The sequence below is a fragment of the Ictidomys tridecemlineatus genome, chromosome 16 (genome assembly GCF_052094955.1).
Source record: "Ictidomys tridecemlineatus isolate mIctTri1 chromosome 16, mIctTri1.hap1, whole genome shotgun sequence".
NCBI lineage: Eukaryota > Metazoa > Chordata > Mammalia > Rodentia > Sciuridae > Ictidomys > Ictidomys tridecemlineatus.
In genome coordinates this window covers 54,188,194-54,259,269 of record NC_135492.1, presented here as the reverse complement: position 1 = coordinate 54,259,269, position 71,076 = coordinate 54,188,194, and the positions used below count along the sequence as shown (strand labels likewise).

Sequence of the window (71,076 nt, the reverse complement as noted above, 5' to 3'; positions counted from 1 at the left end):
GCTGAGCTTCTGTTTTCTTCCCAGAGTAACCGGTGGTGCCCATCCTGTGGAGCTCACCCCACCATCAGAGGCAAAGGGAAGGCAGCCTTGACCCTGGGTCATCGTGGACCCAAGTCCCGCTAAATGTCGTTACCACAATAAAGTAAAAATTTGGAAAGTTTATGTCCCTGATGCTTCCTAGAGCAAGATGGCAACAGAGCAGGAGAAAGGGACGGGCAGATGGGGCTCTCAGGGCGTGGGGAGGCTGGAGCTGGGGCACCGACTTTCACAGATGGCTACAGAGTTACATGGTAGACAATGTGAGCAAAGGCCCAGACGGAGATTGGCCTCAGCCACCAATAGGCACAAGTGCCTCTACAGAGAGCTGCTAAGTAGAGTTTATTTCTTTCTGAAGCAAAGTAACTGAGAGGAGAACGAGCAGATCTGAGGATGACCCGTCTTTAAATGAGCTTTATTTCATGAAATCGACCCAGTGGAGGTTACAATCAGCCATGACGGACCTGGGTTTTGCCTCTTTGAGTCGGAGTAGTGAGGAAAAGGAGATAGGGGTCACTACAGGCACACTGATAAGAGTTGGGAGCTGTATCTTCATCAGTAGTCATCACAGTTCATGACACTTGAGATAAAATGCCTTGAATACAGGCAGAAACTAGAATTGACTGAAAGCAAAACCAGAGACGCTTACTGATGGTCCTGTAAAGTCTTCCCTACGGCTCACGTGCGCAAGGTGAGCTGCACACTGGAGACGAGCACTCGGCCTTGGTGACAGTGCAGTGTGCATAGTCCCAGCAGAGCTTTCTGAAGATGTGAACTCCAGGAGGACATAGGCAAGCCTGGGCGCATACTGATGGGCCAAGAGTGTATGAAACCTGCTCCAAGGACTGCTTTGATAAAATTAGATGAGAGCCTGGACTAGGGGAGATCCAGAGGCTCGGGGGTCCACACAGCCGCATGAAAGCTTGGAGTGTTGGGCTCCTGCTGATGCTTTCCAGCCCTCAGTCCCTGATTCTGACTCCACCGTTGAGATATGTAGGAGGTGTTTCATAACACTGCCTTGGCATCCCTGCAACTGTTCAATGCAGTTATTACTTCACATGTTTTCAGGTACGATGACACTGCAGCACATACAAACCCACTGTTCAAAAGTGGTGAAAATCACATTAAACATACGAGCACTGACACCTCCTCTTGTGCTGTCAGATGGTATCACTTAGGTACAGATTTCAAAACCATGTTTTCTTTGGCGTCTCTTTGTATAGGGTGGAGCCTCTTTCACATGTGAAGTTATTCTTTAACAGTGAGTGTGGCTTTGCATACGTGATTTTTATCAGTTACTCAGGACTGTGGCTGTCCATACACTGTGCATTTTGGATCAGTTGTGGTATGTTACAATAATTCTTACTAATAAATAAGGTTTACCAGGCTATTTATTTTGCAATAGAACTATCTTTCATAATGAAACCAATTTTTGGACTTAACAGACCAAACAAAATTCATTTTGCTGTTTTGAAACTGTAAATAACCCTCTATTTGATAGAGAGAAGCATTGAACTGTTTTTTTGTTTGTTGTTGTTGTTTGTTTTGTTTTGTTTTTAGCAGAGATTGAACCTAGGGGCACTTAACCATTGAGCCATATCCTTAGTCCTTTTATTTTTTATTTTTATTTTGAGACCAGTTTCTCACTAAGTTGCTGAGGCTGGCTTTGAACTTGCAATTCTCCTTCCTCAGCCTCCCAAGTGCTGGGATTATAGGCATGCACCATCATGACTGGCGAACATGTAGAATTTTTTAATGAAATTAAGCATCACGTTATGTCATAAGATAAAAACTTTAAGTATTTTCTCCCCACACTCCAATTGTTGTCTTTATCGACTTCTTTGAAATAGTGTAACCAATAGTTAGAAAAATTAATGAAAATTATGGGAAAGCAATGTACTTCTCCTTGGTGTTCAGTGGAGGTCTAACTGTCTGGCACTCAGAGGATGAACATGGGAGGCTGAGAAAGCTGCTCTTTACTCTATTTAGTGAGTGAGGATCTTATCCCTGTTGTGCAAACAGCACAGAATACAGATTACCGGAGTGTGCGGCTGACAAAGACCACGACTTCATGACCACTGAGATGACTCTCTAGTTCACAGTCCACCAAAGTGTCAAGACAGTCCGTTTCCTCTGACTTTAAGAATACGTACAAACTGTCATAGGTACGAACTTATAAAAGAGGTTAACACAAATAAAATCGTAACTTTGCCATCCGTATCTAGATTCTGTAGAGTTCAAGGTTTGAAAAGTGAGTTTCACTAATGGGATTTTCGAAAATTATAGTGTTAATAGTGAAGATAAAAATGACTGGCTTTTAAGTTGCTTGAATCAGCATTAAATGCACTTCTAGAACCGTCTCCAAGTTTGTTTGCTTTTCTTGGTTTTTAGTCTCTGAAGACCTAAGATCTAATCTCATTTTGAAATCTGCACCTGCCCAAGGAGCCTATTCCAGTGCCTGTCACCCACACCAGGGTGAGGGGAAGGTGTGCCACTCACCAGGCCAGCTCCGCAGGTGCCCTGCTCCCTCCAGAACCCTGGGGGCCTCTATGTGAAAGTCACAGCTCTCAGCTGTGAATGACAGCTTTCTTGCACACAAGGCTAAATCAGCCCTGGATGTAGTGAGATTTTCTTAAAACCAAATTCTGTGTCAAACAATAAAGCAGGAATATAACCAAATGCCTTGCCACAGCATAGCTTAAGTATTCCTTATGTTGGCACCATGTGGGGCACAGTTTGGGTGAATTCCTTTTAAATAATAGCTGTTGTAAAACTCTAATGTGCACATTCCCTATGGCAAATAACAAAACAACAACTAACAGAACAAGTCCGGTTTCCGAGAAAAGGTGAGATATTACTAGACCTGATTGAATTTATGCTTTTGTCAGTAATGCAAAATGAAACAATATCAAAAGGATTCAGAGAAAATCCCACCTGTGATGACTCTGCTCACTGTCCCGACCTCTGGATGGGCTCTGCTGTTGTTTCTTAAGAACGTCCACAATCTCCTGATTCCAGGCAAGGTGCAGACACACTGCACACAGCTTTGCTGTCACCATGCAGCCAAGGTGTTGTGTCTTCCCACAGGCCAGGATTTATGTAAAAACAATAAATTCACAGGCTACACATTTCCCTGGTGGCCGTTCTCTGAATATTCCTGGGCGTCTGATAGTCATAGGCCAGGCAAACACAAGTTCTTTTATATTCCAGTCTTCATTCCAGCAGCCGGAGAACTGCTATTCTATAAACCATGGAGTCACCAGGGCAGGCACAGCCTGAGGACTGCTGTCCTACACACCATGGAGTCACCAGGGCAAGCACAGACTGAGGACTGCTGTTCTACACACCATGGAGTCACTAGGGCAGGCACAGCCTGAGGACTGCTGTCCTACACACCATGGAGTCACCAGGGCAAGCACAGACTGAGGACTGCTGTTCTACACACCATGGAGTCACTAGGGCAGGCACAGCCTGAGGACTGCTGTTCTGCACACCATGGAGTCACTAGGGCAGGCACAGCCTGAGGACTGCTGTCCTACACACCATGGAGACACTAGGGCAGGCACAGCCTGAGGACTGCTGTCCTATACACCATGGAGTCACTCAGGGCAGGCACAGCCTGAGAGCTGCTGTTCTACACACCATGGAGTCACTAGAGCAGGCACAGCCTGAGGACTGCTGTTCTGTACACCATGGAGTCACCAGGGCAGGCACAGCCTGAGGACTGCTGTCCTGCACACCATGGAGTCACCAGGGCAAGCACAGACTGAGGACTGCTGTCCTACACACCATGGAGTCACTAGGGCAGGCACAGCCTGAGGACTGCTGTTCTACACACCATGGAGTCACTAGGGCAGGCACAGCCTGAGGACTGCTGTTCTGCACACCATGGAGTCACTAGGGCAAACACAGCCTGAGGACTGCTGTTCTGCACACCATGGAGTCACTAGGGCAGGCACAGCCTGAGGACTGCTGTTCTACACACCATGGAGTCACTAGGGCAGGCACAGCCTGAGGACTGCTGTTCTACACACCATGGAGTCACTAGAGCAGGCACAGCCTGAGGACTGCTGTTCTACACACCATGGAGTCACTAGGGCAGGCACAGCCTGAGGATTGCTGTTCTACACACCATGGAGTCACCAGGGCAGGCACAGCCTGAGGACTGCTGTTCTACACACCATGGAGTCACTAGGGCAGGCACAGCCTGAGGACTGCTGCTCTACACACCATGGAGTGACTAGGGCAGGCACAGCCTGAGGACTGCTGTCCTACACACCATGGAGTCACTAGGGCAGGCACAGCCTGAGGACTGCTGTTCTACACACCATGGAGTCACTAGGGCAGGCACAGCCTGAGGACTGCTGTTCTACACACCATGGAGTCACTAGGGCAGGCACAGCCTGAGGACTGCTGTTCTACACACCATGGAGTCACTAGGGAAGGCACAGCCTGAGGACTGCTGTTCTACACACCATGGAGTCACTAGGGCAGGCACAGCCTGAGGACTGCTGTTCCACACACCATGGAGTCACTAGGGCAGGCACAGCCTGAGGACTGCTCTTCCACACACCATGGAGTCACCAGGGCAGGCACAACCTGAGGACTGCTTTCCTACACACCATGGAGTCACTAGGGCAGGCGCAGCCTGAGGACTGCTGTTCTACACACCATGGAGTCACCAGGGCAGGCACAGCCTGAGGACTGCTGTTCTACACCATGGAGTCACTAGGGCAGGCACAGCCTGAGGACTGCTGTTCTACACACCATGGAGTCACTAGGGCAGGCACAGACTGAGGACTGCTGTCCTACACACCATGGAGCCACTAAGGGAAGGCACAGCCTGAGGACTGCTGTTCTACACACCATGGAGTCACTAGGGCAGGCACAGCCTGAGGACTGCTGCTCTGTACACCATGGAGTCACTAGGGCAGGCACAGCCTGAGGACTGCTGTTCTATACACCATGGAGTCACTCAGGGCAGGCACAGCCTGAGGACTGCTGTCCTGCACACCATGGAGTCACTAGGGCAGGCACAGCCTGAGGACTGCTGTTCTACACACCATGGAGTCACTAGGGAAGGCACAGCCTGAGGACTGCTGTTCTACACACCATGGAGTCACTAGGGCAGGCACAGCCTGAGGACTGCTGTTCTACACACCATGGAGTCACTAGGGCAGGCACAGCCTGAGGACTGCTGTTCTACACACCATGGAGTCACCAGGGCAGGCACAGCCTGAGGACTGCTGTTCTACACACCATGGAGTCACCAGGGCAGGCACAGCCTGAGGACTGCTGTTCTGCACACCATGGAGTCACTAGGGCAGGCAGAGCCTGAGGACTGCTGTTCTACACACCATGGAGACACTAGGGCAGGCAGAGCCTGAGGACTGCTGTCCTGCACACCATGGAGTCACCAGGGCAGGCACAGCCTGAGGACTGCTGTTCTACACACCATGGAGTCACCAGGGCAGGCACAGCCTGAGGACTGCTGTTCTTCACACCATGGAGTCACTAGGGCAGGCACAGCCTGAGGACTGCTGTCCTGCACACCATGGAGTCACTAGGGCAGGCGCAGCCTGAGGACTGTTGTCCTACACACCATGGAGTCACTAGGGCAGGCACAGCCTGAGGACTGCTGTTATACACACCATGCAGTCACTAGGGCAGGCACAGCCTGAGGACTGCTGTCCTGCACACCATGGAGCCACTAAGGGAAGGCACAGCCTGAGGACTGCTGTCCTGCACACCATGGAGTCACTAGGGCAGGCACAGCCTGAGGACTGCTGTTCTACACACCATGGAGTCACTAGGGCAGGCACAGCCTGAGGACTGCTGTTCTACACACCATGGAGTCACTAGGACAGGCGCCGCCTGAGGACTGCTGTTCTACACACCATGGAGTCACTAGGGCAGGCACAGCCTGAGGACTGCTGTTCTACACACCATGAAGTCACTAGGGCAGGCACAGCCTGAGGACTGCTGTTCCACACACCATGGAGTCACTAGGACAGGCGCCGCCTGAGGACTGCTGTCTGCACACCATGGAGTCACTAGGGCAGACACAGCCTGAGGACTGCTGTTCTACACACCATGGAGTCACTAGGGCAGGCACAGCCTGAGGACTGCTGTTCCACACACCATGGAGTCACTAGGGCAGGCACAGCCTGAGGACTGCTGTTCCACACACCATGGAGTCACTAGGGCAGGCACAGCCTGAGGACTGCTGTTCTACACACCATGGAGTCACTAGGGCAGGCACAGCCTGAGGACTACTGTTCTGCATACCATGGAGTCACTAGGGCAGGCACAGCCTGAGGACTGCTGTTCTACACACCATGGAGTCACTAGGGCAGGCACAGCCTGAGGACTGCTGGTCTACACACCATGGAGTCACTAGGGCAGGCACAGCCTGAGGACTGCTGTCCTGCACACCATGGAGTCACTAGGGCAGGCACAGCCTGAGGACTGCTGTTCTACACACCATGGAGTCACTAGGGCATGCATAGCCTGCGGACTGCTGTTCTACACACCATGGAGTCACTAGGGCATGCATAGCCTGCGGACTGCTCTTCTACACACCATGGAGTCACTAGGGCAGGCACAGCCTGAGGACTGCTCTTCTACACACCATGGAGTCACTAGGGCAGGCACAGCCTGAGGACTGCTGTCCTGCACACCATGGAGTCACCAGGGCAAGCACAGACTGAGGACTGCTGTCCTACACACCATGGAGTCACTAGGGCAGGCACAGCCTGAGGACTGCTGTTCTACACACCATGGAGTCACTAGGGCAGGCACAGCCTGAGGACTGCTGTTCTACACACCATGGAGTCACCAGGGCAGGCACAGCCTGAGGACTGCTCTTCTACACACCATGGAGTCACTAGGGCAGGCACAGCCTGAGGACTGCTGTTCTACACACCATGGAGTCACTAGGGCATGCATAGCCTGCGGACTGCTGTTCTACACACCATGGAGTCACTAGGGCAGGCACAGCCTGAGGACTGCTGTTCTACACACCATGGAGTCACTAGGGCAGGCACAGCCTGAGGACTGCTGTTCTACACACCATGGAGTCACTAGGGCATGCACAGCCTGAGGACTGCTGTTCTACACACCATGGAGTCACTAGGGCAGGCACAGCCTGAGGACTGCTGTTCTACACACCATGGAGTCACTAGGACAGGCGCAGTCTGAGGACTTCTGCTCTGTACACCATGGAGTCACTAGGGCAGGCGCAGTCCGAGGACTGCTGTTCTACACACCATGGAGTCACTAGGGCAGGCACAGCCTGAGGACTGCTGTCCTACACACCATGGAGTCACCAGGGCAGGCACAGCCTGAGGACTGCTGTCCTACACACCATGGAGTCACTAGGGCAGGCACAGCCTGAGGACTGCTGTTCTACACACCATGGAGTCACTAGGGCAGGCACAGCCTGAGGACTGCTGTTCTACACACCATGGAGTCACTAGGGCAGGCACAGCCTGAGAGCTGCTGTTCTACACACCATGGAGTCACTAGGGCAGGCACAGCCTGAGGACTGCTGTTCTGCACACCATGGAGTCACTAGGGCAGGCACAGCCTGAGGACTGCTTTCCTACACACCATGGAGTCACTAGGGCAGGCACAGCCTGAGGACTGCTGTTCTGCACACCATGGAGTCACTAGGGCAGGCACAGCCTGAGGACTGCTGTTCTGCACACCATGGAGTCACTAGGGCAGGCACAGCCTGAGGACTGCTGTTCTACACACCATGGAGTCACTAGGGCAGGCACAGCCTGAGGACTGCTGTTCTGCACACCATGGAGTCACTAGGGCAGGGCTGGGCAGGGCTTGTTGTCCAAATACTCTCAATTTCCTTCTTTTTATATACAGATCAGCATATTAAAGCAGTGTTTTTCACTTTGCTTTTTTCGCTTCACAGTATATCTTGAATTTTTTTATGAACCAGTACATAAAGAACTTCCTTATTATTTTCTACAGCAAAATACTATTCCTATACAGCCAAATGATACACTAATTGGTCTCTAAAAATGACAAATCACTTCCATTTTTGCTATTTCAAACATTGCCATGAATGTATTCATGGTCATTATGACATATTTAGACTGGCTTTTTTCTCAGAAGAAAATGTTACTGTTATTAAATGTTGCTTTTCTCTTAGAGCTTCCACTTTTCCAAGATCCTCAAGGGATCTCCTCAGTGGTTCTTGGAGTGTTTTTGCCTTTACCTTTCAGTTTCCCCACGTTGGGGGCTTGGGCTGTGGATCAGCGGCTCTCCTGGGCCCCCCTCCCTCTGCAGCGCTCGCTGACTGATGGGCTTCCCAGCTGCAGAGGCCTGGGTGGAGGCCCAGTTCCACCCTCTGGCCTACTCCTGTGCTGATGTGTGGAGTCTTGGACTCCCACCTCAGTGTTAAAACTACTAAATATTGGGGTGTAACTTACTACCCAGCAGGGTTTGTCTTCCTTCCTTTTCTACTTTAGAGTTTTTACATTTTGGAATTATTTTTTTTTTTTTTTTTTTTTTTTTAGTGGTGTTGCTGGGGATTGAACCCAGGGCCTTGTGCATGTGAGGCAAGCGCTCTTCCAACTGAGCTACATCCCCAGCCCCTAGATATTCTTATTCATTTTTCCATATGAAATTTATATGAGTTTGCCCAGTAGAAAGGAAAAAGAAGCTATTATTTATTGGTACCAAAACACTGAGTTTCCAGTTAACACGGATTGATGGCTGTGATGCTGAGTCTTCTTCCCATTCTTTGAGTCGTTTTTCTGTCCTTTGATGGTGACTTACAGTCTTTTCAGGTAGCTCTTGTTTCTTGGTAAGCTAACAAGTTGAACTGGGAACAGGGTGTTTTCCTATTACGTCTTCTGTAGTGTTTCACCTCTTAGAGTTCAAGACACAGTGTGCTTGACCCTTTCCCTGAACGGAGGGGAGAGGGATCCCCTTCAAGTCCCTTGCGTTTGTGACTCATGGAAGCATGCACAGTGGCCAGCATGGCGGAGGTGTCATCGCCTGGGTGTGACACCCTCTTTGGGGGTGATTAAGAGGTGCCATTTCTGTGTTTGGCTCCGTCAGTTCTCAGGCCTTTCCCCAAATCCACAGCACTCAAGTGGCATTTTTGCATGTCCTGCGACATATCATCCAGCCATTGCCACACTGACCCTCAGTATCTGCCCATGGCTGCCCGTAGCAGTGTTGTACTTAGCTTTTAATTTTGACATTGACCTGGTGTCTCTATTTAATGGGCGTGTTCTATGTGGAGGAAGCATTGCTGTTGCCCTGTCACAAAGTGTCCCCCCCCCTGCACCGTCACTGCTCCTCCCTGGCCCCCAGGTTGGTGGGGCCTTCTTCCTCCAGACTCCCGCATTTCCCACCTTTGCCTTCTTCTGCTAGAGCTGCTGGTGGGGTCAGGTGTGAGGTGTGCCCAGCGGCGACTGTGTCCAGGGGTGACAAGGCTGGACCAGTCAGGGCCTGTACCCTCCTGGTGGACTGATGGGCTTCGAGTGCTGACTGTGGTGATGTGGGTGGGGGCACGGCTGGGGAGGGGTGCTGGGGAGCACCTGGGATCCCGCTGTCCCTGTGGGCTGGGCTCATGGAGGCCATGCGCTGAGCAGCTGCCCCCCACGCCCCCTGCCGGGACGTGCTGCCTCTCCTCAGGCCCAGGGGGGTGCAGGTGGCTGCCCATGGCCTGATGCTCTGAAGCCATGAGCCCTACAACTCTTCCTCCTCTAAGCTGCTCTGGTTGGGTATTGTGGTCCCAGTGAGGAGCAAACAACCTTCCACCCATCCTTCCAGGCCAGCTACATGTGTAGGGTTTCTGCGTTTGGGATTGGGGTCCCTGATGACTTCAGGGCTCTGGCATGCTCAGTGCCTGAGAAAGTTTCTGTGCAAAGGCAGAGGATGCCCAGTTGCTATGGCAATGCCCTCCATGAGAGTCTCATCAGCTTCGACCTTAATCTTAGGCACATAGCTCCTGGGAACAGAGGAACTTGCTTGCTCGATGACTACAATGTTTCACCAAGCTCCGGTGCTCCTGGAGCTGCCCGCCTAACAGTGACTGCAGACAATGGGCCTTCTTGAGAACTATACAAAGCTCCTCACATTGCATATTGTAACTATGAAATGAAACTGCAAAATTGGCAAGCTTACTGATACTCTCAACAATCATATGGTCATGGTACTGAGGACCTAATGGGACCTACTGTTATAAATAAACGTGGCCCCTGGGACAAAGGCCACTCTGCCACCTTTCCTGCCTCTGCACCTTGTCTCTGTCTCCTTATTATTATTTTTCTTGACAACCATGGTCCTTCCTCTAACAGTTCTGATTGAATGTTCTTCCATGTGGTTCTCATCAAACCTGGTCCATTGTGACACTCTACCTGGAGGTCACTATGGTACACACAATGCCCACCCTCCAGGTGTGCCTACCCTAATCCCTGGAATGGGTGAGTACCTGGTGACATGGCCTGGGGACTTTGCATGGGCTAGAAAGGTCACAGACCCTATAACGGAGGATCCGTGTCTGCCAGCTGAGCCCACTCTAATCACATCATCCTTTCAAAGCAAAGCCTGGTCTCCCATGGGAGTCAGAGATGTGGCAGATGTGCACAGAGAGACGAGAAGCAGGACGGGGTCCTGCCAGCACAGCTGCCTTGGAGATGGGAGCAGCCACAGGGAAGGAGGCATGGGACATGGGCTCTGGGAACAGCCAGGAGCTGAGACACGTGAGTCCCAGGTGAGAGCAGTGGCCCAGCTGACACCTGCAGTTCCTCTAGGTGGAAACCTCTGCCCAGCATCAATAGGTCACACTGCCGTGAAGGAACGTGGCTTAAGAGGTTCAATGACTAGAAATCATGGCTGGACCTGAAAAGAAAGTTGGCACTCAGACTGCACAGAGGAAGCCAGCGAGAAAAATGAAGGGCAGCTGGCAGATCAGGAAGTAGGAATGCTCAAATAGTGGTGGTGGCAGTGGTGGAGTGGGGACCTGAGAGTCAGCGTGCCTGGTCTCCTCTGGGAACTCCAGGGCAAGTGTAGAAGGTGGTGGCAGCCATCTGTCATGACGAGACAGGACGTCTGTTGATAAAGAGTCAAGGGAGTTGGAAGTTTGGCACTTGAGAGTAGAAAGGAAAACTGATGAATGTAGCACTGACCACGCCACCTTCCTTCCTTCCCATCCACGAGGCCGTGAGCCTGGCTCACAGTGATCACTATCTTTAGAGAAAGCAATGGAGAAATGGAAAGGGATCAGGAGAAAGCACGGGTTACAGAACCGCTCACGGACGGTCGTTGTAAACGGAGCAAGGCCGTCTTCACCACGGTCCCGCGAATGCCCACGTCTGTGGACATCCGTGCCTACTTGCAACCACACAGAGCATCATGGAGAGCATTTTCGAAGGAGTTCCTCTGTGATTGAAAAATGCTAATTTATTCTGGGTGATTCTAAATTATGCCAAATTTCCTTTGGCAAATGTTTGTGGCTCTGAATCTGGTCATTAGATATGTTTGCAACATCGGCATCACATGAGAAATCACTGTCTTGGAAGGGCCTGTGAACTCCTGATAGCAAACATTTGGGATAAAGGTGCACCTTCTGAAGAGAGGCCTTAATTGTCACCAGGTGTTCAAAAGTGTCTGAGTCTAAAAATTTTTCAGTATTAAGAAGCTCTTTTAAAAAAAGAAGAAGAAGAAGAAGAAGCCCTTTGCCCTGCATAAACCATATTTTTATTCCCAGATGGAGTACGGTTGGCCTAGCGTGCTTTCCTTCCTCTGCTGGAGAGCTGTAGATTCATGAGACCAGACCTGCCTGCTGATCTGGGTGGCAAAAACATTCAAAAATAAACATTGCATATGTGTTTTTTAAAAAATATACTATGACTGGAAGGGTCCGAAGAATAAGTCACTATTTCTTTTTATTTTTAAACTATCACCTACTTTTCTACAATGATGGTCTTCCCACCTTGTAAGACAGGGAGATGTAATGGTACAATTGTCAGATCACACCAGGAAAACTCACAACAGATTTAAAAGTACCAGCTTCCACCATAAGTGTGGTGCTCACAGTGACAAGCAATGTGTGCTTACCCAGAGCTTTCTGCTCCTTCAGGTAGCTCTGTGGTCTCCCACCTTGGACCTGCAGGCTTCCTACAGCAGGGCCTCTTAGAGCCCCCTGGTCCTTCAGGTAGCTCTGTGGTCTCCCACCTTGGACCTGCAGCTTCCTACAGCAGGGCCTCTTAGAGCCCCCTGGTCCTTCAGGTAGCTCTGTGGTCTCCCACCTTGGACCTGCAGCTTCCTACAGCAGGGCCTCTTAGAGCTCCCTGCTCCTTCAGGTAGCTCTGTGGTCTCCCACCTTGGATCTGCAGCTTCCTACAGCAGGGCCTCTTAGAGCTCCCTGGTCCTTCAGGTAGCTCTGTGGTCTCCCACCTTGGACCTGCAGGCTTCCTACAGCAGGGCCTCTTAGAGCTCCCTGGTCCTTCAGGTAGCTCTGTGGTCTCCCACCTTGGACCTGCAGGCTTCCTACAGCAGGGCCTCTTAGAGCTCCCTGGTCCTTCAGGTAGCTCTGTGGTCTCCCACCTTGGACCTGCAGGCTTCCTACAGCAGGGCCTCTTAGAGCTCCCTGGTCCTTCAGGTAGCTCTGGGGTCTCCCACCTTGGACCTGCAGCTTCCTACAGCAGGGCTTCTTAGAGCTCCCTGGTCCTTCAGGTAGCTCTGTGGTCTCCCACCTTGGATCTGCAGGCTTCCTACAGCAGGGCCTCTTAGAACTCCCTGGTCCTTCAGGTAGCTCTGTGGTCTCCCACCTTGGATCTGCAGCTTCCTACAGCAGGGCCTCTTAGAGCTCCCTGGTCCTTCAGGTAGCTCTGTGGTCTCCCACCTTGGATCTGCAGGCTTCCTACAGCAGGGCCTCTTAGAGCTCCCTGGTCCTTCAGGTAGCTCTGTGGTCTCCCACCTTGGACCTGCAGCTTCCTACAGCAGGGCCTCTTAGAGCTCCCTGGTCCTTCAGGTAGCTCTGTGGTCTCACCCACCTTGGACCTGCAGCTTCCTACAGCAGGGCCTCTTAGAGCTCCCTGGTCCTTCAGGTAGCTCTGTGGTCTCCCACCTTGGACCTGCAGCTTCCTACAGCAGGGCCTCTTAGAGCCCCCTGGTCCTTCAGGTAGCTCTGTGGTCTCCCACCTTGGACCTGCAGCTTCCTACAGCAGGGCCTCTTAGAGCTCCCTGGTCCTTCAGGTAGCTCTGGGGTCTCCCACCTTGGACCTGCAGCTTCCTACAGCAGGGCCTCTTAGAGCCCCCTGGTCCTTCAGGTAGCTCTGTGGTCTCCCACCTTGGACCTGCAGCTTCCTACAGCAGGGCCTCTTAGAGCTCCCTGGTCCTTCAGGTAGCTCTGGGGTCTCCCACCTTGGACCTGCAGCTTCCTACAGCAGGGCTTCTTAGAGCTCCCTGGTCCTTCAGGTAGCTCTGTGGTCTCCCACCTTGGATCTGCAGGCTTCCTACAGCAGGGCCTCTTAGAGCTCCCTGGTCCTTCAGGTAGCTCTGGGGTCTCCCACCTTGGACCTGCAGCTTCCTACAGCAGGGCCTCTTAGAGCTCCCTGGTCCTTCAGGTAGCTCTGTGGTCTCACCTCACCTTGGATCTGCAGGCTTCCTACAGCAGGGCCTCTTAGAGCTCCCTGGTCCTTCAGGTAGCTCTGTGGTCTCCCACCTTGGACCTGCAGCTTCCTACAGCAGGGCCTCTTAGAGCTCCCTGGTCCTTCAGGTAGCTCTGTGGTCTCCCACCTTGGATCTGCAGGCTTCCTACAGCAGGGCCTCTTAGAGCTCCCTGGTCCTTCAGGTAGCTCTGGGGTCTCCCACCTTGGATCTGCAGGCTTCCTACAGCAGGGCCTCTTAGAGCTCCCTGGTCCTTCAGGTACCTCTGTGGTCTCACCTCACCTTGGATCTGCAGGCTTCCTACAGCAGGGCCTCTTAGAGCTCCCTGGTCCTTCAGGTAACTCTGTGGTCTCCCACCTTGGACCTGCAGGCTTCCTACAGCAGGGCCTCTTAGAGCTCCCTGGTCCTTCAGGTAGCTCTGGGGTCTCCCACCTTGGACCTGCAGCTTCCTACAGCAGGGCTTCTTAGAGCTCCCTGGTCCTTCAGGTAGCTCTGTGGTCTCCCACCTTGGACCTGCAGCTTCCTACAGCAGGGCCTCTTAGAGCTCCCTGGTCCTTCAGGTAGCTCTGGGGTCTCCCACCTTGGATCTGCAGCTTCCTACAGCAGGGCCTCTTAGAGCCCCCTGGTCCTTCAGGTAGCTCTGTGGTCTCCCACCTTGGACCTGCAGCTTCCTACAGCAGGGCCTCTTAGAGCTCCCTGGTCCTTCAGGTAGCTCTGTGGTCTCCCACCTTGGACCTGCAGCTTCCTACAGCAGGGCCTCTTAGAGCTCCCTGGTCCTTCAGGTAGCTCTGTGGTCTCCCACCTTGGACCTGCAGCTTCCTACAGCAGGGCCTCTTAGAGCTCCCTGGTCCTTCAGGTAGCTCTGTGGTCTCCCACCTTGGACCTGCAGGCTTCCTACAGCAGGGCTTCTTAGAGCTCCCTGGTCCTTCAGGTAGCTCTGTGGTCTCCCACCTTGGATCTGCAGCTTCCTACAGCAGGGCCTCTTAGAGCTCCCTGGTCCTTCAGGTAGCTCTGTGGTCTCCCACCTTGGACCTGCAGCTTCCTACAGCAGGGCCTCTTAGAGCTCCCAGGTCCTTCAGGTAGCTCTGTGGTCTCCCACCTTGGATCTGCAGGCTTCCTACAGCAGGGCCTCTTAGAGCTCCCTGGTCCTTCAGGTAGCTCTGTGGTCTCCCACCTTGGATCTGCAGCTTCCTACAGCAGGGCCTCTTAGAGCTCCCTGGTCCTTCAGGTAGCTCTGTGGTCTCCCACCTTGGACCTGCAGCTTCCTACAGCAGGGCCTCTTAGAGCTCCCTGATCCTTCAGGTAGCTCTGTGGTCTCACCTCACCTTGGATCTGCAGGCTTCCTACAGCAGGGCCTCTTAGAGCTCCCTGGTCCTTCAGGTAGCTCTGTGGTCTCCCACCTTGGACCTGCAGCTTCCTACAGCAGGGCCTCTTAGAGCTCCCTGGTCCTTCAGGTACCTCTGTGGTCTCCCACCTTGGATCTGCAGCTTCCTACAGCAGGGCCTCTTAGAGCTCCCTGGTCCTTCAGGTACCTCTGTGGTCTCCCACCTTGGATCTGCAGGCTTCCTACAGCAGGGCCTCTTAGAACTCCCTGGTCCTTCAGGTAGCTCTGTGGTCTCCCACCTTGGATCTGCAGGCTTCCTACAGCAGGGCCTCTTAGAGCTCCCTGGTCCTTCAGGTAGCTCTGTGGTCTCCCACCTTGGACCTGCAGCTTCCTACAGCAGGGCCTCTTAGAGCTCCCAGGTCCTTCAGGTAGCTCTGTGGTCTCCCACCTTGGACCTGCAGCTTCCTACAGCAGGGCCTCTTAGAGCTCCCTGGTCCTTCAGGTAGCTCTGTGGTCTCCCACCTTGGATCTGCAGCTTCCTACAGCAGGGCCTCTTAGAGCTCCCTGGTCCTTCAGGTAGCTCTGTGGTCTCACCCACCTTGGACCTGCAGCTTCCTACAGCAGGGCCTCTTAGAACTCCCTGGTCCTTCAGGTAGCTCTGTGGTCTCACCCACCTTGGACCTGCAGCTTCCTACAGCAGGGCCTCTTAGAGCCCCCTGGTCCTTCAGGTAGCTCTGGGGTCTCCCACCTTGGACCTGCAGGCTTCCTACAGCAGGGCCTCTTAGAGCTCCCTGGTCCTTCAGGTAGCTCTGTGGTCTCCCACCTTGGACCTGCAGGCTTCCTACAGCAGGGCCTCTTAGAGCTCCCTGGTCCTTCAGGTAGCTCTGTGGTCTCCCACCTTGGACCTGCAGCTTCCTACAGCAGGGCCTCTTAGAGCTCCCTGGTCCTTCAGGTAGCTCTGGGGTCTCCCACCTTGAATCTGCAGGCTTCCTACAGCAGGGCTTCTTAGCCCAGGCAGGGCTGATGAGGCTGGATGACTCTTAGTTGCGTGGAAGTCCTGTGCATTGCAGGAGGTACAGGGGAATCTCTGCAATCTACCCACCAGAGATCAGTAGCACCCTCTCTGCCATTGAGATATATCCTCAAGCACTGATAAATGTCCCCAGGGGTGACAATCTCCAGTCTTCACTGAGAATCACCAGTTTATAGCTCTTTACTCAAACTTGATCCTCCCACCATAGTGAACATATCAGCATGTGCCCGTCTTTCTCTCCCCTGCCAGCATAGCTGCAGAGCACCTTGTGTATGCAATGCGCTTCCCACTCTTCCACCCCTGGCCAGCTGTACCTCAGCCTCAGCGTGCAGTGTCGGCTCCTTACGCCTGGCCAGATCCATGCGCCTTCTTACCACCCTGGGCTGGAGGACTCCACTTCCTCATCTCTCCTTTTGCTGGTGGCCCTGCTGGATGGGGTGATTGGGAGTTTATCTGTGTCCCCTATGAAACTCCAAGTTGGGCGGGCCCAGAGTGTTTACTGAGTATCCCCACATCCTGGCACATGTCGGTGTACAATACAGAGCTCTCGGCTGCAACATGTGAGTCTAAGTAAACCTTAGTTGACATCATTGTAGTGATAGACTTTTAAATCACATTTACTACTATAGTTTTTAAGCATTAAGAATTCAAAAAATAATCTTGTAAGGAGCCTGGTACAACCCGTGTCAAACACAAATCACTGTGTTAACTTCTTTCTTGCTGAGCTTTTGACCTTTAGAATCTTCTCAGCTCAATTCATTTGATATTTCAAGCCTCCATTTTATCACAGTTGGCAAGTTTTTGTTTGCTCTCTATTAATGTGGTAAAGGTCATGTCATTAGCCGAAGCCTGGTTGCAGAGGAAACATGGTCCTCTGCCCATTCGAAGCATGAAGAGTGACTTCATGGGGCTGGGGTTGTGGCTCAGAGATAGACCACTGGCCCAGCATGTGTGAGGCACTGGGTTCGATCCTCAGCACCACATAGAATAAACAATATTGTGTCCACCTGTAACTGAAAAAATAAATTTTTTAAGAAAGTAACTTCATTGGGCTGTTCTACGACTTATACCTTGGGGTTGATTTTAAATGTTTTTCTCCAAAATTGAAGATTATGCCTGAAGTTAATTCAGGAAAGTTCACAAAGGCGAAGAATTACCCAGAACTACAGATCTAATGCCTTGCTTACTTCCCACCATTGAGTGTTGGAACTTAGAATATCTTGGTGACATAGGCCCAAGGGCCTCTGAAGGAAAGCTCTCAGCCGGCCCACAAGGTGGTTTCTACTGCTGTGGCTCGTTGTCCCTCACAGTCTTCCTAAGGACAAGAAACCTGGCTTCTCCACGACAGTGACCCTCCTCCGTGTGTACTGGTTGAGTACCAGCTGCCGTCCATCTGACTGTGTGGCGTGGGACCCACCTGAGGGTCACCGTGGCCAGCTGGGCAGCTCCCCATGTCACGCGGAGAAGTCATGAAGAAACAAGGCCCCCGCTGAGGAGGTGACTGGGAGCCCAGGTTGCGAGCTGGAACGTGGAACTGAAAGAGGACAAAAGGAGGGGTGGAAGGGTGGCCGCCCAGTTTTACCACTTGTAATCACAACAGGAAGATCTGAAATGCACCCCAGAAGCAGAGTTCTTGGGGAAGAGTGAGACGCTGTGACACATTGTATCCATTTTCCCATCTTCTAAATGTGGACTTTCACGCCAGCTGAAGGAGGCTGGGTTCTGGAGGAAACACGTGAAATGGAAACATTTAGTAGAATATCTGTGTCACATTCTTACAGCTTGAAGTTCAGCCTGACCTCCTGACACTGAAAGAAACTAGATTATATGTCTTCTCTAAAGTTGTGAAAGAATAAAAGATTTCTTTAAAAAACCATGAAGTCACATGCAAGACGCTGGGAAACCCAGGTCATCCACTTTCCATCCTGCCTGCGTCCAGCTGGTTCTGGACTTCTCTCAGCACCCAACTGTCCCTGAGAGCCGACGTGGATACCGCCCGTTGGGGGTTATCTTGAGGAGTCCTGGTCCCTGAATGTTGAAGTATGACACAAGAGAAACACGCCGAGGAAGTGTAGAGTAGAAAGTTAGAAGCTTTATTTAAAGGGTCGCAGAGCAGAGTTCTGCCCAGAGAAGAAGGAGGCCCAAAGGCAGAGTCCCTTGGAGGAGCAAGTCCCATTTCTTTGATACATCTAAAGTTTTCTTTGTTCTTTCACCTTCTTCCCCTTATCTTGTTCATTTTCCCTCATACTGTGGGTGTGATCCGGAGATGCAGGTGGGAAAGCCGAAAGGTGGGACACAGGTGGGGTGGAGGGCCTGGGGGGCGATCTGGGCAGTGGGGGATGCGGAGATGCAGGTGGGAAGGCCGAAAGGTGGGACACAGGTGGGGTGGAGGGCCTGGGGGGCGATCTGGGCAGTGGGGGATCCGGAGATGCAGGTGGGAAGGCCGAAAGGTGGGACACAGGTGGGGTGGAGGGCCTGGGGGGCGATCTGGGCAGTGGGGGATACGGAGATGCAGGTGGGAAGGCCACAATGTGGACACAGGTGGGGTGGAGGGCCTGGGGGGGGCGATCTGGGCAGTGGGGGATACGGAGATGCAGGTGGGAAGGCCGAAAGGTGGGACACAGGTGGGATGGAGGGCCTGGGGGGCGATCTGGGCAGTGGGGGATACGGAGATGCAGGTGGGAAGGCCACAATGTGGACACAGGTGGGCTGGAGGGGCCAGGGCAGGTTAATTAGCAGTTCCCCGTCTGCCCAGGAGATGTTTCGTTAAAGATTCTTTAGGAAGGGCAGTAAGGCCTGGCTCGGGGGACAGTGACTTTTCCATCTCCCACAGCTCCATCGACCCAACTGATTTGGCCTGTTTTCTTCAATGTGGCCGCATTCATCTATGCTGACTGCCTACTTTAAATTCTGGCTTCAGTGTCATGAGCCCTGAGGGTGGCCAGAGATCTCAGGTGCTGAGGTAACCAAGAGAGCGTCAGTACCACAGAGTACCTCAGCGCTCTCTCTCAGTGAAGCAAACCCTCTTAGGGTCCACTCTGTGGCCCTGCAGAGAGAGGAATGAGGTGGCCCTGTCGCTGGCTGGCTCTCCCCTTCTCTGCCCGCTTCTCGGGACTCTGCACCACACACGTCACTCTGTGTTCGCTGGATGGTATGCAGCACAGTGGAAGAACCTAAGTGTAACTGCACAGTATTAGGCTAACAGCACCCTGAGAGGAGATGGCTTTTAGAGCTAGATTGGTGATAACACATGACACAAAAATGGTCATTACCTTTTTTTGGTTAGATAGATGCTACATTTTCCATTACCAGAGCAAAACACCTGAAGCTAGTTAACAGTTTTTAAAAAGAAGCTTATTTAGCTCACAGGGTCGGGGGCTGAGTGTCCCCTGGTGGACAGCCACTGTCCCTCGGGCAGCCACTGGTGCAGGCTCATAGTGCCATCAGGGTGGGAATGCAGGGAGCAAGAGGAGATTGGCAGGGGCGGTCGGGGGCTAGAGGAGAGGGATTCAGAGTCAGGATCCCTTTTTTTTTGGTACCAGGGATTGAACCCAGGATTGCCTAACCACTAAGTCACATCCCCAGTTCTTTTTAAATATTCTGTTTAGAGACAGAGTCTTGCTAACTTGCTTAGGTCTCACTAAATTACTGAGGCTGGCTTTGAAATCTCCATCCTCCTGCCTCAGCCTCCTGAGTGACTGGGTGTGCACCACCGGGCCCAGCTGGGAGTCGGACTCACTCTTAAGCCAGCTCAGCTGACTCAGTCTCTCAGAGCTGCCCTTGTTTCTTCCAAGAGCCCTGAGGCTTGACCTCCATTGCCCACCTCCTAAAACCTCAAGCTTCCAACCCAGGAACCCTTGGAGGACGAGCCACACCCAAACCACAGCATGTGTGTGTAAATGTGCCATAAATGTGTGTGAGATGGTCTGAGATTAACAAGATTACAGTATTCTTCTCTGAAAGTGGGCTGCCCAGAGGATGCATTGGAGGTTTGCAGCCTTTGTGGCAAGAGAACTTTCATGACATTAAAAAGCCATGAAATATGGGGTGGGAGGAGAATGAGATGCACAAATGGGTAAAAATAAGTTAAATTGTATATACTCATTTTTTAAAAACAAACTTGTATTTCAAGAGAGTCTTACATCTTAAGTAGTATGTTATTGTCTTCATTAAAGTTGAAGAAAAAATGAGAAAATTTATGTAAAAGTCAATTTATTAGCTTAAGTCATAGAGAAGTATAATTTGTAAAATTTATATATGACAGCAGAATTCATTTCAATTCTTATTATGCATATCGATCACGATTTTTCATACCTCTGGTTGTCTGCATAGTTCATTGACACCGATTCGTGTCTTCACACCTGTACTTTGGATAATAATGATTGAAAGGCAGTAACTCACCTGAGATGGAGATTCAACCAAGAGATTTTATTGGGGGGCTGCCCAAAGGGGAAGAAAAGGAGAGGCAGAAAGCAGAGAGAGGAGAGGAGGAGGGCAGAGAGAAAGAGAGAGAGGAGAGAGAGGAGAGAAGGAAGAGGAAGAGGGCACGGAGAGTGAGCTTGCAGCTTTGGCTTAAGAAGGGATGCATGGGTGACTCAGGAACAGCGAGCGGACACTGTGTCCTGCAGGGATTGGTCAAGAAAACCTTTGAATTTGGTGCTGCTCGGCTTGGCGCCCATCAGAAAGGAGGGGGATTCCGTGATGTTCTCCCAAGAGGAAAATTTAACTTCAGTGGGGAGTCTCCCACACACCCAGCAATGATCATCACATTCCACCATCACTAATAACCCATGCCCCCTCCCTTCCCTCCAAACCCTCTGCCCTATCTAGAGTTCCTCCCATGCTCCTGATCCCACTACAAATCAGCCTCCTTGTATCAAAGAAGTATAATTTTATGAAACATGGAAGTTGGTGAACACTTGTAAAACATACCAAAGTTTTATGTGCTATGTCATCGACCAAGTTAACCACTAAGAAAAAAGTAATTTAGGGCAAGTTCTCCAGTGAACACATGCTTCTCAATGGAGCTGATGTCTGCCAAGTGCTCATGGGGGGCCAGGACCTTCACAGTGCCACGCAGCTTGCTCTCTCAGCCCTCTGAGAGGCCCACACTGTCATTGTCCCTGCTAGAAATGAAACAAGACACGGAACGCCAGCATCCTGCCAGAGCTCACACCAGCTGTGAGGAGCAGAGCTGGGCCCAGGCTTGGGTATCTTAGAGTCAGCTTTGCTCACTTGGTATGAGTTCTGCTCCTTTAAAAGAGATACGAGGGGCTGGGGATACAGCTCAGCTGACAGAGTGCTTGCCTTGCATGCACAGGCCATGGGTTCAATCCTCAGCACCATACACCCAAAAAAACTCACAAAGAAGCAAAAACTACGCCGAAGTGCATTGATTGAAAGAACAACACATCTCTATTCTGGCGTAGGATGGTGGAATTTAGCACATGGATACACGTATGAAGACACACAGTGTGAACACAGCTTCTGGACATTATTATACCATGTGTAGTGTTAATCTCCAAAATATGCTTCTCTTGTCTTTGAACACATCTTTCCCTGTACTAGTGTACATACACAATTACTAATCTTACACAGATGGCCCCAGCTTGAGGATGGTTTGACCCGTGATTTGGGGGCTCCATGGTGGTGGGAGAGTGGAACACTCTCAGTAGGACCCGTGCTTGGAGTTTTGAGCTTTTCCCAGGCTCACAACACTCAACGGGGCGGGGCACAGGTGGCTCACAGCCTCCAGGCAGGCAGTCACAGGAAGCTCACACAGCTGTGCTGTGAGGTCAGGGTGCCACAGCGACACACAGCCCCATCCTAACTCGGGAACACAGAGCTTCCACACGTGCTGATTTCTGTAGGACAAATGCTAAATCGTCCCTCAAAAGGATGAACTTATTTGTTACAACTTTAAGATGAACTTTAAAAATCACCGTTTTGGAAAATTCTTCTGTTTCCACGCTTCAGTGTTCTGATTCTGTGTTAATAACCATCTCCTATAATCTGCCCAATTCACTGAGCAATATAATTAAGTTCTACCCTTCTTAACTAGGTTCTTTCAGATTCCTATGTAGGTAAACTAAGCATTCACAAGTAATGTTTTGTTTTGTTTTGTCTTGTTTTTTTTTTGTGGTGCTGGGGATTGAACCCAGGGCCTCGTGCATGTGAGACAAGCACTCTACCAACTGAGTTATATCCCCAGCCCCTGATTTTTTTTGCCCCACAAAATCAATTCTTATTTTGCTTTCTTGTCTAATGTTGCAATGATGAGCGCTAATCGAGCAAAGATGAGTAAAAGCATCTGTTTCTCTGACTTGACTTTATTCTCTTAGGAACCAAAGAAAAAGTGTTTCTCTTCCTCGTTTCCTGGGTATTCTTATTCACTTTGGTTGTTGAGGTTCGTACCTCTTAGAAAGCAAACACAGCTTTTCTCCTGTGTGATGTTTCATTTCCCACTTGCCTGCTCTGTTCCCGGCCTTATCTCTGCTGTATTTATTGCCTAATGCTGCCTGCTGTGAGGACTTGATTGGTTCCCATTTCTTTAGAAAGTTCTCCAGGCCTCCTCTCCTTTCCCGGGTCTCTTTTTTCTTTTCCTCATGGTGCTTCCTAACTAGCACATGAATTGGGATATGTGTCTGCATTTCTTTCGTTTCCCGGGGGTCCTGCCACAGTTCTCATCCCTGGCTGCGGTGGCTTCCCTCCCCTCTCCCTGTCCGCCTCTTGAAGGCGGATTGCGGTTCCTGGCCATCCTGTGTGACTGAGACCAGGGGCCGAGGGGCTGGGAGCGCTGTGATCTGCCGGTGGCCGTAAGGTGCGGTGACTTGTTTCACATTGTTCCTCATCACCTCATCTGTGTCCTGGGCAAAACCCGGTTCCTCGGCTCTGGGCCTTCCTCCCCGAGGGGTGAGCTGGGGGCCAGAACAGCATCCTGGTCACAGATCCTTCCACTGACTGCTCTGCACACACCAAGCTGTCATTGCGCCTGCCCTTCCCCACCCACTCCACGAAGCCTCAAGCATTCTTCCTGGGAAAGGCTGGGAACTGGGCAGGCCGTGCAGGTGGGCAGTGCAGTGGCTCCCGGCCATCCCTGACCCCACTCCACCCCCAGCAGGGTCCTGGGGTGTTTCCTCCTGTGGTCTGCCCCGTTTCCCACACCATATGTTCCTTTGAAAGACCTTTCTGGCTATGGTCAAGGTACATGCACTTACTTCTGAGGAGAATACAGGTGTCTCCGTGTGGTCCAGGCTGAATTCTGTGATTTTCCCTGGGAGCCACTGGTGCTTGGCCTCCAAGCAGACTGAAGGCTGGTTTCGGTGGTCCATGGTCTGTCCAGCCGTTGTCAGCCAGTCTTGCTCGCTGCAGTGAAACACCAGGAAGAATCCACTTACAGAGAGAAAGGCTTATGTCAGCTCACAGTCTTGGGGGTGCAGTGCCAGGTCCCTCTGTCCATCACTAGGGCCCGTGGTGAGGCTGTGTCAAGAGCTGGGGGGCCCAGGGAGGAGGCCTGGCTGGGCTCTCTACCACCTCCCAGTAGTGCCACCCCGAGGAACAAGCCCCTAGCAAATGGACGTTTGTGCACGATGTCCAAGCCACAGCAGCCATCCCTAACCCTGACCCTCACCTTAGGGGTACACTGCCTTTCCAAGCCACAGCAGCCATCCCTAACCCTGACCCTCACCTTAGGGGGACACTGCCTTTCCAAGCCACAGCAGCCATCCTGCCTCTGGGCAGATGAGAAGTGCCCTGAGCTAAGCACAGCCAGGCACCCTCCCTGTCCTGTACCCCGGCTCTGCAAGTGCCAGTCCCTGTGCTGGGGGTCAGTGCCTCCGGCATGCAGCTGTTTATGACCATTATACCCCCGTTGACCTGCAAGGTCAGCAGACCACTGTGGAAAGGAGTCGGATCAGCATGGCAGCTGGCAGGTCTGTGTGAGTGGGATCAGCGACTCCTCTCTTCATGACTCTCTGCTCAGCTGTGACCTGCAATGACCCCAGGTCTCACTGCTTCTGAGAAGGTGAGACACAGACACTTCTAGAAGACACAGGACCATGAGAGCAGCACATCTTCCCATATCCAGCGCGACGCTGGCTCATGCTGTGGCCAGTGGAGCCTGCTACCTCCCCCACAGCCACCAGCCTCACTGTTTCTTAATTTCCAAAATAAAGTCAAAGCCCCACATAATTTAGAAGAAAGAAATAATGTCTTATTTTAAAAGGAATGAGAATTAGATTGGCATCCAGCTGCTTCTCACGACATTAAAAGCAAGAAGGTAATGTAAAAATACCACACATTTCCAAGAGTAAAGGGCTATGAATTCTGACAATTGGAAACACAAAAGCAGGGCTGGTGCAGCTCAGATAAAGACCACACCCAGACACAAGGCCTGGGCTCCTATCTAGCAACAAAAACCAAAACCAAGCAAAACGGCTTTCCTAAGGATTCAGAGGGTGAACTAGCCATGAAGACTTGATAGAAAACCACCTGAAAATGTGGCCATGAAACAGAGAAGTAGAAAAGGAGAGGGGCTTCCCCCTAGTACTGGGGAAAGAAGGCAGGGCCTCATTGGAGAGTTTCTGATAGAAATATAAGGCCATCGCACTTCCCCATGATCCTGAGACTCCACTCAGTGACGTTAAAAACTCACATATATGATACAGGCATGGTCGACTTTGCCTGCACAACGTTCCGGTATCCTAGAAGTGTGCATGGGAAGGGAATGAACAGTGAACCCTATGTGCATCTGTGTGCCTACATGGGCCTGCCAGAATATGCAGGGACAGAGGGACTATGGCAAGGGACATGTTGAAAAGAAGATGTCACACAAATTTTCCAAGACAGAAAACACGCTGAAAAGTGCAGACAGCAGGATGGAGGTGGCCACCAGTGGGCAGCATGAGGGCAAGGTGGACCAGAAGAGAGCAGATGAACTCTAACAAATCTGGGAGCTGTGGGGGACACTGCTGGCCACAGTGGCAGGCATGCAGAGGTGGAAGCTTGCCTGGGGAGACCTGGCCGTCCGCAAGTGAGCACGCAGGGGGAAAGGGGACAGTCCAGGACCAGGACTCCATGTCCACACACAGCTGTCAGCCACCCCTTCCCTCGGGAGCAGCCAACTGTCCATCCCCCTGTGTGAAAGCTGGGTGGACGTGGGTCCTGGGGCTGACCACTCACGTGATTGGCCATCAGGAAGACATGACTAATAAGGGCAACCTGGATCTTGGGGAAAAGTGAAAACTCAGAAAACTGACCTTTCTCAAAGCACAGGGAAGAAATATCATTTTGAAGTCATGGCTTGAATAGGTATATAATAAAATTATAGCAATTGCATATTCATGGGTCTCTAGATAGGGACCTATTTTATGATCCATTAATGTTTTATATGTTCAAAAATTTTCAAGATGAAGTATTAAGAAAATGAGATTCTTGGAGAAATAGAATAAACATTTTTACGTAAGATAATTCTGGGGCTTGGGTTGTGACTCTTTTGTGAACATCTGTCTAGCACATGCAATGCCCTGGATTCCATCCACATCTGCAGAAGGAAAGAATGATGGAAGGAAGGAAGGAAGGAAGGAAGGGAGAGAAGGAGGGAGAGAAGGAGGGAGGGATGGGGAGGGAGGGAAGATACTAGTTAGATTTGCATGAAATAAAAATTAATCATAAGAAAAAAACAGACTCCACTAGCTGAGTGATTAGAAAAACTGGAAGTCACAATCAAGAAAGTCTTCCAGAGAGGGGTGGGGAATGGCGAGGAGAGAAGGAGAGAGAAGAATCCAAGGTCTGGGCTAGGGCTGTAGCTCAATGGTGGGTGCCTGAAGATGAAGTCCAAGGTCTGACTAGTAGGAGTCTCAGGAGGGAGACCACCACCGTGGAACAAACTACCAAGTCGGTGGCCCGGGAGCCAGGGTGCTGCACAAACACGTGGGTGTATGCTGTGAAATTTCAAAATAGGAAAGAATATAAAGGATTCTTCCGGCTTCCAGAAGAAGAGCTGTCCTCTGCCAAGATCAGCCACCAGCATGACCTTCAGCTGTGACGGCCAGCCCTGGATGCTGCAAGGCTGTCATACGTCAAGGGCTGTAACGGCCACCGGGTGAGGATGGCCCCACGTGGGAGCCCACGGGGAGTCTCAGTGACACAGTGCAGCGTGACACGGGCTTTCGAATGTGCAGGTCCACCCCTGGGAAGGGAGAGGTGTGATAACAAATCCACTTCCGTTGAAACCTGCGTTGGGCACAGTGAGTTCAGCAATTCCTTCCCAGAAGCCCAGCTCCCTTCCCTGGCCCCATCTCTGTTGATTTTATGTTTCTTTCCCTTCTTCTACCACACATAGGATTCTTTTTAAAAAATATTTATTTAGTGGTAGTTGGACACAATGCCTTTATGTATGTCTTTATTTTTATGTAAGGCTGAGGATCAAACCCAGGGCCTTGCATGTGCTAGGCGAGCGAGCAGCCTGCCACTGAGCCACAACCCAGCCCCACAGGTAGGATTCTGTCTTTCTGCTACTTCTTTCTTTTCTTTAGCGCTGGAGGTGGAGCCCAGCGCCTCACGCAGGCTAGATGAGCACCCCACCTCTGAGAGCACCCCACCTCCAAGGCACACCACAGCCTCTCACAGAGGCAGACCACGATGGAAGAGGTGCAACCAGGGTAGAGCTGCAGTCTGAATTCTGCAAGGGTTCATGGAGCCTTCTGGAAGTGTGTGGAGCGGTCCCCATCTGTCCAGCAGTCCAAGCCCAGCGCTCTTTCTGAACCAAGTGCAGGGAACTCAAAATACTTCCATCTGTCCTTCCTTATCTGTAGCAAATTGATTTCACAACTGGGCCAGATGTTAAATGCCAAGCCCCACATAAAAATGCTTGCCAATCACCACTAAGCCTGAAAACGTCTCTCTCCTAACAACAGGAAACAGAAGTTAGAGGCCCCGAAGGGAGAAATAAACCTGTGGTAACTAGATAGAGCAGGACTGCATGCCACGTTCCTCAAAACCCGAGGGACTCCTGGGGGCAGGCACCAGGGTCGATACCCAGTGGACACGTGGGGTTGAGGGTCCCTGCCCTCGGGCAGAACCCAGGCCAGCAGAGGAGGACCCTGTCCTGCGCGGTGTGTGCGGACAAGGAGTCACAGCACAGGAAGACCTCTGAGTCCCGGTCAGTCGGTGTGTGCATCCCAGCTCATGAGCTTTGCAGGAGCAAGCATATTTCAGTCGGGATTTTATGCCCTCCCGTGACAATGGGGACTTCATGGACAGAAGGTTCAGCCAAGTTTTCCCGAGTTGCTGTCCCCTGAATGCCTGGTTTTCTCTGGATAGGTGGCGGCTTCTCCTTCTGTGTTGTGCTCCTGGTGCCTGCAGCCCTCTGTTCTCGGCTCCTCTGAAAGCCGCCACATGGGCCTCCAGGGCTTGGCCTGCACAGAACCGTCTCCCTGGCTCCCCCGGCGAGTGCCTGGAACTAGGACTGGACTGCGTGATGGCCAGGTTCGCATCTTCTCCTGACCTGTCCCTTCGCTCAGCTTCCTGTCTCCACGCCCGTGCTGGCTGCAGCAAGCAATCCGCAGTTATCCTGTCCCTTGGAGCCTGGCTCTTGCAGAAGTGAGCTCACTCTACACTCCACACTGGCTGCACCTCCGCCTCTGGCCCCCTACTGGGGGTAGTGTGTGTGTGTGTGTGTGTGTGTGTGTGAGAGAGAGAGAGAGAGAGGGGGGGGTGGGGGGCTAAGCCGTCTGCTCTTGGACTCTGTTCCCCTGAGTTCAACCACTCCCCTCCAGAGTCTGGGTTTCTTGGTAGTTTCAGGGAGGTGCAGGCCTAGAGCTAGGTAGGTAATACACACAAAGGCATTTCAAACCCAGAAGGGACAGAGTGAGGGGGATTAGCCAGTGGTTCGCAAAGCACCGTGCTCTCCACTTGTGAGGCTGCTGTCGGGCGCAAGGGGCAAATCCAGGCTGTGACGCCAAATAGCAGGTCAAATGTGCAGCGTGGCCCCCAGTGCAGTGTGGGCCATGGCTAGTTTCTGAAATCGTGAAATGAATTTTAAGAAAGAGTTGTGACCATCTCTTAGAAGCCTTCAGGGACGCCATCCTCAAACCCAAGCACAGATTTTGCTATGTGCCATATTTACCCACACATATAAAAAGCCCATTTTTGTTCCCTGTGAAACAAAAATAAGCTTCTATAAAGTCATTTCATAAGCTGTTGGCCACAGTTATTCTGGCACACCTACTGGGCAACGTGGGGTTGAGATTCACGAGACTCCCGCTCCTGGGGCTCGGCCCCTGGGTGACAGGTACCATCTCCCTGGCCTCTCGGGCTGCACCAACACAACATGAGAACCCCCTGTCCTCCCACCTCCGTGACCACATGCTCTGATGAGCTCAGCCCTTCTTGGGCCAGTGCCCGCGTCCTCACCACACCCCCTGCATGCCGTATGAAACACATGTGTGGCAGGACTTATCACAAGCAGATGTTTGGGATCAGGAGAGGGAAACAGATTTGGCTCTGGGGCAAGTTACACAAAAACTGCGAAACGGTCACCGTTAGCATTGTCTTACCCCCGGCCGGAGCTTCCCTCTTCTTCTCTCTCTGGGCTGCCCGCATCAGTCCTGCCTGGCTTGAAGGCTTTGGTGTGTGCCCCTCTGTGGTTTCACTCCGTGGAGCAGGGGCATGGAGAACCCTAACCAGGAGGCAGTTCAGAGGAGACAGGTGACGAGGACGGCCAGGCTGTGACTCATTCTCCATCCTGCTCTGGTTTTCCAGCCCAGTCTCCCGAGGCTGTGCAGAGCCCCTGCCCTCTGGCCTCCCCTGCTGGCTGGAGCCTCCCCACAGCCCCAGCTCTTGTTTTCTGTTCCTTGCACCTGCACTTTGTGAAACCACTTCCTCGTTCCTGGTCTTTAAATAGCCAGTTCCAGAAGACTTATGTTCTGCAGTGATTCTTCTTGGGTCTCATTGTGAAACTCGCTGCCTTGTGGTCCCTTTCTTCTCTGGTAACTTCCCTGTTGCCTCTTTACTGACCCTTCACCTGAATTTCTTAGATCTTGCTCTTAGGTACACTTGACCTGTGAGCTAATTCATTTACTCAAAGTAGCTAAAACTGCTTTCTGGGTGCTAGACTCCCAGAATCCATGACTGACCATGACCGGCCTGTTGATTTAGACCATCGGGCATGAGGATTCCAACCGCCATAGGGTCTCAGGCTGCAGCCGCTCTGGGCACGTGTGCCTGCAGACTTCGCTCTAGCTACCTACCGTGCGCAGTGCATTCTGACTCGTTTCATCCTTAAGGACCTTTGCAAAGGAACTATAAACTATGAGATCGGAACCCTATGAGGTACTGCTGTGGACTACATGTTTCCCCCTCACCCATCCCAATGCACATGTTGGAATCCTACCCCCATGATGGTTTTAGAGCCTCAAGAATGGAATTAACACCCTCATAAAAAGTTACCAGGTGGGCTAGGGATGTCGCTCAGAGGCAGAGCTCGTGCTTAGTGTACTCAAGGCCCTAGATTCAACACCTCCACTACCACACACACAAACACTGTAGCCAAATACACTGGTGCACACCTATAATCCCCGCGACAACAGAGGCTGAGGCAGGATGGCCTGGGCCATTTAGTGACACCGTCTTAAAAAAAAGACTGGAGATGTTGCTCATGGTAATGCACCCCTGGGTTCAGTCCCCAGGACCAGGGGTAAAACACTTGCCTAGCTGTGTGAGGCCCTGAGTTTGATCAGCAGCACCACAAAATGAACAAATAGGTAGAGTCTCGCCCTGTCTCTGCTCCCTGAAGGACCCAACCAGAAGAGGGCCCTGTCACCACAAGACCTGCCGCAGCCTCTAGGACCAGGAGGAATTCATGTTTGTGGTGTACGCCACCCGTCTAAGGCAATCCTTATCTCCAGACGAGAACAAAGGACAGCAGACGCTGAGGACAGGCCCTTGTCACTGTTTACGGACAGACAGATCTTAGTTTACAACTAGGTTACAAACCTTGTATAAGGTACTTCAAATACCATTTAATTTCAATGCTTTCAATGCACAGGACAGAAATGAAAGTGAGAACTGTGTGAACCCTGCGAGTGCCAGACTGTGAAATCGCCTTCACATGTGGCTTGTAGCCCAGAGTCCAGGCTGTTCCTTCCTCCAGTACGTGCGTGCCTGGTGTCAGCTGCGACCGAGTGCCGTTCTACAAGGTCATGCATTAAGTCTCCCTAAAAGACAGCTACAGTACAGTTACACTAACAACTGCAAACACGGACGGAGTTCATTATCAGACACTGTGATAAGTGTTTAAATGCCTATTGGATCCTCATAAAAATTCTAAGATGGATTACCCATTTCATGCATGAGAAAACTAAAGCTCACAAAGGTCGATAATCTCCCCAGACTCACCAAACTTCTTGCCCATAAGTCCTATATAAAACACTGAAAAACATATTACACAATTGGTTTGTTATTATTTATTACAGTGTTTTGTTGACCAAATCAGAGTTATACACATGTTTATGGAGGAAAGGCAGAAAGGATCAAATCTTTTTTCTTTAACAAACTAGGCAATAGAAAATGTTTCATATGAACATGATAAGCATGATTTAAAATGATTACACTGAAGTTTTCAATTTAATTTTAACAGTTTGGTAAAAATATCTTAAAATGATTGATGACTTTAATTAAATTATATCAAATCACTTTAATTTGGTCCTGGAGTGCTGGGTGATAAGGTCCTCGAGAGTCAACGTTCTCTGAACTATATGCCAAATAAGTCCATGAACATACCATGACGAGTAAAAGATACGCCCAGATGCGTAGCACATGAACTTCTTACAAAGTCAGTCTTTTCAACTTTTTTTTTGTGTGAAACATATTAAATGTATAAAGAAGTGATAAACATTTATGTACAAACCAAATAATTCATCTGTCCAACCCACGCGTACACAGCAGGAGCTTGCTGTGGGGACTCAGCAAGAGGGTGGGAAGACGTTGGGTGTCCCCCCAGAACCTATGGGAAGAAAGTCTGCTCCAGCGGAAAGACCCTCAGAGAAGGGAGGCTGACGGCGCCACCCTGGACTCGGGTGTAGGCGCTTCTTGTGGAAAATCTGAGAAGACCCCCCAGCGTCTGGCAGGGGAGGGATAAGGATGATGAAGTACCCAGAAATAAAGGCCCACTCTCTCTCCAGGGACAGAGCGTGGCCAGAGCTGGACAGAAGCAGGGAAACAGCATCCCCAACCCTCTCCCTGCAGCCTTCTCTTCCCTCCTGCAGGGAGGAGCATGAAACAGCCCACAGGGGTCAAGGGTCACAGCAGGGGTGCTGCACCCAGGCAGGGAGGACCCAGCAGGGGAGTCAGCAGAGAAGCTTCTGTGAAGGCTGCAGACGCCTCAGGCACGGGCCACTGAGGACTGAGACAGGGACACTACTCACTGCAGCCCGCAAAATCATCTTTCAGAAGTGAAGAGAAATACAGCAATCAAACTCTGAATTAGATCTTCTGTGCAGACCTGCCTTGCAAACAGTGTCAAATGACAGTTGTTTGGGCAGAAAGACCTACACAAAGGAATGAACACTGTCAGGGAAGGAATACACAGAGGTAAAACATCTCTTATATGAATCGATCTGAAAGCAGAACGGCTGCAAGTAAAGCTCATACAGATGTGCTGAACAGCTACAGCATGTCCCGCAGAGTGAACTGAACAGCCTGCAAGGCACAGGCACAGAGTGCCCACTCAGCTGCCTTGGGCCAGGTGAACAAGAACCTCGGGAAAGAACTCATGTATTAAGAGCAGATACAATAGAGTAATTAAAAAAGGTCAACACAAGAAAAAGCAAGAAAATAGGCAAAAACAGATTAAGAACAGCCAACAGAAAACAGCCACGAATATGGAAGATGTCAGTAAGCAACTTAAATGCCAGTGCTCTATAACCAAGCTGCACAGAAACAGACTGTCCGTGTACACAGGGTAAGTCCCAGCCAGGAGCTGTCTACGGAGACCCAGTTTGCACATAAAGATGCAGTCAAAAGAAAAAGAAGTCAAGCTAGTGTAAAGTAAAAGAAAGCCAAGAAGCTGCATTAATTTTATACAGCAAGACCTCAGAACCAGAAAGATTATCAAGGTTCAAAAAGAGGTATTACATAATTATGAAAGGGCATATTCTCCAAGTGGATATGATTAAAAAATATTCTGTACTAAAAATGAAAATGCAACATATCAAAATTTGTGGGATGCTATAAAAACAATACTTAGACAAAAGTTTACAGCATTAAATATACTACTAGAAAAAGAAGAAAGGTCTAAAAGAGCAGAAATCAATGCAATTGCAACACAAAACAATAGTGAGAAATCATTAAAACTAGAGTTTGGTGCTTCAAGAAGACCAGTGCAATTGACAAGCCTCTAGCAAGTGAAACAAGAACAAAAAGAATAAACAAATTACCATATCAGAAATGAAAGAGGGGTAATCGCTGCCAATTCCACAGACATAAGGATGTAATGAACAACTCTAGGCCCACACATCTGTTCATGTTCTCTCGAAAGGCAGAAGTGAAACTCACAGGAGACACATACAACCCAGATATCCCTCTATTATCTGAGAATTGAATTAATACCCCTCCAAAATGGAGCATCAAGTCCAAATAGCTTCACTATACATATATCCTGCCATATACTTCAGGTTAAAATGACACCACTTTTCCATAATCTCTTCCAGAATGAGAAACAGTGGCTTATTAGTATAGTAACACAGTGACAGGGTGCAGAGGGGGTAACAGAGGGAAGCCACTTCCCACCTCACCCACTCCCAGGATAAGAACCACAGTAGGTATTTTAAATAACAATGTTGAGAGAAAATGGAACTCTAAAGGGGCAACCATTCAACAAAGGATGGTCTCTTCTGTGCATTTGGTTTGGAACAGAATGTGCCTAACAGAGGAGAAATGGAAAACTTGGCTCCAGGCCCAGGCCACCCCTCACCAGGGGACCTTTAGCCTCTGTGTATGGTACAGTAACACAGTGACAGGAAGGAGGTGCAGAGGGGGAAACAGAGAGAAGCTAGGTTCCACCTCATCCACTCCCTGGATAAGAAGCACAGACAGTTCAGGTCCTACCACCTCTCAGGGTGCTCTGAGATCTTTTGGAAAATTCATTTCTCCCTTAAACACGTACTGAACACCTAGCTCTGCACCAGGCAATGATCTCAAGTGCAATGGAGAATGGAACGTGCTCTTCCCCTTTGTGGAGCTGACATTTTAATGGGGGAAGACACGAAAAATAGAGCAGGGAAGGAAGGTGGGATGGGTAGGAGGAGTGGAAAATGAGGTGTTTAGGGAAGGCCGTCTGCACACAAGTCCGTAAGGTGAGTGGGTTGTCAGGGAGATGCAGCAAGAAGGCCGCACCTCAGTGTGGCTGGAATCAAGTTGAGCCCGGGATGGTGACGGGGTTGAGGCGCAGACCATATAGATAAGGAGTTGGCTCTCTTATAGATAAGGGGTTGGGAAGCCGAAGTCTGAGCAGAAGAGGGACATGATCTGACCTATGTTTTAACAGGGTCACGAGACTATGTGTGGGGAAATTCCAAAGAGGTCAGGGATGGCAGGAGGAAGACAGGTTCAGGGGCAACTGCATTGTAGACAAGACAGGCTGGCTTAGACTGGATGAGGGTGGCAGTAGGGGACATGGACAGAGGGACAGCACAGGACCTTCTGACACATTGCATGTGACGTGTGTAAGAGAATGAGTCAAACACAGGAACAGTTCAGGTCAGAACACAGGAGTTACTGAGATAAACAAGCTTCTTTAGAACTTAGAACATTACACACAGTGATAGTGATTATTTCATTCTCTACCAAAGGCCAGGTTTTTAACAGATTAAAATCTATCATGACGTGAGGTATTTCGTGACTTCCAACAATTTTAACTCTGCAAAACTCACTCATTGGAGGTCAGATTACAACACTGGAAGTTTTAATCAGAAAAGGTTTTATTATAAGAAACAATGACATCAGGTAAAAATGCAAAAAATTGTGCAATTACGGCAAAATGTTTAAAAATATCTACACATTTGCCCCCATAGGACTACAGTACTTACTACATACCTGAGCACTGAACATCAAATGCCATATTACACTGCTTCACACAGGGAATCCGATTCCTTACAGATCACATCCACCTTTTCTCATGCACCAGTGAAATCTGCCTGACGCTTAAGCATCAACTTGTAAGATAACAGAAAACAAAGATGGAAAATAAAGAATACAATTTCTACTTTCCTATGACACAGTTACACCAAGTCCAGTTTTCTATGTGTAAAAAATACATAGGAAAGTGCTACATACATTCTTCAAATGCAGAAACACAGCTAAAGTGGGACACGGCAGACTTACCCCTAATCTGTGGCAGCCACCGTGTCTTTCACTTATATTCTCATACTATGAAAATGTGCCATCAAGTGTCTACACATTGACCCACACAGAGCACTAGGTTTTCTAGGACCTCTTTTGAAGCCATTTTAAACAGTGGCCAAACATCTGAGCTATATAACAAACAGTTCTTCATATAAAATCCAATAGGTATTCTGCTGCTCTAGCAAATTCCAAGCATTGGCCCTGACACACTACACTTAGATCATACCCTTGATATAAACTGTTATAGCAAAAGGATCAACCATTGTAGAGATCCACAGAATAAATCTGCTGTAGAACGAACCACAGCTTTGTTCTCTTCTGGATCCTACAGCACACAAACACTCAACGTTCTGTCTCGTTTTCAAGTAACATATTTTTCTAAATACAGAAGATTGTCAAAAAGCGGAAGAAAATCTTAGATACTCAACAAAGCTTGCAAAATAAATTACATGGTTATCTCTTGCAGAACTGGTTGTATTTCCCCCTGTCCTCAGCAATGTAAAACTGTAAAAAAACAAAACTGGAAATAACCAAAAGATAAAATAAAAGACAAAGAAACCTGGGGGTGGGGTAAGATATTGGCCGACAACGCTTGTCAAGAGATCACAGATGCACTGTCGAAGCCAATAAATAGAAGCCACGTATCTAGCTTTCTAGGACTAGATTTTAAGATGTTAAGTCTACAAAGGCCATCCACTTGAACTTCCACTTCAGAAAACTGTCCCTACTTATAGAGGTCTTTGAAAAGCAGTTTGGAAAGTTTCTGAAAAACGAGGTATGTGATGCAAAGAGGCAATGTTTTAAATTGTTTTCACAGTATCATATTACAATTTGTGCAAGAGTGTTTAATACAAACCACGCAAGTTTGCTTTCTTCAAGAAAATCAAACTGTTCTGACTGAGGACAGACGGGGCTGTACTTAAATCCTTTATCAGACATTCTAGGCAGAGGCAAGACGACGTTCCAGTCCAGATACTTGTCTCAGATCCACAAACAAGTCTGTCCTTCATGTCAGTATTTCCTAACTCACTGTTAGAAATTCACCAGTTAAATGTGAAAAACGACCTCGTACCCATAGCCATGGTTCTGTTCTCTCACTCTTCCTTGATCACCTTCAGCTAGAACGAGTATTTCAATGTAAAGTATTCATTTCTGTTAAGTGCAAAAGGAAAATGATGAGGTTGTAATTGTAATATGAAATTTTAAAAGTCATTAAACTATTAAACCACTGGAGGAATTTTATGTTTCTGAAAAAAAAAATTTTAGAAGTAGATGTAAATCTTCACATTATGAGTTAACTTTCACTGGACTGGCAATCTGGACAGGCAGAGGCTGGAAAAGGAGGTAGGGCAATAAAATGGCCCCTGTTAGTGCAAACTTGGTACAACAGTCTGTTCTCCCACTGAATCCAGTCGGACAGTACCTGGCCACACCTTATCACAGTTAGCAAACCCTGTGAAATCACAAGAGGTCGACAGAGTACCACGGCCAAGAAACTCACATACTCATGTCAAAGGAGAGCACAGGCTCAGACCATTTCAACACTGTGTAGCTTGCTACACACCCAAATTAATTGATGCTAGCACCAGCCACCTGCCAATCTGAGCCCTTTCCAGGATTTAAAAAAATGAGACAGTGTTAGCACTTGAAGAAGTTTCTGACAGAAAACTGCCGCTTAAAACTTTAGCTTAACTTAAAGGTACGTGGGAAACGTGAAACCGTGGAACCAATAAGTTCTCTCTGAGACTAAGTTTCTCCTTCAGTCAGCTCTAGTGACAACGCATTTAAATCTCAGTCCACTTGAAAACAGTACACAAAAATATACATGTAAATACATATAAATATTAAGAATGAGGATCTAAGTTAGTGCTTCTGTGTTAGAGGTCACAGCTAAACAACTCCTAGTGATATTGCCTCAGATTGTTACCCGTATTTAAAATAAAGAGTCAGGTCCACCTGGTCTGTGTGTCTCCACCCAGGGACACCCTAACTGCGCTGATGGAGTGCATAGTTGTCTCGACTCCTCTAGTACCTTAGTGGCTATCACAAAACTCTAGGATGACAGGTTACTTAAATGCCAGGGGGAGAAATGCTGATAATTGCACTTTGTCACCTTTACCTTACTGAAATGAAAGCATCAGAAAAGCGAAAGCGAGTCCCTCTAAGTTGTGAGCTTAGAAGCACCTATTTCTGTGCACAGAACTCGGCTTTCTTAAAGACAGACAGCGCTTCTTAGGACAGGTCTCCTGGCACGAGCGGCCAGAGACGCTGCGAGGCCCGCTGCTCTAGAGCACTTTCTGAAGACATTGAGGGTAGAGTTTGGCAACAGCACACTCAAAGTGCCGGCCCAGGTCCCAGAGCCGATCCGGAGTCTCGTACACCTTCACCCACTGGTCGGCCGCCTCATCATACTGGTACAGGGAGTTCTTCCTGCTGGTTCTGAAGACATGCTCCTCCACAGTCACCTGAGTAGCTCGCACAAACAGGTGAAGTTTATTCTGGAAGAGGACCAGCTTGAGGTACGGGTTGATGGACTGATCGCACGGGAAGTCCTTCTTGCGGGTCCACTTGTTCAGCTCAATGTTGTAGGCCTCCACGGTGAACATGCGCTGGTGATTCCCACTGGTTCCCGCCACATAGTAGATGCAGTCCTCGTACACCGCAGCCAAGCCCTGGATTCGAGGCACCGTCATGGGGGTTAGAAACCCCCAGTAGTCTTTTTGAGGCTCATAGAAGAGGAAAAATTCTCCTAGAAAGAGAAAACAAAAATGTGTACATTTTTATGTTTATTTTTGGTCATAGGCTGTTGTTCCAACCACGAGATAAAGGAGCATGATTTTCCAGATATTTCATTTTCTAAAATAAACAATGTAACAGATCCTGTTACGTTGGGGTGTTTCTTCTGGGGAGGTGTAATGCGTCTCTCTGGCTTGATGGCCAAATAACAGTGAAGAGCTTGGTTCCATTTGTTCCAACCAATGTGTGTCACTGAAGGTTTATTTTAGGCCAGCTCTGAAACAGCATTATTAGGAATGCTCAGTCAGTAAGGCCAAACATATACATACAGCTTACTCATGCACACTGCTACCTATTTCTAATTAATTAAAAGACCAGTTCAGACTGGTGCTTATAGGTCACTGATGTACTTACCTGAGTGCTCCTATAATGCAGAGATAAATTTCAACAAGAGAAAACCTGGCTTTCATACACATGCACCGTTTATGGAGTTGACTGAGAGAATTTGGCAATAAACAGTATGCCAAATGAGACTGAAAATACGAAAACGTCTATTAGAATTAGTGAAGACTCACAAGAATTTTACTAACATTTGTACAAAATCTTGTAGATGTTTCAGATCTGGGAGTGTCTGCATATACACAAGTTGATATCTGGATGCTCAAGTTGTTTGTACATTATGACTATACAATCCATTTCATTTTTTTAATGTAAATAAGCTTTGTTTAAATTATAAATACCTGCTTTGAAATTCAGCTTCCCCTTGAAATCTATTTTAAACTGGAGTCACTCTCCTCTGATGTTCAGCAATGACATCTGAACCTCGTTTTCCGCAGGTCCCAGCTTTAATCGCTTGCCTAATTCACGACTATCAGTCAGAGGAATCAAAACTTTAATGTGTGCAAATTCTCCAGTTTTTTTTACAGGAAGGAAAAGATGACACACATAAAAAGTTGATTTTTTAAGATCTAAAGTCCTCTTTAATAAAGTGAAATCAATAAGCAATTAAGAAAAACCCCATGGCCTCAGATTCTTCTCATATAAAATACAGCCTTGGATTAAATGATGCTCACTCTGAAGTCCCATTAATTCACTGCTGTTTTGCTGTAGTAGTTGCACACACATGACCTTTACATTCCTCTGGCTGTCCTATGGTAAACCCTACCTCTGTCCCTGAACCAGTGAGCCACAGGCACTCTTCATACCAGGCCACATACATTCTACATTCTTAGGTTCCATTTTTTGGCAAGACCAACCAACCCAAATCATGCTGTACTTCTGTGTAACTAAAAGAAGGCACTATTCCTTCTGGAAAATTAACCTGAAGCCGAGATATTCAGGCATTTTCAGGAGGTTTTAGGTAAAGGGTTGGAGCAAAGACCATGATTTTTAAAAATAGGTAGATAAGGGCTTAAAAATCAGGTCTATCTTCATGATAGTGGCCTCTCTTTCTGTTTTATTAAAGCAGTAGTGGAGGAAAACATTTACATATAACCCATTAAGAAACACAGAAGAAAAAGAAAGGTTTTGGTCATATCTATGTTGCACTCAGCATTCAAGCAACTGAAAGGTGTAAGAAAAAAAACTTGAGAGTCTTGGGCTGGGGATGCGGCTCAAGCGGTACCGCGCTCGCATGCGCTGGGCGCTGGGTTCGATCCTCAGCACCACATAAAAATAAAGATGTTGTGTCCACAAAAACTAAAAAATAAATATTTAAAAATCCTTTCTCTTTAAAAGAAAAAAAAAATTGAGAGTCTTGTTCTCACAGTCAGAATCCCGTTCCCTCTTCCTGTTGCTCTACTTAGCACCGGTCCTCAAAACTAAACACAAGTCACTCCAATATTAGCAACAGTAAGAAAAAGGTGACATCTGAAAGTTTTTCAGAGCAAGGAAATTGAAAACAACCTGTCATGAAAGGCAACACAGTGGAATTAAAACCTGAAAGCTATAATTTCAACCTCTTTGTAATCAATTTTCATAACTCTGGCAACGATAAGGCGTATGCAGGGGCTGGGGATGTGGCTCAAGTGGTAGCGCGCTTGCCTAGCATGCGTGAGGCACTGGGTTCGATTCTGAACACCACATAAAAATAAAATAAAGATATCGTGTCCACCTAAAACTAAAAAATATTAAAAAAAAAGGCATATGCAAAACCCTCTGGTAACCGAGAACCTAACTATAGTTAAAGCTTTGTCCTTTTTTCTCTTAAACCAATCCAGTAAGTTCCATAAAACAGCAATTGTTACATCTCTTGGTCATTCATATTATTAAAGAATAAAAATTGCCACATATTGACATTATTGTTCAAAATCTTAAAACTACTCTGAAATAGTCCTTCCAAAACTCTGCACTGTTTATTACCGAAGACTTCGAGAGTACTTATTCTATATGATAACACGGGCAAAAAACTTGGAGGATCAATGTAGTAATGGAAAAATACTTTTAAGCATTTTAAACTTTTTGGTTCAAAAGTTTACTTTCCTTAAAGGTTCTCCACAGAACAGACTGTTCTAATGGTTTATGATGAGGAAGGCAGAGAAGCCTTGACCACCAGGAACCGTCAGGCACAAGGAGGGCACGCATGTGCTACCTGCCATGGGGCATGCAGGCCCGTGGTCACCTACCCTGTAAGACATAGATCTTCTCTCTGTACTCCACGGCACTGTGGAACTCCATGGCGACAGGCATTGCACACACAGTCCTCCAACAGTTCTCTCTGCTGTCATAGCATTCCACGGACTTCAGGGAGTTACGCCCGTCACCCTCGTAAACGCGACCTCCAATGGCATACATTTTACCACAGCAGTACACCAGTCTGCAGCCTATCCTGGCTCGAAGCAAGGAAGGTTTGGACAGCCATCTATTGGTGGAATGGTCATACATCCAGAAATCGTTTTCTGCCTTGTGGTCAATGGAGACCTCACTGCTGCTTGGCCTGTACCCTCCTGCAATGTAAATGTCATTATCTGGCGATACCAGAATCCCAACTTCTCTCAGGTCATTCGGTGGTTTGCATAGCTTAAACACCCTTCCTGTGGCAATATCCAGACAAGGCACTGTTTGCTTCTTTATCGAGTGTTTGTGGGCAGCATCGAAACATATGATCATTTCAGAAGCAGTCATCCCCAGCCTTTGAGTGCAGCCATTGGTGTTGGACGGTGCCCTTTCCACACAGCCTGTGGCGATGGCCTGTGCAAACTGAGGTGGAATTTTCTCTATGAAGGTATCTTCCATCAGAGGAAAACGTATGCATTTGGCAAAAATTTCTGGAAGGTGCGATTCTCGTTCATTCTGTTCGTGTTCAAACCACCGCACAATGCTTTCATACACGTGTTCTTCTCGGTCCACATTTAGGTCGTCGCTGTCTAGAATGCTTATCAGCTGGTCTTTTGTCAGCTGCAGAAACTCCTGTTCTTTGGTGACACACAGAAACTTTTTACGAATATACTCTTTTGATCTGTCTCCAAGTTCCTGATGACCATAATGATCAGCAAAGATAAAGACCCCAATGGAATTCTGTGGGTCCAGATGACTGACCATGTACTGAGCACACTGGTCCTGGATAGATGGGATCTGGAAGATGCTAGCGGCAGTGAACAAGGCTTGAACGTTGGCCTCTGTCAGAACAACTCTGGAGGTGTAGGCATAATTCAGTACTAAATCCATTGATTCAGCTTCAACACCAACTATTCGAATTTCTTTCTGGGTACTTTCTGTAAGGCCACTAGTGAACATGGATCTAAGAAGGAGAGAATGGTTAGTATTTTATGCAAATAAAAATTACAGTGACAAATTTTTTAAAGTATAGAGTTATCACAAAGATAACCTTTTGAAACTAAATGAATATATTCCCTTATATTCCAAATGGGGATAAAAACTGACCATCTACTAGGAGTTAGTCTGCCTGATCCCCCAAACCTACTGTTCAGATAGTCCACTTGGTGCCATCTCAAAATATGCCACACTGCAGAGCGTTCACTGCCTAACTTTCCCCTACATGTAGCAGCCATGGAGATGCTTTGGGAAGGAATTTCCTTCACATACCAAGGCTGGAACACAGCCGTGATCACCGAGGAATCGGGCAACTGTGGCTGCTTCCCCTCATTAATTAGTTGTTGTGTTAACTCCAGACCCAGCTGAAGAGCCCACAAAAGAATTAAAGCTGGTGGAGGCGGGACAGGGGATACAGCTCAGTTGGTGGAGTACACAAGGCCCTAGGTTCAATCCCCAGCACAATAATAATAATAATAATAATAACAACAACAATAATAGTGATAGAGGGCATCTGTCTCTCCCTCACAGAGTCATTGATGAAAAATGGAGAATATTTTGAGTCAAGCAAAACCAAGATGTGACCTGGCCCATTTCAGGTTCTGACTCTCCTTGGTTTCTAGTTGAGTTGCCTTATGAACCTGACATCTTAGATTGCCCTGCCCCAAAAGGTTTAAGAGCATCAGTATGAGACAGTGACTCAGGGAGACAGTCTAATAAAGCTTCTGTCCCACTGGACATTACAACTAGTACCCAAAATATCTCTCTAAAAATTTCATCTTAAAAAACAAAAAACAAAGAGGTTCAAAGCACATATTCTCTCCCCACACTTCCTGAAACTAATGTTAGCAGACGAATGTTCCCTTAATGTTTACAAGATTTTTAAAGACGACTTCACTTACCCTTTGACATTGTGAAGATCTTTCCTTAAAAGATATACTTCATCTCAGTTAGAATTACCATGTCTTACCTACTTATATCCACACATAAATAAAAATTACATTAAGCTTAATATAATGCCCTTTTCTAAAGAGAGTTTAACATTTGACACAACAATAATTCTTTGGAGATAATTTGTTTTTTAATCCCAAACTTTTGACAATTTTTTTTCCTCAAAATTAAAATATTGGTGCATTCATGGACTTTCTTGGTCAAAACATTAAGTAGTTAAATAACTGGCTTGTGAAGTAGAAATCATTTTCAAATTTCATTACCTTTCTTTCCTTTAAGGCTTCATTCAAGGTTATTCATAAATGAAATACAAAAATCAAATCCAAACCTCTTTAAAAAGCCATTTGAAAAAAGATCTGTATACTATTTACCTTCGATTTAAAGTTCTAGTATGCTTAAGGTTTGCTGAAGAAATCAATCTAACATTGGTGATAATCCTTTCACTTTTATTTTAAGTGTTAGAATATGAAAAACATCCTTAAATGGGAAGATTTCCAGTCAACTTTGAAGCCGTCACTGAAGACATGGAATTAATTTTGAAAGGCAGGATAAGAAGCACAGAGCCCAGCTTGCTTAATCATCTTTGAGTTCTATTTTTACTTCCATAATGTAAATTTTAAGTGTAACATCAAAAGATTTTTCACAATGACTAAAAACTAGATGTTCCCATGCATGAGCTGGTGCTGAGAGACTCACCTATACAGCCACCAATTAAAAAGAAAACTAGAGCCCGTCGTTAGGTGGAGACTGGCTCCCCAAGGAAGTGAGCATCACCCCAGGGGAACGGGTCCTGACCTGAGCAGGCTGGTCTCCCACACAGGGGCTGTGACACCTGACTAGTTCTCTGTTCTAACAGGTTCTTCATGTAAACATTCAGTAGGAGCACTCCTGCACACAAGACTGTGAGCACAAAGCACTTCTAACAACCCGACGACGGGAACTATCAAACAGCCAAATTCTTTCACTGTGAAGCAAGACTTCCTTTAAGGCTTCATTCAAGGTTATTCATAAATGAAATACAAAAATCAAATCCAAACCTCTGTAAAAAGCATCTCAGTTACACTGGAAAGTATGACTTTCCAGATTCCACATCAAGCGTAGCATGGGTGCCAAAAACTCCTGTACCAAAATTCTAGCAAGAGATAAGAAACTAACCCTTCAGTTACCTAGTCACACATCTTTATTTAAATGCACATATCTTATGCTCAGAAAGTTTTCTAGGCATACTATGAAAATCAAGAAAATCGATTGCAAGCATACTTCTTTTAAAGTAATTTTTCTAGGCCCTCAAATCTAATTTTCATTAAATCTGACACTTAAAAATATAATCTAGAGCATAAAATTTCATAAAACAGACAATTTCCCTTTGGAGTTTCATTTATTTACTTTACCATTCAAATTTAAAATATAATTAAATTTTTTTTTTAAAGAGAGAGTGAGAGAGGAGAGAGAGAGAGTGAGAGAGGAGAGAGAATTTTTAATATTTATTTTTTAGTTCTCGGCGGACACAACATCTTTGTTGGTATGTGGTGCTGAGGATCGAACCCGGGTCGCACGCATGTCAGGCGAGCGCGCTACCACATGTGGCGCTTGAGCCACATCCCCAGCCCCAAATTAAAATTTTTGAAAGAATATTTTGAAGAGGACTTTATCCACTTTCCTTCCTTAAGAGTCATGAAATAAGTAAAAAGCCTGACTCTGGAGTCAATTCTAGTCTCTGCTATTTTGTAGTCAGATGATGTAGGCATCACTCTGTGATCCTCAGTTTCTTCACATGTAAAATGGGAATAACAACTGCACTGAAATGAGGATTATAAAGATGATCTAAAGCAACACATGTAAAGTATGCTTAGCTTGGAGCTTGACAAGGAGCAATAGTGCCACGTATTTAAACACATATCTATTCAATAGTGTGGACAAGTCAATCTCACCAGGAGTTTCCATTGCCAAGCCAAACTTCACATATGTGAGTTTCACCTTTTTCCCTTCCAACTGTCTTGTGATAATTAATACTCGGTAGTCCAGTCACCTACCTACCCAAGGCAAGTCTAAATGATTATATCACAAGCATCAGACCCAGGTAACTATTTTTTTTTTTTAAGAGAGAGTGAGAGAGGAGAGAGCGAGAGAGAATTTTTAATATTTATTTTTTAGTTCTCGGCAGACACAACATCTTTGTTGGTATGTGGGGCTGAGGATAGAACCCGGGCCGCACGCATGCCAGGCGAGCTCGCTACCGCTTGAGCCACATCCCCAGCCCCCAGGTAACTATTTTTAACCAAAGCATTCTGAGAAAGAGGAACCAGAAAGTAACCTGGAACATTACATTATTATGTGCCCTATAAAGGTAAGCAGAAAAAGAACACTAAAAATGTGTGCTTGACATGATGATTTTACTGTCATTCACGCACCACTTTTGAATACTGAAGGGCATGTGGGCACCTGAAACAAAAGAAGTAACCCACAGGGAGGAAACTACCTTTTCCATGAATCTCTTTTTAAGAGTAGGAAGCAATTTTTCAAACCCAAGTTTTAAATGTTTACCTTTCAACATTTTATGATAAACCAACCTAAATTAAAGTGATAAAAATGCTTCTAAAATCTTGGAAATAATCACTAGTTTGGTGCCTATAACACACACAAACTATATTCATTTTTATTCTACTGCTTTTACCCCCATGGTTTTAAGACAATGTACTGAATGGTCATTTGTCATTTGTTGGTGAAGGACAAGTTTCTATGATTTTAAACTCCAAAAGAGATACACATACTAAAAAAACGCATCATGAGTAATTTTTTGGAACAGATTCTAAATCAGCACTGCTTAATTAAAAAAATGTTTTTGTAGTTGTAGATGGGCAGCATGCGTTTATTTATTAATTAATCAATTTAGGTATGTATGTTTATGTAGTGCTGAGGCTCCAACCCAGTGCCTCCCACGTGCTAGGCAAGAGGTCTGCCACTGGGCTACAGACCCAGTCCCCCGGAAAACTTTTACCGATGCAAATGCCGTTTATCTGTGCTGCCCAATACCGCAGCTGCTAAGTAGCACTACAAGTGGCTACTAAGCACTTACACTGTGTACTTGAGGAACTGGTTTAATTTTAAATGACTTGGTGAAACGGCGACATGTCGCCAGTGGCTGCCATGTTGAGTAGCACAAATCTAGATTTCCTGGTCGTGAATGTCAAACCACCAACTTTAAAACAGCCACCTGAGCGCTGGCGGAGTCCCTGAAGCGAGCAGCGGGGCCCGGGAGGGACGAGACCCGCGGTCCCGTCTCGTGCTAATCGTCACCATGGTCTCACGGAGGGGTCGGTGCGGCCACCAGCACGAGTCCGGCGCCCTCATACCTGAAGTAGGGGCTGATGGCAGCGAGCACGTTCCTGTGGCAGGAAAAGGTCTTCCCGTGGTCCACTTCCACCACGATGTCCGTCAGCTGTGCCTCCTCGTACATGGCTCTGAGCTGCCTGAGGACGCTGCACGCGTGGGAGGGGTCCACGGCGTCGCCGGCTGCGTCCGCACACGGAGTCCCATTCGGCGGCGGGGACTTACTTAGATCTAGGGGAGAAAACTGGCCCTAGGACCGCGCAGGTTCCGGCAGCCCCGCGTCCCGCGGCTCTCGGCTCGGCTCCGAGCCCGGCACGACGCACGCCGGTCCGCAGGGCCGCGAGGCCGGCCTGCGGCCACACGCGGCGGCCTCCGCCAAATCGCGCCCGCGCCCGCGCCCGCCACGGGACGCGCGGCGGCACCGGCGAGGTCTGCGAGCGCAGAGCCGGCTCCGCGCTGCAGCGCTACACCAGAGGCTCCCCCGCTGGCGGGTCCCCGACGCCCTCCCCGCCTCAGGCCCGCCCAGTCACCAGCCGCGACCACCTACGCACGCCCTCCATCCTGCGCCCCCGCGGTGCCCACCTGCGCACGCGGCCATTGCGCGCTGGGCCCGGCTCCAGCTCTTTAAAGAGGAAATGTCATTTCGCTTCTCTCGCTCCCGGGTTCCGGCTCTTCTAAGCTCTCCGGGCCAATGGGGAGGCCTATTAGCCTGGCTCCGCCCCCACCTCACGAACTACTGGCACTGATTGGCCACAATGGGTGAACGTGCGCGCCGGGAAATGTAGTTTCATTGTCTCGCTCCCGCGTGGTCGGTCAGGCGGGGACCAGGCCGGGGTTCCTATTGGCCGGCTGGGGCGCAGGTGGAGCGAAGGGCCGAGCCAGCCCACGCCGGGATTCCTATTGGCCGGTTTGATTGGGGGTGGAGCTCTGGGATTCGGCGGGGCCAGGACCGGATTCCTATTGGCTGGCTCGCGCGGAGGTGGAGCGCAGAGGCTGTACGGAGGCTGTGCGAAGGAACGCCGGGGTTCTTATTGGCCAGCTCGGGAGCAGGTGGAGAGATGGGTGTGTCTACAAGAAAGGATAAATTTTATTGTTTACGTGCTTCTATTTACTCATCCTGTGTTTCTAGCATCTAACAGGTGTCTGCCACCTTATTGATATTATTAAAAAGAAAAGAAGTAAAGCACAAATGAACTAGCATGGGTAACTAGACTTTTGAATATAAGGGTGAGTTACCAGTGAATGGGAAAGAATTTTATTAGAGAGGGAAATCTACTTAATAAAGGATATTGGGATTTAGATTGTGATTGAGAAATGGAGAAAGACGAAAAGCAATTGATTTCTGTCCACTAGAAATGGAAAGTTGCAAGTTCCCATGCAAATGAACAGGAAGGAAGTGGAGTTTCCCCTAGGCACTTAAGATTGTATGAAAATCCTTAATGCACAGTTCTGCGTTGATGAATTTCATTTTGTTTTTGATTCTGGTAACTTTAAATGCCCATTTTCTATGAGTTCAATTATTAAAATAGTGTTTTTGCTCACAATATTAATGGTATTAAGAAAAATGGCATAACTTATCAGGGCTCCCAGATTTAGCAAATAAATGTGCAGGATATTCATTATTAGAGACATATCTAATTGAAATATTATTTATTGTTAATTTGAAGTTAAACTTATTGGTCTTTTCAGACCTTTTAGAAGAGGGGAGTTTCTACTGAATCCTAAAGGAATTCTCAACTAATTAACCCATAGGTTTGGCAATAGTTTAATTAACTAAAAGAAAGATTTCTGATTGTTTGACCCATAAAGATTTCTAAATGTAAACAAAAAATAGCAATTTATAACTACAAAGTTACAATTATATTTTATTTTACTGGGCAGATGGCATTGCATAGTAAAGATTTCATTATCATTAAGATGCACTTTAAAAACAGAATAAGAAAATATCAAAATTGAGACGACAGTCCTCTTCATTCTCAGTGATCTTCAAGAATATAAATGAGATTCTGCTTCAGGGTTGATACTAAATAGCCAGAGGCTACAGCTTTGTTTTATAATAAGGCGGCTCTAATTTCAATTTTAATAAGAACCTATTAACTGACTGTCAATCTGGAACAGCAGCAGCAACAGAAATGAGTAGTAAGTACTAGATTGTTCTCTGAAGGAATTTTCTCATGTAGTTAGAGTTTAAAGTAAATTCTACTAAGGGTGAAAATTGAAATATCAAACCAGAATATCTGAAGGATGTATATTTATTTCAAATTAGACATTTAGAATTTTATTATTATAATGTTTCTTACCAAGGAGCTAAGTGCAAAGAGAATTGCTATAATCATGGTTGGTTGCCAGAAAAGAAGTCATATATATTTGGTTTTAAGAAGTCTTTACATTTAAATTGCAGCAAAGATGAAGGACCATGAAAAGAGCAGATTTAAAACATGAGAAAATGGCACATGTTTCTTTTTCTGTTTCCACCTGAAGATAACAACTTTTTAGCAATTATAACTGTACCTGGGCTACTGTTGATAATAATATCACACCACACAAGAATGATGGCAGCTTTGATGAAGGCAGTGTCTAAGAATATAGAACCTCACTTCTGCAAATCAATTCTGTGGTTTTCCAATTTCCCTGTTCCGTATCAGCTGAGGCTGTGAAATTGACCAGAGCTATATAAAATGAAAATAAGGGGAATGCTGGGGAGCCCTACCTTCCACCCAATGACATCCTTATGTATTTATACTTCTCAGCCTTCAGCCACAGCCTTCTTGGTTTGCTCAGTGTGACGTTTTTTCTTGCTAAAGACTTTTGTTATGACTGGATTAGTGCTTGGAAAGAAGCAACAAAAGCAACCATTTCAATATGAATTTAATATAGTAGCAGATACTGAATTGTTTTTTCAACAATTTTTTAGAGCTTTACATATTGCATGTGATTTGTTTTTTAAAATACAAAGCTGTATAAATAGGTATTGACAGAAAGTTCACTGATGGGCATTTCCAAACTTTTTTTTTTGAGAGAGAGAATTTTAATATTTATTTTTTATTTTTTGGTGGACACAACATCTTTATTTGTATGTGGTGCTGAGGCTCGAACCCAGGCCGCACACATGCCAGGCGAGCGCACTACCACTTGAGCCACATCCCCAGCCCGGCATTTCCAAACTTTGTTGTGTTTTTTTAATGCCTTCTGAGGTCTTGAAAAAATTCAATGTGGTAATAATTAGAAGGTTGAAGTTTGTGAATCACTAAATCTGGTCATACTGGGAATATTCAAACACATTCATTTATATTTTAAGTATTTGGAATTTAGCATATACATAAAAATGGAGACTGAAACTAGTAGCACAAATATTCAACTCCTCAAAAATATTTATTGCCCCCACGACCACCACCAGCATTCACAATGGACACTATATGAAGCAAGGTTCAGGATGGAAGGAAGAAAAGAAAGCGGCAGAAAGTAGGGGAAGTAAGTTCCTAATTTCAAGGAATTTGTAGTTGATCTATAGAGATGAAATATGTTCAAATAAAAATCACCTGGATTAGAGCCCTTGGAAACCTCTAGTCAGCACAAAGTACATATTTCACACAATGAATGCTGGGGAGAGATCCTGTTTGGCTGGTATGGGGTTTAGACTGGTCAGCACCACAGGAAGACTGCGGAAACAGCGGGCACTTTCTCATTCACTTTATCTTGACTTGGCCTAGAAGATGAAGAATTCACTGTTCATACTTTAATATTGATGGGACTTAGTTCAGGAATTGAGAAAGGGAAAAGAATTATGTGATACCTATTTTATCTCATTTAAATTCTTGTTTTAACTTTTTAATAACTGTGTTATAAATGAGGAGAGTAAGGTCTGTGGATTTTCAATAACTTGCCCATAGTTATAGAGGGTCTTTGGCTCCAAGGCAACCCACTTTTTGTAACATACACAGGTCCCTGGAAATGATACAGTACTGGAAATGATGTGTAGTAGAATTTTCTCCACAGTATGCACATCTAGTTTTATGTCAAACACAAGGGAAACGAGTGTTGGTCATGAGTGGACAAAACTATTGGTATAGGCTTGATATTTGAATGCTCCAAGAAATTGAAGGAATGGAAAGGCTAGAGGGTAACCGCTGAAGTCACAGTGGTAAACTGTATGTGTGTGTGCGCGTGTGCATGTGTGCGTGCGTGTGTGTGTGTGTGTGTGTGTGATGCTTGCGTGGTGCTGGGAACTGAACCCAGGGCCTTTGACGTGCTAGGCAAGTGCCCTATTCCTGGGCTACAACCTCATAGCCCTGCTGAACTATTTGAACTTTGTCAAACAAAACTGATAATTTTAGAGGTATAGTAATTAAAGGTTCTTGTTTTTCCAGTACGTAATATCTATACCATGTATATACACCTAATTTATTCAGTGGTTTTCAAACGTAGAATGATTTTGAGAACCAAACCATTGTCGACCCAGGAGACATGAACACTCTTCTCTGTGTGAACCAACGGAATATCAGAGTGGAGAATGACTGTGGTTCCCTCTAACTCCAGTCGTGGTCTGATTTTGTTAAGCTCATGGAATCACTGGGAAGCCTGACTGGAAGGACAGTGGTGGACAGTAGTCTTCGGCAAGTAGACCAAGAACCAAGGAACACAGAGCACAGGCACCAGGGTCGTGACAAGGAGCACCTTGACCATGAAGTGACCTGTGGCTGGTCCTGCAGGCCATCAGATGGCACAGGACAGACACACCGCCAGGCGGGTCATGAGATTGGCAGGACAGATCCGTTGCTTGCCTGAGCCCCTCTGCAGTGTTTGCCATCCACCCCTGGTTGTGCTGCCCAGGCTTTCTTCATCTCCACACTGTGATGTTTTCAGCCAGATGATGCTGTGCTGTAGCAGGCTGCCCTGTGTCATCACATGTGTGATGACATCTGATGTCGTCCCGGCCCCACCCATGAGATGCCATAGTTCCCTCCTCCAGACACGAAACTGAAAACGTCCCCCTGGGGAGTCGTCCTGTCAGGAACCACCCTTCACAAGACATGCCCATGTGCTCTGCGCCCTCCGTGCTGTGGGTTCCCACTGCACCAGCAGTTCTGGCTCAGTTTACACAGGTTCAGTGCTGTGACTGGTTAAAACCGTTTTGTTCCTATCCTTTTAAAATATGCATTTCATAGACTTCAATTAATCCCACCCCTCTGTTCATACCACCATGTCTCTTTGGCTCCTAAGTCCCATCTCTCACATTATATAAGAACTCTTTCCTGAAATCACCAGTCTCTTCTCTCATCCTTCCCCAACTTTAAATAATACCGTTATAGATTTGATGCGGGGCCACTCAGAACCTGTCCATCTAGTCGCGTAAAATGTGTCGTGGTGGGGCTGGGGATGTGGCTCAAGTGGTAGTGCACTCGCCTGGCATGCGTGCGGCCCGGGTTCGATCCTCAGCACCACATACAAACAAAGATGTTGTGTCCGCGGAAAACTAAAAAAAATAAGTAAATAAATATTAAAAAAAAAAAAAAAAACGTGTCGTGGTATTTTATGTGCTGTTGTGATGGTGTTACACCGTGACCTCTTTGCGTTTCTTACCTCACCTGGTACCGTGTTTTTGAGATTCTTTTTTATGCATGTTGCTTTGAGTACAGTTGCTTTTCCTCTTTGCATTCCCACCAGCCACTCACTGACTGGCATATGTAAGACTCAGTGGAGTTCCCATAGTGGGGCTGGAGGTGTGGCTCAGTGGAAGAGTGTTTACACAGCAGGCAAGAGTTCCTGGGGTCAAGGCCCTGCACTACTGCCCAAGAAAGAAGGCAGGAAATTAATTGTATAAGTGAATATATTAAATGCCACATGGATATGATAGCCAGAATAATGACTGTCCAAAGACATGTATGTCCTCAACTCCAGAGTCAGTGAGTGTAACTTTATATTTTGGCTAATGAGAGATCTGTTGTAAGGACTAGAGAAGATGCTTTATGCTGCATCTTTAGCCTAATGACAGGCACAGAGAGGGTGGGTAGTGAATGTTGGTTAGTGCTAATAAGTTGGACTCTGAGTAAAGCAGGAATTCCATTAAATTTCTAGGTAACTCTACAGTTAAAGTGTGGTTCTTCATGACAAATTAACCACTTTGTAGACTCATCACAGCTAAGCCGGAGCAATGCGCTGAGGTGCAATGTCTTCCCAGATGCGGATGTCACATGGGTGGGCCACCAGGAGTGACCGACCTCTGGCCCTGCAAGGCTGAGGGAACAAGAATCAAGCATACAAGTGCTCCATTCCACACGTCTGTGGCACTGAGGTAAGCCTGCGTGTGTAGGGAGAGGTGAAGACATGCCACAGTGACAAACACCCGCCCCGGGACCTGCAGCCCTCTGGTTTCACCTGTGTCCATGGTCAGCAGGGCCCTGCTCACCACCCCTGCTGACACGGTAGCATCACAGATGTGTGGTGGACGGTGTGCTGGCTCTAAGCTCCCACTTGGAGTGTGTGCCCCATGGCCACTCAGAACCTGTCCAGGGATGGCCCTAGCAGAAGCAGGATGGGAAGTACATGCTTGCCATTCTCTGGAGGAGAAAAGTCAGGGGTGTCTGGCTGGCAGCACCAGAGGCAGGTACCCCCACCAGGACTGGGATGTGTGCAGGGTGCCCAGGTGAAGAGGACCAGGCTGCAGGTGGTGGCAATGGAGCTGCACATGTCCACCAAGGCCAAGCAGCCTTGATTAGCGTCTACTCCAACTGCACACGAGAAACAGGCCCCAGGGCATCCTCTGGGCACAGTGGTCCTGCAGGGACATGTTGGAATGTCTAGAGACAAGTTTGAGTGTCATATTTGGGGGTGTGGGCATTGCTGCTCGCACTGAGTGGGCAGAGGCCAGAGAGCTGGCCCAGTGCCCTGTCATTCCCAGACAAGCTCCTGTAACAGAACCCTGGCCCCAGATGTGAGTGGTGCTGAGGGTGGAAAAGTGGACCAGGAGCTGAGGGGCACAGAGCACAGGCACCAGGGTGTGGAAAGAGGCACCCCGCACCCCCGCACCCCACTGAGACGGAAAGCTGCTGTTGGCATGAGGAGGTGGCGCCTCATGTAAGGGCCCCTGGCACTTTCACCCTTAGGTATACGATGCTCCTATTCAGACCAGAGACTAGACCACACGTTTCTTCACAAAATCTTTGAAATTCAAATTTAAAACACTGCTCTTTAAAAAGAATGAACCACAAATATTCCTCACACCTTGATGAAGCAAGGGCTAGTCCAGATGGGGAAAAAAAAAGGTCTATGACGTCACAAGTCCCGGCCTTGGGTCAGACCTCTGTGGGGCCTGCACAGGGGCATGTCTTCCTCAGCGTGGCCCACCATGACGGAGCAGTCAGGGTACGGTCAGCTACAAGTGGCTAAGGAGTGAGGGCGTGCTAGAGCCCAATCTCTAGTAGCATTTGTCAGCCAGCTACGTGAAGCACACCTGATTGCAGAGGGGAAGGCAGGCAGAGGGACTTCTCCATACTTAATAGGAAGTTGTAAGTAAACAACTTGAAATTGTGGCCTTCTGGCATTTGCTTGTGTTAGGACTTAGGTTTAAAGTCATTTCCCAGGTGTCAGATCCTGTTTCCTGCACTGGGCTTCGCAGCTGAGGGTTGTGGAGCCTCTGGCTCCAGGATGGAAGCTGCTCACCTGGCACATGTAGGTATGCAGGCAGGTGTCAACTGGTGGCTCCAAAAGCTAGTCCTGAGAGCCAAGAGAGCCAATGTGGGCATGCTCAAGAGTGCTCCCGGCTCAGAATCTCCAATAAAGCTTAAGAAAGCTTGAGACATGCTTGGCATGTACAGAACCTATAAATTGCCAATTTCCCCATGTTGACCCATGGACTCCTCGGGAGTTGAAGCTTATAAGGCAAATACGATTCAAACACTATTAATTACTCAGGCTAAGAAAGGTCAAAGAAGCATACCTGAACCCAATTTGGAATTCTTTTATTTTTGAGATTCCTACAGTAACACGGGAAATTTAATTAATGTACTCATTCTTTATTTAAAAACAACAACAACAACTTGGCCCCTTTCACATCTGTCTTGGTAAATGCCAGCAAATCCTTTCACTCCTTGGCTGTGTTTATTAAGTAAATGAGTTTGTCCTATGAGAATGCAAGCTTAAGAGTTTAGCAGCGAAGGGCCATGGTTTCTGCAATTTGATGATAAGCGGTTTGGCACAAATAATAAGTACAAAAGCACATAAGCACAGAGGCATAAAGTAAAAGTGGCACCAAGATTTGCTTTTGGTAAACTGAAGAGTGTGTGTGAACTCGCTGTACTGCCTATGTAGGGTAAAGCATTTTCAAGTAAGAGCAGAGAAACACAAAACCTCAGATAAATGATCTAGTGGAAAGAAGCAATTTCTCCTATTGGAACTTGAACGGCTGCAGGGAGGTGATGATAGAGGTGGCTTCAAGTGCCGGGGAGGCAGCAACAGGTCCCTTGCCTGGCAGGTGCCAGGTCCTAGGTCTAATCTCCAGCAGTAGGAAGAAAGGAAGGGAGGGAGAGAAGAAGGAAGGGAGACAGGGAGGGAGGGAGGGAGGGAGGAAGGGAGACAGGGAAGGGGGAGGGAGGGAGAGAGGAAAGGACAAAGGAAAAGAAGGGAGGGAAGGATGGAGGCAGGGATGGATGGAGGCAGGCAGGGAGAGAGGGAGGAAGGAAAGATTGCCTTAGGATTTGCTTAAAGAAGATGTGGCAGGGGCTGGGGTGGTGGCTCAGTGGCAGAGCACCCAGTGTGAGGTACTGGGTTCGATCCTCAGCGCCACATTAAAGTAAATAAATAATATAAAATAAAGGTATTGTGTCCATCTACAACTAATTTTTTTTTTAAAGAGCTGGGGACATAGCTCAGTCGGATGCACAAGGCCCTGGGTTCAATCCCCAGTGCCACACACACACACACACACACACACACACACACACACACACACACGTGACAGGTGTTAGGAGGCAGCATTGGACAGGATGGAGGCACTGTTAGGTCTGCTGGTCTAAGCTGCTGCTCTCCCAAACCTTTCTCTGACAGTGATGATGAAGGGTGCCCGGTGAGCCACACCTGTCCTCTTCTTACCAAAATGAAATAACACAAAGGGCATGTGGGGGAAGGGGAAGACACGGGTGTGCTGTTGTGGTGCATGAGTCCCAGCTGGCTGACTCTCCAGCACTAGGCCTGAGCTGAGCGCTTGGCTGACTGGCCGTGGGAGGCAGAGAATGGCGTGGCCAGCACTCCTCGCTCACAGCCAGCACAGCAGCTTGCACCCGGAGCCTCGGCTGACTGAACTGCACCCCCAAATGCACCAGCTGAAGCCCACCTCCCACAAACCTGATAGTATTTGGAGATGAGGTCTTTGGGAGAGAGTCGGGTTTGTATGAGGCCCTGGACATGTGGCCTTCACAATGGGATTAGTGTTCTTACAAGAAGGAACAGCAGACAGCCCCAGTCTGCCCTTCCCTTTCCCAGCCCCACACTTTCCTTCTCTTCCTTCTCATGCCCCCTCTTCTCCCTCCCTTCTCTTTTGGTCCCTCTCCTCTACGCGAATGACATGCTGGCCACACTGGCACCTTGGTAAGAAGAGGACCCAGTTGACATGTGTGGCTAGCCCTGGCACCTCCCCTCACTGCCTGCAGAGCCACATTTTGTTACAGAAGCCAGGCTGACTGAGACAATTGTGAAACATTTTCTTGGAAAGCTATTAGCAATTGCAAGAGGGAAGAGCATGGTGTAAGTTATATAGGTCATCCTTAAAAATACTAAAGCTAACTTGTGTAGGGCTTCTAATGCTCAATAGCTAAGTACATAAGAACAGAGAGACACATTCACTTGAAATAATGACTGACTTTCATGCATTTTAGTTTGTTTTGCAGTAGTGGGAATGGAATCCAGGTCCTTATAGATGCACTCTACTACCGAGGTACATTACCAGGCCTTTATTTTTTTTATTTTTTTTTTTTAAATAGGATCTCACAAAATTGCCCAGGCTGGCCTCCAACTTGCAATGCCCCTACCTCAGGCGCAGAGTAGCTGGGATTCTAGTTATAGGTGTGTACCACAGTACCCAGGTCTGATGTTTGCTTTCAGCTTTCAATAGTTTATTGCTACGCCTGGGTCATGTCCTTTTGTGTGTGTGTGTGTGTGTGTGTGTGTGTGTGTGTGTGTGTGTGTGTGTTTTAACTGTACTAGCTGCTCTTTTCGCACATCTTCATCTGGCAAGCATTTAAAGATTCTAGCATTTCCACTCTACAGTGTCATACATTTCTGGGAGAGATAATGTCTGCGTCAAGACCCAGAACATAGGAATCTGCATGATGGAATTGTGCCATTTCTCTTAGGGTTCTTCTGCCATCTCATTTCAATCTGTTTTCACACAAAAAAAGTTAAAATAGAAGCCTTCTTTCTTGAATAAAAATCAGATAAAAATGGAGACTCAGAAGAGAGATATAAGGAGCACTGATTTGAGCTCCAGGAAAATGTCCCTTTCACTGCTGTTGGGACCGAATCTGGACGGAGTGTGCTCTCTGGAATCCTGCTCGTTTTCTTTCCTACGTCTTTGGAGTTGCAGACTCTAGGGTTTCCTCTTTCACTATCCATAATGTAGAATGAGAATTTAATGACCTTTGAAGCTGTCTGCATGCGGATCACTCTAGACTTTTATAGTTTCCCATACTATTTTGCCTGTTCAACAGGGATTTTCTTAGGTATCCTGATGAAAGACGTTTGCCTCATTGTGTGCATCACACTGGCAGGTTGGGCAAACTGCTGCTCACGGGCCAAGCAGCCTAGGGTGTGTTTTGTGCAGCCCATGAGCTAAGAGTGTGTGTGGCTGGGAACTGGAATGTCCCCCAAAGGCCCTGTGTCAAAGGCTTGCTCTTAGTGCAGCAGTGGTCAGAGATGGGCTTTGGGGATCATGAGTGCTCTGACCTCATTGGTGAATCCATCCCCTAATGAAGTCTTGGCGGAATGGACTGCGGGGAGTTGGTGGACACTGCAGGAGCGGGGACCTGATTGAGCGGAGTGGTTCTTAGGGGCATGCTCTTGGGGACTCTGTCTTGTCCTGAGCCCTTTCCTGGCCCCGGTCTGCTTCCTGGAAGCCATGAGCTGAGCAGCTCTGCCCTGCTGTGTGCTCTCTGCCATGAAGTCCTGCTTCGCCCACTGCAGGAGAGCCACACCTTGGAAACCAGGAGCCTCCTCCTCTAAGTTCCCTTTCTTTCAGTGACAAAAAGCTGACTACCAAAATGTTTTTGCCTTTTTAAGGGATTATTTAAAAAAATAATCTGCAAAACTCAAAATGTTCAGAACTTGATCTTTTGTAGGAAGTCTGCTACCCTGTTCCAGGCTTTCAGAGACATCTGAAGTCTTTACAGTCGCAACCAGAGGGAGAGCGGGAGTTTTCAGTGCCACACCTGTGAGCAGTGCTCATCACTGTGCCCACAGCCCACCTGGACTTGGTAACATGGATTTCCCCTGGCTGCAGGACGCTGGGGCTCTTCCTTCAGCCTTTTTTGGAGAGGAAGAGGACCTTGGTCTCAGCCATGTGGAATCTTGTTGAGTCATTCAACTTAGAGTAGAAATAGAAACTCGTGTCTGGTTTTCAAATGTCATTGGATTATATGATATTTATGTAAATCACAGTAAGTGGAACTGACCTATAGAGCTCTGAGATAGACAATTATGGCCGGAGACGTCCATAGCTCTACTACTGGGATGAGGACGGTGTGGCTCCTTTGAGGACCCTCCCTGAGAGGCTTGGCCGGCCTGTGTATCAGGTACTCTCTCCTCCTGGACGAGGTCAGCAGTTCTCCTCCATTTGACCCTTTAGAGGAGATTAGCCCAGGCCTAGAAATAGGTTTGGTTGTCATGGCTGAGGCTGCTGCTGGTATCTCCTGAGTAGAGACCAGAGGTGCTGCTGAAACCCAGCATTACATAAGACAGATCCACAACAAGGAGCGTCCAGTCCAAGGTGCCATTACTGTTGTGACTGAGAAAACCTGGATTAGAGGTTTACTTGACGTGCAAGTGCCTAAGCGTGGAGAGCAGGTTGTGGCTGTTGAGAGACTCCACAGGGTGTAGAACAGCAGCTCTCAGGCTGTCCCTGCCCTGAGTAGCTCCATGGTGTATAGAACAGCTACAGGCTGTTAAAATGAAGACCAGAATAAAAGAACTTGTGTTTGCCCAGCCTATGACTATCAGATGCCCAGGAGTATTCAGAGAACGGCCACCAGGGAAGTGTGTAGCCTGTGAATTTATCATTATTCATAGTAGTAACTCTCAAGTCATATCAGAAACAACAGAAATGAGAGCTGATCACCCTCAGCAGACGCCACCCCGTCACCTAAGACCCGCAGGAGGAGGACACCTGGAGAGAACAGAGCCCGGGAACTCGCAGTCAGTCATCCTGCCGTCCTGGGAAAGGCTCAGGTGCTGTGCGCAGAGTTTGGTCTGCTCAGCTGGATGATGCTCTCCTCCTCCTGAGAGCAGCGCTTCAGACGCGGCAGGTAGAGTTTGTTTTGTGGGTGCGAAGGTCAGTGGAAAGAGGAAGATGTTGGTTCCTCCTACCACACAGTAGGTGAGTAGCTGCCCGCGGGAGGCCTCCCCTCTCCCTTCTTTCCCACCTTTCCTGACGGTGGACCTTGAGCAGGTCAGCCTTCTGGTTCCCATTGGATGATCACTCAGATCTGGGAGAAGGCGGAAGACTGGCTGCAGTGGGATGGAGGTCTCTTAACGCCTCAGGAACATTCAAGAGGCAAAGGGTGGCTTCAGGGCGGTACGGAGGTCTGCACTTCTGAACTGCTGGTTGTCTTTTGGATGATCAGCACTGGGCCAGGAGCAGGCTGTTGAGGCCAGCAGAGTGGAAAGGCCTGGGTTCTTCAAGGCTTTTCCGTGGCCTTTCCTGGCTTTGGTGGCAGCTACACAGGGATGGGGAGCGTGGTGTTCTGTCCCCGGGTCCTCTGCTGCCTTGGGCTCCATGATGGTGAGGGGGATGTAGAAGGGCAGAGGCAGCCAGGGCAGGAGGGTGGGTGAGGACCCAATTATGCTCCTAAGCAGGGGGACCCAATAGAAGAACTAAAACATGGACACAGGGGCCCCAGTTAATAATAGTGAGGAGGGTGTGGGCAGGGAGGAGATAGAAAAGAAGGAAATTCCAGACCCTAAAAAGAACAGGCCAAAACTCCTCACGGGTCTTCTGGCTCTGGGCCCCTTCTCTTCTGAGAAGTCTGTTTTTGTTCCCTTTGGATCAATCTGCTGCTCGCTTGCTGTCTCTGTGTCCTGTTCTTCCATTCTTTGCTGAGCGGAGACCAGGAGCTCAGCACCCCTAGGCGGTAATGGTCTGACCCATGTCCAAGACACACACAGATTCCTTGACATAGATGTGTCTTTGTCTCTAAGGGTTGCCTTGTGTGTTTCTTGAGATCTGTGCTTTGTGGTTATGGTAGTAATAAACAGAAGAGAATTTTAGTCCTGACGCTGCCTCTTCCTGGCTCCATGGTGGGAGGGAAATCAATTGATGCTTTTGATCTTTCATTGACTTACCTGGGGTAGAAATAGTGCTTAACTCAAGGTGATTCTGAAGTTAACACATATGCAAACACTTGGAAACTGAAGCCTATGTAAAAGGGGGAGGTACTTTTAATGTTTTGTCCATTTGCTGCCACGCTCTGGTACCTGATCCAGTTGGCTTTGTTTGAGGAAAGAATAGGCCCAACAATTAAAGGTGTGGTAAAGAACAGCTGTTGCTGCTGATGGTGACCCCAGATGTGTTTGCCTCACTGTCCTCGTCCCACTTCTGTGTGCAGAGCTGAAGCCCAGCCCCTCAGAGAGACGGAAGGAGGAAGAGAGAGGGAGGAGGGAGGAGGGGAAGAAGGAGAAGAGAAGGAGGGAGGGAGAAAAGAAGAGGGGGGAGGGAGAGGGAGGAGAAGGGAGGGAAGAGAGGAAGGATGGAAGGAGGGAAGAGAAAAGAGGAGAGGAAGAGGGAAGGGAGAGCGGAGGGAGTGAGAGGGATTAGAGGTCATGTTTTCTTCTCACGAGTCACACTACTCGGTCTCTTTAAAGGATTTGTGTGTTTTGTTTTCATGGTGTTTGGGCAAGTACTGGGCTAGGTCCCTGTCCCCTCAGATTGTCTTCTTCTGCTTCCTTATAACTCTCACAAAGCAAAGACAGTGCTGAGAACAACCAGCACCCCAGTTGAGCTAGCTTTGCTGCTGAAGATTTCCACGAAGGGGTCTGACCCATCAGAATTCTACTGGTGTCCCTGGTGGGCTGGGTGGAGAAGGTGAGCCTGTGCACACCACTGGACCAAAGGGCTTGCCGGACATCCCCCTGCTACTTTCCCACTGAATTTGATCAAACTGAATTCTATCCCCCAGGCATGAATTTGGCAATGTGAGCTGGAAGAGTCAGAAACATCCATTCTCTTTGGCTCAGGAATTTTACTTGGAGAATTTATTCTAAGGAAACAATCCAAAATATGGAAAGAAACCTGTCACCCCAAATTCTCGCACTTGTTGACTTGGATTATGAAACAAGACTGTCAGGTGTGTGCCTCTGTGGGATGTGGGGCAGCCCTGAGCGAGACTGTGAGAGGTGACATGGAACCTTGGCAGTGCTCATGATGTAGTGGAAAATGTGCAGACGTCAGTGCATGCTGGCTGCCCCTGTGGGGAACATGTCTGAGGGGACGAGGAAGAGCGCTGTGATCATGCTCCTATCGTGTTGGGGACATGAGCATGTAGATGGTTTCCAAGAACCTTTTCTCCTTCAATTGGTGAATAATACTTTTACCAGAAAAAGTTTTTAGAAGATCTACATTTCTCATTCTTCCCCTTGTTCCCACTTTTTTCTGTCTAATGCATGATCTAGACCTGCTCAAAATTTGTGAAATCAATACTTAAAACAATAAGGGGTGATTGAAGAGGGATCTTTTACAACCAATGTGATAGTAAAAGCAAATGTGACGACTCCATTCTCTAAAATAACCAAGTCGAAGAGTCATGACTGGGGCAAGATGTTCTTTTTCCTTTTGCTATAGAAACCTTTAAGAACACAGAACTACCTAATGGGGCATTGTTTCTATAACTAGGGTAACGGGGCTCTGTTTCTGTAACTGGGATGACTGGGCTAACTGGGATTGGTTAGGCTTCCCGCTGCTTGACTGCACCGTCCTGCTTCTGTAACCTGGCTGGCTTGCATTGGCCAGACCCCTGAACATCCCTTTTGTGGTTTTCAGGCTTATAAGGAGTGCCCTTGCAATTGTTTGGGGCTGATCAGGGGAACAGCTTTATGTTCTGGTCAGTCCCCACTGGTATGCTTCAATAAAGGCTTGATTCGATTATACATGAGTGGTCTGGAAGTCAGTTTATGAAACCCCAGGATGAAGCTTTAACACCTACATGTAAAAGTTCTAAAAGATACAAAAAGAAAAGAATTGCGGAGGTGTGTAGGTCACGCTAGCATTACTTTGTGGTTTCTGAATGTTCTGTTTTACTTCTAGCTTTGGAAAAACACATGATTCTAAGAACATGAGCAGCCTGGACAGGAGCGGCTGACAGCTGTGCAACAGGCAGATCCATCTGGTCCTTAGTCTGCTGGGGTGGAAAGGCACTGGGCAGGGAACCCTGAGACATCCTCAGTGTGACTCACAGCTGTGCACTCTGAACAGTGTCCTAACATGAGGACCATTTCACCTCTAATTGTCCTTTTTAGTTCTGAAATTGACCGTTCGTTCATTTAACAAATTTTTATTGTGAACCCATTACATTTCAGGCATTTTTACTTGTGGAATAAAAACAAAGCAAAATGAAGTCAAAACAGGACACAGTTCCTGATTTGAAAACAAGCTTTGAATGCTTTTTAGTGATGGGATCTAGGATCAGGGTAAGGTAGGAAGGCTTTGTTTTGAATCTACTTTTACAAGTGGGCACATGACATTATCTCTGTATCTGCATTCTTCTGAGACATCCAAAAGGAGCATCACCACCCTGTTCATCAGTGCTGTACTATGCCCATTAAATTAAAAATCAGAGAAGTTTAGTGTCTACCTATGAGAACTCATGTTGCATGTATTTAAATAAGATGATGAATATTTAAAAATTGGTAGGTATGAGGACGTTTTCAGAGGAGAAATACCCAGTATTTCAAATTTGGATCCTTTATTTTATCTTGATCTGTATCCTTTTCTTGTCACCATTGTTTATATTGTCATTCCCCAAATGAACAGAATGTATTTCTAATCCTCTCAGGTTCCTTTATACACAGGTTATCAATTGATCCTGGTCATAAGACTTCCTCAGCTTTCCCACTAAAAGTGCAGCTTTCCTGGAAAATCCTTCAGTCCTAGGCTGAGACAGGTGATGACCTAAGTGCACATTTTAGTTTGATGAAGCCAAACCAAGCCACCTCTGGGCACTGCCAACATTCCTTCTGTCTTATTTTTTATTGTTCTTCTCAGCTCAGCTCATCCCCAGCCTTGCATCCAACTTCTACACAAACTTTGAGAAGCACATTCGGTACTGTGCCACCACCAACAAGGTTTGAAGATTGTGTTAGCCGTGATAACACCATCACCACTACAGCTAGCCTTGATGGGAACATCTGTGGGCTTCAGCTGGGTTTCCATGCATAATCTTCACTCTTGTTTAAGTAGATTCCACGGTATAGAAGTTGAGGCCTGGGGAGAGTATGTGAGTTTTCTGAAGTTTTCTAGGAAACAAGTGGCCATGCTGGTAGCTGGGATTGATGCCAGATTCTGTAACGTGAAAGGCACGCTTCTGACCATAATAGTGTGTGGTGCACACTGCCCCCTGTACTAGGTCACACACATACCATCTTTGAACCTAGTGTTTTGGCCATTTAGCACTTCACGTTGCATGGAGAACTTAGTACACCTGGCTTGCATCCACTCCAGATGGGGGTGGGAGGTCCTTGGTTACAGGAGCTGTGTCCACTTCACCCTTAAGACACCAGAACATGTATGAGACGTGGGAATACATGTTGCACGGGAGAATGGACAAAGGGAGATTTTTAAGCTGAGTCTTGAAGCAAGCGCGTTTTAGATGAAGTTATCTTTCAGGTGGGGAACCCAAGCTAGGAATGAAACCAGTTCAAAGGCACCTTTGTCGGGTCCTCTGCACACTGTGCTGGGGATACTGAAGACAGGAGGCGATTGTAGGAGGTGTGGGGGCTCCAGGTCACCCGCCTTCCTTACTGGGGCGCGCACAGGGGAGGCGCAGGGGGTGAGGACGCGCTCTTGGTCTGGGGGGGGGTGGATAACCTAGCGCTGCTCAGGGCGGTTTTCTGCTGAGGCTCCTGCACAGCCCTCGCTGCCCCCAGCAGCCTTTGCACAGGTCTGGGCAGGCGCGGTCTCCTAGCTGAAGCGGAGGGCTGGCGGAGCTTGATTCCTAAGAGACCTCTCTGGCTGCCGTCCCCTCGGCAGGAGACCCAGCCAGGCCTGCAGGCAGACCCTCCGCTGGTCCGGCACCCAGCCGGGCTGGGCGGTGCCACCAGCCTTCCCATGCGGGGAGCCCGGCGAGCCCCGCTCAGACTTCAGCGCCGCGCGCTCGGGGACCTCCAGCCGCCCGCGGCGGTGACCCGGACCCTCCCCATCCGCTGCCGTGCGGCTGGTCTCTCCGGTCACACAGGCGGCGGGGACAGGATTGTCCCGTAAGGCCACGGTGGAACTCGCTTCCTCCGAAGGCGTCAACGACCCGGGAGCTGCGACGCGCCTGGCCGCGCCCAGGGCCCTGCTGTCCCGGAGCTGGCCCAGGGCGGCTCTCTGCCGCCACCTGGCGCGCGCCGGGCGAAGAGCCCGCTCCCGGGCAAGTTGTCCCCTGGGTGTAGGAAAGGTTGGCCGCCTGTGGCTGCTTTTCCCTCCTTTTGTAGTGTGGCCGCGTGTTGATGTTTTGGCAAATGACTTTTGATGCCCTACTGCGTCCATAAACAGAAGGAAGTTGAGGCGCATCTCAGAAAGTCTATGCACAAGCGCTTCTTGGAATCAGCCTCAGACGGTTCAGTGGGGGCTGGGTCTGGACAGTCTCGCCTGCGGTTCCTGTCATGTGGAGTCTCAGAAAATGGCTCTTTTACATAGTAAAAGGTTGAGGTTGCAAATAAGGAAGTCTGAAGGTTCCAAGGCATTTTTGATCTGCGACCTTCAGTTTAGATACCCAGGAGGCTGCTCTGTTCACAGACAGGGAAGAGCCCCTGGCGTCTCCACTTCTGTCTGGCTGCAATGTCCTTGAGTCCCTGGAGGTGTCTGTCTTTGACTTCTGAGCCTCCAAGGAAAGGGTTTGTCTCCATGTCATTACCATAAGGGTTGGTGCCACATAGTCATACTGATTTTCAAAGCACCCCTTAAACATGTTACAAATATGTTGTAACTTAATAAAAACAAGAAAACACTGTAGAAATCCCTGTTTTGAATTCATTTTTTTCCAAAAAGCCCTTTAAAATGGTACAATTGTATTACTAGTATAATTATCTATTTTCTGTGTAAGCTTAAATTTATGGAAGCTTTCAAAGAAGTAATGTTGGGACATTTAAACTCATTTTCCCATGTTGACTAAGCTCAGGGAGATGTGGCTATTATTCTATACAGTGTGGAGCTTTAGGTGTGGCTTTGAAACCTGGGGAACAAGAGTCCCTAATGGGTTTGATCTTCTGATGCTAACAAAACCTTGGTGAACTTGTTTTTCTGGGGGTGGGTACCGGAAATAGAACTCAGGGGCACTTAACTACTGAGCCACATCCCCAGCCGTATTTTATATTTTATTTTATTTTTTTTAAATATCTATTTTTTAGTTCTAGTTGGACACAATACCTTTATTTTATTTATTTATTTTTATGTAGCTTGAGGATCAAACCCAGGCCTTACACATACTAGACGAGCACTCTACCACTGAGCCACAACCCCAGCCCCTTATTTTATATTTTATTTAGAGATAGAGTTTCACTGAATTGCTTAGCACCACACCAAGTTGCTGAGGCTAGCTTTGAACTCACAATCTTCCTGCCTCAGCCTCCTGAGCTGCTGGGATTACAGGCCTGCACCACCACCCCTAGTTCTCATTGAACTGTATTGAAACAAATGGCTAATGTGTTACTTGAAAAAGGGAAAGAAAGTTTCTGATATTATTAAATCTTGATGTTAAAGAAAATTTTAAATTACATGTAAATGCCTTCAGAAAAGTTAATCTTAAAATAATAGTCTTTGGGCTGGGGATGTGGCTCAAGCGGTAGCGTGCTCGCCTGGCATGCGTGCGGCCCGGGTTCGATCCTCAGCACCACATACAAACAAAGATGTTGTGTCTGCAGAAAACTAAAAAAAAAATATTTAAAAAAAAATGTTGTGTCTGCTGAGAACTAAAATATAAATATAACGAAAAAAATAATAGACTTTGCAGATTATAACAGGGCCGACTCCAATCAGTGTCAAGAATTCAGCAGATTTTGCTAATTACTATATGAATGACTGACAACAGAAACAATATTCAATTTTTCATGTCAGGAGAAATCTTATCCTATAATTTCTCTTCCTACAGACATATTCTTATTATATACAACGAGAACATTGTTATAAAAACAATAGTTCTTGGGGCTGGGGATGTGGCTCAAGCGGTAGCTCGCTCATCTGGCATGCGTTGGGCCCAGGTTCGATCCTCAGCACCACATACAAACAAAGATGATGTGTCCGCCGAGAACTGAAAAATAAATATTAAAAAAACAATAGTTCTTAGATTCTAAGTACATTTAAAGATTTAAATTTTAGAAACTGATTCAATACACTTGAAAGACAGAAATACACATGAATTTATTTGGAATTTCTTTTCACATAAAATGTATTCATCTGTGCATGGGATTTTAGTGCATTGGCTTCATCTGTAGTGGCCCTGAGAATGGCCCCAAATGCCCGGTGATGATGGTGACGGAGGTGCACTGGCCACATGGCAGCCTTTGCCAGTCTGCAGTCTTCTCTGAGTGCACCGCATCCCTGGGTGCTGCTGTTGCTCCCATCTCCTGATGCAGATTGAGTCTTGGTATGCAGTCACTCGGATGGTCACAGAGCCCCGAAGCCATGGAGGTGCATCCAGACCAAGGGCTCCCTGGCTCTGAAGCTGTGCTGTGCATCTTTCTGTGACTTTTCTTCTTGCCATTAACCCAAGCAGCTGATGATGGAGCCAGTCACTGGTTGGGTCCTAAGTGGTTTTTGTTTTGTTTCATGAGCACATTGGTAACGTACACTAACTCACTAATGAGGGAGAACTATCGGCAAAGGATGCTGTCAACTACTGACGACAGATTACAATGAAAATGTCGATTATGATGGAGGAATGATCCATTGTAATGATGCTGCTTAATCCATAATAAAGACCCTTCATCAGTAGTGGGACAGGTGGACACCATGTGTCCTGATGGCATAGTCTGAGAAGACAGGGTCACCAGCAGTGTTAGCTTGCAGGAAATCATGAGGAAACAGCCAGAGAAAGCTCAATCCAACAAGAGGCTGCAAAAACAAGTGGCTAGAGTCATCTTCAAGTGTGTCCTTTCACGGAGGACAAATAACAGTGAGGGAGCTGGCAGATCTCATCATGAGGCAAAGGCATGACCGCAGAATCCAAATGACAAGTAACATTCACACTTCAGAAAATCAGTCCCTGCCAGGTGTGGTGGCACACACCTGTAATCCCAGTGGCTTGGGAGGCTGAGGCAGGAAGATTGGGAGTTCAAAGCCAGCCTCAGCAATTTAGTGAGGTCCCAAGCAATTAATGAGATTCTGTCTCTAAATAAAAGTAAAAAGGACTGGGGATGTGACTCAGTGGTAGAGCACCCCTGGGTTCAATCCTCGGTACCAAAAAAAAAAAAAAATCAGTCCTGAGGAACACAAACTCTCAAATGTTGCTGAAACAGTAGCAAAGAGAAAAGGGGCTGCAGGAGGTTCCAGGCTCAATTTGTTGTTTGTGTGTTTTAACAAACTCCTTGGAGTCCCAGAAAAATTTTTTTTTGTGATACTGGGGATTGAACCCAGGCTGTTTCACATGCTAGGCAAGCACTTTGCCGGCAACCTACAACTCTAGTCCATTTAGATTATTATTATTTATTTTTACTATGAGACAGGGTGTTACTAAGGTGCCCAGGCTGGCTTTGAACTTGATTGAGATCCTTGTACACAAGCCTCCAGAGTCACTGGGATTACAGATGAACACACCATGTTGGCCATAATATTTTTTAATTAAACAAAAGAGAGTTTTTTCCTAGAGGTGGTCAACCTGATATACTTTCTTTGAATGCAAAGTTCTGGTTTTTTATTCATTTCACTAAGTGCCAATCTTTGAAAACTGTGTGACTCCACTTTCATTTGATTTTCTTTTTTCTTTGTGATTAGTATTCACAGTTCAGTGAGCAGGTGGTAATGAAGCTGGTCACAGGTTGGATCCTCAGTGGTTATTTTTCATAACTGCATAATGATACAGCATAGAACTCCATCTGAAAGAACAAAGATCTGATATGTTGGGCCCACATATCCTCAGGCAAAAATCTGCTTCCTAGATTCAATGGCCTTCAGTCCCCATGATACTTCTGGGTCTCTGTGGTCCTACTCTGAGACCCCTGCTCTGTTCTGAGGCCTGCAGCAAAGCAAGTGAACTGAACAACAGATTCAGGTTTTGCCGATCTTCCAAACATTTGTTAAATTGTGTTAAAATTTGTTATATAGAGCATTTGGTTGTTTGTGTGATTTATTCTTTAAATTATTGTGTTAAAATAGTTTAAAGATATAGAATAGGCAAACAAAAGGTTTTCGTGAAATGCTGGGACACATGTGAACCCTAAATCACCAGGAGATTAAGTGGTAGAATTCTCTCTCCCCCTGCTCAGCAAGGCTGGCTTCTCCTGTTTCCTCCTGCACTAAAGACCAGGTGAACTGGGGCTGGGAAGCACAGGATTGTGGAGACCTGCAGGGCCTCCGCCCTCCCGTATGCTGGACACCTCACCTCAGGGCCGCCCCATGCTGGACCCGACTTGCTGCTGTCTCGAAACAGGTCCTCAGACCTCCTGAGCTTCCCATCATGATCCTAAGGGAACTGGTCCCAGGAATGCCTTTCAGTTCCCTTGCTGCTTCCAGGTCTAAACTCAGAAGGTGTGACCTACTTCCTTTCTTTACCTAGCAGGAAAAGGAAGCAGGAGACTCTTCCTCATCAGAATTTTGGATTATAAATCTGCACTTTCGGGCTGGGGATGTGGCTCAAGCGGTAGCACGCTCGCCTGGCATGCGTGCGGCCCGGGTTCGATCCTCAGCACCACATACAAAGATGTTGTGTCCGCCAGTAACTAAAAAATAAATAAATATTTTAAAAATTCTCTCTCTCTCTTTAAAAAAAATAAACAAATAAATAAATCTGCACTTTCTTCTAAGGCAGATCATATTAAAATGAATTGTGATAAGTTGAGAATTAGGTTTACTGGGTTTATATAAGCAGTCAGCAGCGGAAGAGAGGTAGGGAGCGCAGTTGTCATTGGTAAAACATCATCTACAAGGTCAATTCCCTGTTTGACATCTTAAAAATGGAGTTGAAACTGAACAGAAGTTTTCATACCTATGAAGCTGCCTAATGCAGATTAATATTTTGTTTCACCCCACAATCCTAGTAAGTAGAAAATTTTGTTAGTCTTATAAACTATAGATGATGGACTTAACTACATTAGCTTTGTTCAAATTTATATTGATTTCATAGACCTAAATAATTTTAATTCCATAAACTTGGTTTTCTAAGTGGGTATACTTAATTTATTTTTTTTCCTTCAAGTGTTGTTATTTTGAATTTAAAATCTGGTTGTCCCTAAGGCAATGAAAACAATATTCTTATTTTTAAAAAGTCCTTCTTCTTATAAGGAAATTGCATGAACACTGAGACTAGACTAGAAATCTGATAACAAAATTCAATATACACTTACTTTCAATATAGATGACTTTTTCATTAACTAAGAAAATTATTTTAGCTTTTGCTTTCAAGTAACTTTGGAACAAATAACTTGTTAAATTTAATAGAGGGGAAACAGTTTCACTGACAATTTTTTGGTCGCTCAGTTTTATAGGGACAGAAAATAAGAGAGAAGGGGTGCAGGTGCAGGAGGAAGCGGGACCAGAGGGGACCCGTTCACCCTCAGCACCCTGGTGGAGGGGGTCACGGTTCCCTTTTGCTGGAGGAGGAGGAGGCCAGAGCCAGCACCTGCTGACCTGTAGGTGGCTTCAACTCAGGCCCGCCGGCTGCGAAACTCGGCACCTGCTCTTCACCACCTGCATGACGAAACACACATGTGTGTAAATGTTGTTTATCTGCATTTCTCTGAGAGCAGAGGTAGGATGTGCCTTGATACCTGCTCCGCTGTGTCCGCACGAGGCCTGAGTCCTGAGTGAGTGCTCAGAAGCAGGCACTGAACACAGAACCAATGCAACAATGAACTAGAAATTATCATTAAACCTCACTTCACTTACGATATTTTTAAAAATCTATTTTTAGGCCATGAAAAAGGATGGTTGTAGAAATGTGGTGTTAAGTTCAAGACTGATTTTATTGAATCCATTGAATGGAGTATGCGACTAGCAATTAAAATCACTATCTTCCTTGTAGATCCTTCAAGAGTTGAAATAGCAAAGCTTGTTACAACATCTCTAGTTCAAAGGTTGACAAGGAAGACGTCTGGAATCTCATTAAGTGGGCTCCTAATACAGATATTTGCAATGGAGTGTCTGCCTCAAATAGAGCAATAATTGACAGGGTCCTAATTAGGTTTACATTACCCTAAGAACCAAGTCTGTCTTAGTGAACACAACCAGCAACTGCAGAAGGCCACTCACAATCCCGCGGTGTGTGCTTTAACATGGTTGCACGTCGCCAATGCCTTATAGTCTGAAGGGTACTTCTGATACAAAGGTTATGGAGCTCTCTTTTGATCAAGCACTTCCCATCTTTCACATGTTCTAGACTCATCCAGTTTATGTAATTGGCTGGGGAATTGGAGTCTCAATGAAAAGTATGTCTATTTTGCAGTTGGCTACTTCTAAGGGGAAAAGTCCAAATAAACTGATTAACTATATGCAAGACTAAAATAGTCCTTCTGGACCCGTTTACTGGTTTATTAGGTGCAAAATAAGCTTATAAGTGCTTACTTTTAAATTCCTTATTGATTTTTAGCTCCTGGACCACTGTCTAAAACTTCTGAAATTGACAATTCTGTCTTTTCTGAGACTGTTAGTTTCTATTTCATGCTTAATCAGTAGAAAAGCAAAGAATACTGAATTTTAAATATCACATCCTTGCAATACTTACCATTTAGTGTGTTCATTTGACTTAGCTTATAAAGGCTGTACTATTTCAAACAAACATACAGAGAAAACTGAGGAATTCTGTGAAAACTGGATATATGTATTTATGTCATCTTTTTGAATATTGTTCGAAATACTGAATTTACAGCCTAATTATGTTCCTTCCTGCTAAATTGTGTAACCACTACCATCCACTTTTAAGAATTTCTGTTAGAGCTTTGGAAACTTAGAGCAGTTGCCTTTGATCTCAAATGGTTCATCTTTCTGTTTGGCTTTTGTTTTCACAAGTTTGTCATGTTTACCTGATCCTTTTCCTATATAAGTATAAAAATAATTCATCAATGCTGTTAAGTGCTTTTGATCCTAATGAAGGGGAGTCTATCTCCCTAGTAAGTTGGGGAATTGGTTTGCTTCTCATGGAGGGCATGACACACTTTTAAAAAGTTGTAATGCTCTTAAACATTACTTTTCTCCAACATTTTGCCCAATTTCATGTACATGTGACACATTCTATTAGGATCATGTTTAGGTAGGGTATGGTTGGAAACTTTCCTGCGAGCAAATCATATTATTTTCTCTTCCATGCGTATCTGAAGGTGGTGTGGAACTTTCCAGTTCTAACGTCCTCCTTTTCTTTCTTCACTCATCAGTTATTGGTGGAGCCTTTTATACCAGGTTCTGTGCAAGATCAAAGAATCAGAGACATTTAAAAATATCCCTTTGGTCCAGGTTCTCGAAGAATACTGAAGCTGGCAACCACAAGCAGACACAGTGCAGGTATTAAGAACTATAATGGGAGGCCTGGGCAGTGCCATGGTGTCCAATAGTGACCAGTCAGCTCGGTGCAGCTAGAGGACCTCAGAAAGGTGAGAACCCAGGCTTTGCTCTGGCATTTGGGGAGACTGAGAGTGAACATCTGAATGTTCAGACATCTTCATCGGGGTACTCTGGGCCACAGAAGCCCAGCCATGCCAGGAAGATTGGGTCCAGCTGTCTCCATTTCCAGCACTGTTAATGGGTCACCCTGGGTAGGCCACTTAGCATGTGATCAGATGTGTGGCTAACTGGACTTCTTGGGGCATTCTGTAAGATGGTCTGTGAGAAAACACTGTATGGTCTTTCAGTCCACCTGAAATGTAGTGAAAATCCAGTCTGGACTTGAGATGGTGAGACACAGACTCCAGCTCCTGGGCATAGGAGGAAGGTTGGTGATCTGCAGAGGTAGTGGCTGGAGGCACAATGTATCTCAGGAGGTGTTGGTAGCCTGGATGCTCTCTCAGACCCTGGGGTCTCCGCAAAGCTCCCTGGGCTTGGCTAAGACCCAGGATGTCTATTTTCAAAAGGTCTACAATGCTTTGGGGATGGCGACTTAGTGAGGCCCAGCTACAGGTGGCCCTGTCCTCCTGCCTCATGCAAGACCATAGTAGCTACAGTGAGTAAACTCCACAAGTGAATCCAGAGCCAGTCGTCACTGTGATAGTATGTTAAAGTGGCTCTATTTTTTGCACTTTTAAACAGCAT

General features: G+C 47.4%; 1 protein-coding gene, 2 long non-coding RNA genes and 1 other non-coding gene across 8 annotated transcripts; 1 reads left to right on the top strand and 3 right to left on the bottom strand.

The window, feature by feature from the left end:
- Positions 1-8,573: 8,573 nt before the first annotated feature.
- Trnav-cac (transfer RNA valine (anticodon CAC)) lies at positions 8,574-8,646 on the bottom strand. The gene has a single exon. It is a non-coding gene; the product is annotated as a tRNA-Val (tRNA).
- An 11,589-nt stretch (positions 8,647-20,235) lies between these two features.
- Positions 20,236-29,924, bottom strand: LOC120891405 (uncharacterized). Of its 3 annotated transcripts, XR_013431395.1 has the most exons (4): positions 28,598-29,738; positions 23,916-24,028; positions 23,258-23,405; positions 20,236-22,957 (listed from the first exon to the last, which is right to left on the bottom strand). It is a non-coding gene; the product is annotated as an uncharacterized LOC120891405 (long non-coding RNA). The 3 variants fall into 3 exon arrangements; XR_013431394.1 differs by having other exon boundaries at positions 23,258-24,028; positions 28,598-29,924; XR_005735768.2 differs by lacking the exon at positions 23,916-24,028 and having other exon boundaries at positions 28,598-29,695.
- LOC144371196 (uncharacterized) lies at positions 25,641-28,237 on the top strand. Of its 2 annotated transcripts, none has more exons than XR_013431397.1 (2): positions 25,641-26,287; positions 27,363-28,237. It is a non-coding gene; the product is annotated as an uncharacterized LOC144371196 (long non-coding RNA). The 2 variants fall into 2 exon arrangements; XR_013431396.1 differs by lacking the exon at positions 27,363-28,237 and adding an exon at positions 26,576-26,921.
- Positions 29,925-30,490: 566 nt separating the features above from the next.
- On the bottom strand, positions 30,491-45,942 carry Kbtbd8 (kelch repeat and BTB domain containing 8). Of its 2 annotated transcripts, XM_005333867.5 has the most exons (4): positions 45,813-45,942; positions 45,254-45,461; positions 39,803-40,917; positions 30,491-37,191 (listed from the first exon to the last, which is right to left on the bottom strand). In XM_005333867.5, the coding sequence occupies exons 1-4, from the start codon at positions 45,826-45,828 to the stop codon at positions 36,728-36,730; spliced, it is 1,803 nt and encodes a 600-aa protein (XP_005333924.1). In that variant the 5' UTR covers positions 45,829-45,942; the 3' UTR covers positions 30,491-36,727. The 2 variants fall into 2 exon arrangements, with proteins under 2 accessions (XP_005333924.1, XP_021587733.1); XM_021732058.3 differs by lacking the exon at positions 45,254-45,461 and having other exon boundaries at positions 45,813-45,929.
- Between the last annotated feature and the right edge of the window lie 25,134 nt (positions 45,943-71,076).

Bases quoted from the DNA above. Each gene is read 5' to 3' on its own strand.
- Kbtbd8 (XM_005333867.5), bottom strand. The intron at 40,918-45,253 runs GTATGAGGGCGC...TCTCCTTCTTAG, and splicing joins GCCATCAGCCCCTACTTCAG to ATCCATGTTCACTAGTGGCC. The intron at 37,192-39,802 runs GTAGGTGACCAC...TTCTCTTTCTAG, and splicing joins GAAGATCTATGTCTTACAGG to GAGAATTTTTCCTCTTCTAT.